The 72,089-nt window shown below is 45.4% G+C and overlaps 3 protein-coding genes across 3 annotated transcripts; 2 read left to right on the forward strand and 1 right to left on the reverse strand.

Moving 5' to 3' along the window:
* Positions 1–12,216: 12,216 nt before the first annotated feature.
* On the reverse strand, positions 12,217–36,849 carry LOC127339156 (uncharacterized). Its single transcript, XM_071827106.1, has 4 exons — positions 36,219–36,849; positions 13,593–13,666; positions 12,986–13,489; positions 12,217–12,879 (listed from the first exon to the last, which is right to left on the reverse strand). The coding sequence occupies exons 1-4, from the start codon at positions 36,847–36,849 to the stop codon at positions 12,217–12,219; spliced, it is 1,872 nt and encodes a 623-aa protein (XP_071683207.1).
* A 4,553-nt stretch (positions 36,850–41,402) lies between these two features.
* On the forward strand, positions 41,403–42,284 carry LOC127340927 (uncharacterized). The gene has a single exon (XM_051366698.2). It carries the CDS (start codon positions 41,548–41,550, stop codon positions 42,127–42,129), a length of 582 nt encoding a protein of 193 aa, XP_051222658.1. The 5' UTR covers positions 41,403–41,547; the 3' UTR covers positions 42,130–42,284.
* A 22,567-nt stretch (positions 42,285–64,851) lies between these two features.
* LOC127340926 (uncharacterized) lies at positions 64,852–66,372 on the forward strand. The gene is made up of 2 exons (XM_051366697.1): positions 64,852–65,190; positions 65,277–66,372. Exons 1-2 carry the CDS (start codon positions 64,917–64,919, stop codon positions 66,059–66,061), a joined length of 1,059 nt encoding a protein of 352 aa, XP_051222657.1. The 5' UTR covers positions 64,852–64,916; the 3' UTR covers positions 66,062–66,372.
* The last annotated feature ends 5,717 nt before the right edge of the window (positions 66,373–72,089 follow it).

Genomic DNA, 72,089 nt, shown 5'->3' on the forward strand with positions numbered 1-72,089 from the left:
ATCCGATACGTTGCTATCGGTCTTGGCATAACAGGCGGAAGGAATGAAATTGGAGTAATTGAAGGATGAATTGAAAGAACAATTTCATTAATTCAAAGGAGCGGCTTTACAAGAAAGAGCTGATGGCTCTCAAAAGAGGGATACGGTGCCTAGTGCAATCGCTACTACTAGTCCTATTCTACTAGTCGTCGCTGTCCTCGTCATCACCGCCGTCGATGTCGTCGGCGCTGCTCCCAGGAAGCTCCTCGTCGCTGCTGCCCCAGCCTTTGGTCGGAGCTTCATCTTCCTCGTCATCATCATCATCCTCGCTGTCCGCCCAAGAGCGGAAGCGTTTCGTCGGCGGGTACCCAGCGGAAGAGGAAGATTCATCTTCCTCCTCCTCTTCTCCTTCTTCGTCGTCATCTTCGTCCTCGCTGTCCGCCCACATGCGGGAGCGCTTCTTCGGCGGGAGCTTGGCGGAGGGGGAGGCCTTGGCCTTCGCTACTTCTCCTTCTTTCTTCTCATTGTCGGGGGAGAGGGGGTTCACCTCGGAGTGAAGGTTGTCCTCGTTCTTCCTCTTCGGCGAGGATTGGAGGGGGAGGCCTGAGAGGGAAGAGGAAGAGGAAGACATTGCTACAGGAGGAGGGGTTTTTTTGGTGCCGATAGCTAGAACAGAGGAAGGTGATGAAGAGGGCTAATCGATCGGCACAGTTAAATAATGGGAAGCCTGGTGGAAATTTAATGCCATTACAGTTTCCGAGGAGATGACGCCAGAGCTATCGAATTTTGCAGAGAAGCTGAGAAGACAGGGCATAATGATAACGGATACTGCAACGGCTCTGCTCTGCCACGACATGACCCATCAGAGGAAAAACAGAGTGGTTTTGGAATTATCATTGCCAAAACCAGGGGGGCATGTGTTATCACCAGATTTTGGCCAAATCAGGAGGTGGGCCGTAAGAGAGATGGGCTTGGAAGATTATACGTAGAAGATCTCTGAAACGGCCTTGCACGGAGAGTTTGGGCTAGATTGCCCGTGTATCTTTAATTATAGTAGATTGCATCTTAGATTAGAAAATAGAGTTTTACCCGTGCACGGTTAGGTGCACGCCTAAGTTAGAAAGTCCCCTGGACTATAAATATGTATCTAGGGTTTATGGAATAAACAACAACCAACGTTCAACCAAACAAATCAATCTCGGCGCATCGCCAACTCCTTCGTCTCGAGGGTTTCTATCGGTAAGCGACATGCTGCCTAGATCGCATCTTGCGATCTAGGCAGCACAAGCTCCACGTTGTTCATGCGTTGCTCGTACTGAAGCCTTGTTGATGGCGAGCAACGTAGTTATCATAGATATGTTAGGGTTAGCATAGTTCTTCGCGTAACATGCTATCGTAGTGCAACCCTTGCATGTCTAGCCGCCCTCACACCTATCTTAGGTGTGGGGGCGGCACCCCGCTTGATCATTATTTAGTAGATCTGATCCGTTACGGTTGCTCCTTGTTCTACAAGGATTAGTTTAATATCTGCAATAGTTAGGCCTTACAAAGGGGGGGAGGATCCAGCGGCACGTAGGGTGTCGTTCGCTAGTCCTAAACAGGATGTTCCGGGGATCAACTTCGTGTTGGTTTTTAGGCCTTGTTTAGGATCGGCTTACGATCACCGTGCGTGGCCGCGAGGCCCAACCTGGAGTAGGATGATCCGATTATGCGGTGAAAACCCTAAATCGTCGTAGATCTCATTAGCTTTATCTTGATCAAGCAGGACCACCATATATTCGTGCACCCCGTACGAATCATGGGTGGATCGGCTCTTTGAGCCGATTCACAGGACAACCTGAGAGCCGATCGAGGCTCGTATTTAATGTTTACGTGTATGCCATGCAGGAAACTAAGCGAGGCATCTCCATCACCTTCCTGACCAGGTATACGTCAGGTGGCACGCCATTGCATCAGCATCGGACGTGTGACCAGAAGGCTTTGCGGGCCGTCGCTCGGAGGGACCTCAGCCAGCCGCAGCTCTAGGTTGTTCCCGGCTCTACGGTGTTGCCCGTCGCTGCCCGCCGGTGGGTTTCTGACGACAACAAAAACATGTGCCTAGAACCGAGTGCCATCAAAGACGCAAAACATAGCCTGCTTTGCTGAAGTGCCTGAAAGGCAACACTCGACTAAGAACTTTGCCATATGTCCCTGCTCGCCGTGGATGATAGTGGGTTGACGACGTGCTCGCGTGTGCTAAGTTTTCCACTCGGGAGGCTTGACAAGTTGAAGTTAAAATACGAGTTATTATACTTGGAAAAAAATTAATGGTAGCATTGTTACCTTAGGATAACAAAAGAAGAATGAAAACCAAACCATCGGTACACCTATATATGGGAAGTCCAGCCCCGATGAGTCATACTTGAAAGCACTATATCTAATCCCGACTCGAGATATAGTTTGCCATCTAAAGCCCAATACAAAAGCGTTGAAAAATGAGTCATATTTCACTAGATGCGTTAGTACATATGATTTATTCTCAAAACTAAGAAATTAACATGTTTAAGTGTGGAAAGTCTCACATGAAATTGGTTTAGCCCGGAGTATGCCTCAGACCCTATCGATGACCCCTCTAGTCCGGTAGACTACACAACTATGTTACCTAAATATGTCTATTAAAAGCTTAAATTATTCTAAATCATATCAAATTATTACATTCCATCTTTTTTAGCAATATAACATCAGTAAATGTTATCGATTAAACACATGTGTTGAAGATACTTGATGTTTGTTCGTACAATTTGTGTTAAAATTGCCTTATGTAAATCATGTTTTATCCTTATTTATTATTTTATATGAATTATAAAATACAATGAGTAATATCTTCTGTGATAGCTCAAAATTACTTAGCGACTTGAAACATTATTACAAAGCCATGAAAATAATGATTTTAAGCATTGTTGGGCTCTAATTCATTAAGTGTCAATTTGTATGATTTGCTAAAAAAAGATAGGGCCCGAATGGGGTTAAAAACAAAACATTCCGTAAGTACGGAGTTCTTATCACACTTTTTTTATGACTACCATATATATTGGACTCTCATACATGGTAGCTCATCTATCTAAATAGATGGTAGCTCTTCTACCTAAATAGATGGCAGCCCTATATAGTTGGGTAAGTGTCTGTTAGCGACCATGAAAACTATAATATAAACCTTAGGGCATGTGGAATGATGATATCTTAGCAGAGGTACGTAGGATAAATGTTGATGTAGAGGAAAGAGAAATATGAAAAAGTATTTTGCCTTCTCTTGTTTAAGGGATGATCTTTTGGCACAATTTCTCTCACCACATATTTAGGATGTCTTGTTACTAAAGATAAAACTAAAAAATAGCCCATTGTACGTCATGTTTTATTTTTATAAGGTTAAGATAAGACTATCTTATCAACCATTGCACCTGCCCTTATTTATCTTATAGTAATCCTAACAAATATCTTATGTGTCTTATGTCTATAAACATTTTTGGTTGAAGATATCTATATATTTATTCAAGAACCTTGTAAATGGATAGTGCTTAACCGCGTGCATAGGTCAAGTTACTAGCAATGTGTTGGTGTGCTAGGAAACCAGAGTTCGAGTTTCACCACTAACTTGATAAACTACAATGGCGTTTCTCCCCCGTAGGTTCAAACATAAGTAGTATGTATGTGTCCCCTACCACGTGAACAATTTCTAACCAAGCTTGATAAATAACGGGAAAATAGTTTCTCAGCAAGGACACTATCCTCATCATAAATTTGGCAATTGTTGATATTAAAACATGTGTATATACAAACATCGCATGTGATCTGACATGTCCAATTAGTGTAAATTGGTGTGAATATAAAGAAGGCGATAAAATAAAGAATAAAGCTGATATTGCCAATGGCAAAACCTCTAGAGTCCATCTCAATACATTTGTATCAAATTTTTGAAAGCAATATTCATATTAGATATTTGTTGAGAGAAGTAGTTTTTTTCTTCTTCTTCAATTACAATATATACACATATAAATATGTGCTTAACCGGATCAGTTCTGATCAGTTCCGGTCAAAAGAAAATTTCTGCATTAGGTACATGGGGAATTGCATGTAGATCAGTCCGACTTCACACACAAGACCGATAAGCATTCGCTCCAAATGATCCTAATGTGACAAGCTAGAGAACACCCATCATATATGTTGTTGCGGACTGCTACTAAATATGTGCAATTACATATAGATCATGCATGTGGTGATGATGTCCAGGGATTTGGTTACCGAGTGAAACATCGTGGTTACCGACCAGTAACCGGAATTCTCAGCCCCGTACAGTAAATGAGCTTATCATCCAAGAACATCCTTGTCCATTTAAATTTGGTTTGAATTCAGATTGGTTTGTTAATTCAACTTAAACCGATCAACACGTACACCTAAAAAGGGAACACGCAAACGAAAGGAGGTGCACTGTACAGAACCAAAAGGCAGAGTGGCAAATAAAGGAAATATTCAAAGCAAAGGCAGTGATGTTTATAGACTCGAGGACGACTCCAGCACACAACCCATTTTCTTTTCTGTATCCAGGAAAGTCTATGTAATGACTCTAATGTCTAAATAAAGTTAAGACTTTCTCTCAAAAAAAAAAAAAAAAAACCCATTTTCTTTTCTGATGTGTCGCGTGTACCTGCGGCGGCAACGATCATTCCGATGCGACATTGCGATCTCGCGCGCCAAGGTATCTCCATCTCTTCACTAGCCAGAGGTCCCATTCCAACGGAGAAAATTGAGGAAGCAAAGAAATGCCACGGACTCCACTCCGCCCGCTGACCTGCACGCTCGTCTGATGGCTGCTTGACCCAGCCGGGAGCTGTTTACATTACACAATCGAACCAAACAAAAGTGGACTCTGTCCATTACACCAGTGATAAACGCTGTGATCTGATTACATTTGCATTAGCGTTATCATTTCTAAACTTCGAGCATCCGACGAGACAAGTGAAGGGCCCGGCTGTAGACCTTGATCGATCGTGGCTCATGTCACTCGGCGGCCACTCCGCTTTTGGAGGCAGAAATCAAGGGATGATTGGTGGGACGATGCATCATCTATCAACAATAATCAATAGTAGCAAATGCAGGACATACTCCGGAGATAGATCATAGTTGATCCTGTGATGGATAGGCCCCGGATAATAGATCATGCGGTGGATCCAGTCGCCCATAATCTCTGGTCTGCTCGTCTCGCGGCTACACGTACCGCGCGCAGACTGCACTCCGGAATTTCGCACACACTCGAGCACCGCAGCACGCCACCGATCCTAGATAGCTACTGCTGGACTAGTGATCTTATCTTAGGTAAAGATCGAATCAACATGGCCAACTTTGTGGAATGATGATTTTGTCTAGAACAAGTTCTCTTCTTTTGACATGATGGTTAGGGCCACCAAAAGTCCCCGAAAAGAATGGTAGATTTCTAGACTTCCAATAATGTTCAGAAACTCAATCAGCTTGAGTAGGTGTAGATATTCCTCTGGCTGGATGTAATGGGGAAACTGTCGATGGTTACGCCACCTTGTGTTTTCATTAGCATAAACATGGCATCTCTAGGGCAATCAGTACTAGTACTGCGCTACTAGCAGGTATCTGTCCGATTCGGAAAACCAAAGGCTCTTTGCAAGCACATACTTGTGCTTTTATTCGTTATATATGCTGTCAGCGGCTCAACGCTGATGCATATCTAGGCAACACTTTACGGAAAATCAGTTGGTCTATGATCAAACAGCAGACTGATCCACTGGAAAAAGGTGTTTAATTGATGGTTGCTCAGATGACATAATTACAAGGCTGGGGCAGCATCAATCACCTCAGACCATCCCTTTAATCTGTGCCCCTCCTTTTCTTCTCTAGGTGTTTCAGTGCTCCCGATTTATTTTGTCATCAGATACTTTTTCCTAGAGCACTAGTAGTCTAGACACTTTTTCATCGTTCTTCGACTTATCGGCAGATGCTGCACGCATATGATTGCGTGCGCTTTTACCGGATCAATTCAGATCAGTTCCGGTCTGAAAAATCCTGATGCCGCCTGCCTATCTATCTTTGGCTGTCTCTCTTTCTTCCACAAGTGCCAACGCCATGGCTTTCGTCTACCTCTAGATCGACCACTAGCTATTGAAAGACAAAACCAAAACCGGTCCACATAAGTGGCTTAAATTATTGGAGCAAAAACAGTGGAGTAGATTCTGGCACTTGGCATGTCTATGGCTTCGTAAAGTAAAGCCAATTCCACCGGACGTTTGGAACCTGGGTGCGCGCGCACCCATTTACGAAAAGTTCAAAAAAATGCTATTTAAAAGTTTCAAAAAAATATGAAGTAAAATTTTGCATGTACATATTATGTTGATACTTACTCGTGTGAGTTTTCACGAAAAAATACCATTATGTGTGGCCTGCATAAAAATGACAAAATGTCCAAATGAGAATAGTGAATAGGAATTTTACTATTCACAGGAATAGGAATTTGCATTTTGTCATTTTTGTGTAGATCACACACAATGGTATTTTTCCGTGAAAACACACACGAGTAAGTATCAACATAATATATACATGCAAAAATTTACTTCATATTTTTTTGAAACTTTTAAATAGTATTTTTTGAACTTTTCGTAAATGGGTGCGCGCGCACCCAGATTCCATTCACCATTTCCGCAATTCCACAAGCTAATCTGTATGAACGAAGAAAATAAAAGGGAAATGGACGAATATCATGTGTAAGATCAACTTGGCACATCGCAGCCGATGGATCTACCTTGCTGGACATAACTTTCCGTCGGTGACGTCTAAGATCAGTAGATAAGGTTGATTTGGACCATTGGAACGAACACTAGGACTTCCATGCGTGGAAGAGATGGGCGATTACTTTGCTTTTTTTTTTCTCCCACCTCTTGGCATCGTTATACTTATGGTGAGGAATGAGACTCTTCTGTGCATATGTTTCACAGGTGTGTTAAAGGAGAACATTCTGGTTTTGATGTAACGACGACTCATTTGATTTGTTTATAGGGTTCCTTGTGTTGGCTCAATCGGACTCGAGAGTCAGTCAGGAGTAGGGTTTGATGATCTTTTACCCCTTCAATTTTTTTGGTCGCACGTGACACCACCAAAATCGACAGTTTTACGGGGGTCCAAATGTTTGTGGAGTGCTTCGAACAATCTCTAAAGCATGTGCCCTAAACCAAGTGCCGATGAAATCACTCTGCATAGTCGCCGCTCTGCCATATGAACCTAGTTGACGTGATTGACAGCGGGTTGTCAACACATTCGCGTGTGCCATACGTTCAAGTCGAGACACTTGGCAAGAATATGCACCTGTTAGTTCTTGTCTAGTGTTTCGCTAAGACACTCAGCAAAGTATTGTTTTCATTTTTCTTTTGTTGTTAGGGGGTTGTAATTTTTTATGGAGACCACCACATTCTTAGTTGATCTTGGAACTAGGCCTTACTTTAACATTCATACCGAGAAATGTGAATTGAAATCATCACTTTAATGTAAAGAAATTTATTTACCATTTTTTAATGGTGTAATAGGAAACACTAAATAATATGTAAAAGTTGTCAAAAAAAATATTTTGTCCATGAAGTCGTATTATGAGTATATAGGCTCTATATAATTAGTGTTGATTAATGTACAAACTTAGAATGACATTGATTGTTATATGATCTTTTTTCCGTTGCTGGTAGCGATATGTTTCAACTTTACATTATGTCTAGCAGCAAAATGAAAACTAAAAAATGCCTAAATACATCTATTACAAGCTTAAATTATGGTAAAACATATGAAATTAACACAGTCCGTCTTTTTTAACACGCTAACAACCCTAATTGTTATTGATTAAGCATTTGCGGTGAATAATATATTTGTTTGTTTTGATTATCGGTATCAACAATTACCGGAGATGAATCATGATTTGTTATGTTTTTTTAGTGTGTACTATGAATTATAAAACCCATGAGTAATAGCTTATGTGGTATCACACAATAGCTTAGCGAGCGAGAACACCATTATAAAGACATGAAAACAATGAATTTACGCACTGGACTCTAATCCATCAAATGCATGTTTGACTAATTTTCTAGAAAAAATAGGGTTAGCGAATGGGGTTGCAAACCATACGTAGGGCTTTATATTGAACTTTTTGACAACTACCCTATCTCTGCCTATTGCACACTTACGGTCGTACCTAGAACTCTCATACATGGCATCTCTTCTATGATCCAGGCAAACAGATTGGAGCCTTATATTGGTTTATAAGTGTCATATTGCAACCATCTGAACATGTCTTTATCTTAGAGTACTCATTGCAAATATCTTATAAGTACATTTGTCTCCATTTATCATCAAGGATATCTACATGTATTCTAGAATCTTCAAGAAAGTATCTAGTCATCTGTAAACGGATAGTGCTTACCAGCGTGCATGGTCACCTGCCCCGTGAAGAACTTGTAAAAGATGCTCACATTGCTTGATAAATAAAGTAAAATTGGTTCTCAACAAGGAAAACTAGAATGTATGCACTACCCTCATCATAAATTTTGAATTTCTCAAAACCAATGTACAAAGAGTGCATGCCATCTCATTGTTTGTCATGTCATGTTCAATTAGTGTGGTTGGATATTACGTCAAACCACTATACCTCGGCAATGCTACTCCATCCATGGAGGGGTTGTCGCATAACAGAGGTAGAGAAAGAGGTAATGTGGGGGATAATAGATTCGTTGCTAGATCAATTCTCTTTCCTATTGATTTGCTACTAGCTGAAGCCCTTCACTTGACATTTCTCCCTCCTCGTATAGGGCTGCTAGGAATCAGCCAATGTTTGTTGCATTGTCATCATCGAGGAATGGATCAACCTCCATGATATACTACTTCTTGTAGTTGTGACCTGGGCCGAACTTCTCTTGCAGTTGAAACAAAGCTGGTTCTGGAGCTAGGGGTACCCAGTTTGCCCGGCGTTCATAAGTATGTGCCAAACTCATTGCCTAGAGTAGAGAAGTCGGCCACCACACTCCACATCGAGTGTAAGAGGCTCCTGGAGATCGGTACTGTAAATCATAACCTGCTAGGCACATGGTAGGCATAGGGCACAACCAAGTAGGGCATGTAATTGCTTGTTGAATACTGCCACCAAGCCCGTCCGCTTGAGGGGTTGAGATCACCGAGGGCATTGCTGCAAGAAGATGAACCAAATTGGGTGTGAACCAACTCGGTAAACTGATGCCATGGCGGAGTGCCGTAGACATCCTTGTACTAGCCATATCACGGTTGGGCGTCGCCCACGAGATGGAAGGAGGTGACACCCATCTTCTCAGCTTCCGTTTTCTGTTGCGCATTGAGGAAGAGATCTCACCGATTCGGCCAAGACAGTGGGTTGACCTTGTCATCGTAGGTGGGAAACTCTATCTTGAAGTATGGTGGTGGCCAGTCATACACCATTTTGTTGATTGGGACCGGCGGCTGACTGGAGGATGGCAGGTTGCCATCTTTGCCAGTCCTAGGGTTACAAGGAAGATGTTCACCCCCATATCCATCCCGAGGATCGCCAAGTTGTGTGCGGGTTTCTGCTGATCAATGTCACGCACAGTTTCGGAGAGGCTGTCCACCTTGACTGCGGGAGCCTTCGGATCTGCAGCAAGTTTCTTCTAGTCTTCGCACATGGTGGTTTGTGTGTTGCACAAAGCCAACAAGGATTACTGAATCTTCTCGAGCTTCTCTTTCAAGAATATGGTAACGTTGGAAATAGTGAGAGGGGTGGTCCTAAATCTAATCCCAAGTAATCATGAGTTGGATAGTACGCCGAACCCGTAGACCTCTACAACGCGACAAGATGGGTTTATTTTTTGTTCCCCTTAACAAGCTAGAGATGGACATTATATAACCAACGTGCAAGACTTGTGGCCTAGAATCTTAACAAACATGGAAAGGACTAAATTAACTTGGAAACTAACTTTAGATATAAGATCATGTTTAATTAGAGATTGATTCTCTTTCCCATATATTTGCTGCTAGCTCAAGCCCTTCACATGATAGTGTATGTCGAAAGGTGGGAAATATAGAATAAAGCTTGCTCTTTGCTACTGGCAAAACCTCTCAAGTCGATCTTCATTCTTATGTATTTGATATTCTTAATGGATATTTCTCTTGAGGACTAGCATGTTTTCTTCCTTGAATTTATATAGATGCACACGTAAAGCATGTGCTTTACCGGATCAATTCAGATCAGTTCCGTTCTGAAAAATCCAAACATCACAAAATTCAGGTCAATTTCGATCAATTTTCAAATTAATAGATCTAGAAGTCTATAGGTGCATGATTAAACATAAAGTTTTCTCTTGGCTTTTGTTTGTTCAAGGTGTAAATATGCGAGACATGCTAGAGCGACAAAACTTCTTCATTGGACATGACTTCAGCAGTCTCTTATATGTGTGTCGCCTCAAGACGAAACAAGATGTCACCTCCTTCTTTCAATGTTCTTTTAGTGCCTATTTACTGGGATGTGATTTGGATTCAATGGGACTTGAGCTTGCCTCGTCCAGGGATGTTGATTTGGATTCAATGGGACTTGAGCTTGCCTCTTTGAATGTTCTTTCAGTGCCTATTTGTTGGGATGTGATTTGAACTCAATGGGACTTGAACACCGGTCCATGTCACCAACTTGAATTATTTTGAGCGATAATATAGTAGATACGGGCACTTGGAACATCTAGAAATTTACAACCGAATAATAACCATGAATACTTCGTAAGGTCGACACAACAGAACAAACAATAGGTAAACCAAGGAATATCCTATCTACTAGCACTTTGATTTGTGCCTTTTGTTTTTAGTACCCCAAGTTCTAGTTAGTTTAAATCAATTGTTGTAACATTCGAGCAAATAAATAAAATAAAATTTATTTAAGACAATATAAAATGTTTTCCATATTATATGCATTTCATACTATGTATATTAATTTTTCTATATACCGTACTAGATCAAATTTTGCAATTAATTTCAGAACACACAGTACTACTTGCTTCGATTAATTCGAATAATTGGAAACGAAGGGAATTAATATGTCAATGTTTTGATCACGTGCATCCATGATGTAGACAGCAAAGACAGTAGAGCTTCCATTTATTGAAAAATAGAAAAAAGGCAACGCAATTTGATAATTAATTTCGAATATTCGTGAGTCGTGACCTTATATCCACAGAGGATCTATCACTTTCTCATCTTACCTTTCTCTCTATAAAAGCCACGTTTGTCCAGAGACGACTGGCGGGTAATTCTAGAGGAGATGTACCAGTGGACGTGGAATTTGCGTTCTCAAGAAAAAATCAAAGCAACAACTTGCTTAAAAATTTCTCCTGCGAGCTTCCTTATTACCTTGATGGATTAGTATGTGGACGTACGTACGACTTGGTGTCTTCTTCTTGGGCTCACGTGATAGATATTGTGCCGCGTGGGACATCCAGGATCACGTCGATTCGGACTTTGAAAGAGTACTACGACTTTTATACACGATCAAGAGAGACTGCACATTATTTTGCAAGTTTTCCCAGCTGCTGGCATCACTTGAAATGACGCTGAATAACCTTTTTGTGTATGTGTGTGCAGGCGTGTCGAAGGTAAGGCAAGTTTTGACGAAGCAACTCGTTTGATTTGTGTATTTGATTGTTTTTGCTGGTTCAGACTCGAGGGTCGGTCAGAGGTATGGAGCGTGTTTGGTAGTTTGGGTCTGATTCATTGTTCACTGGCGCAGCCATGCAAACACACTTGCGCGTTCAGAACGAGCCATGGGTCGAAATTGGCCTGTTGTTTGGTAGGTCGGGCTGCATCGGCTGGGTCAAAAAAGATTTTCTGTTTTTTTGCCTGCAGCTAAGCCCAAAACTCGATGGAGATGATATTAGTCTTGTTTGGTACCATCCAGACATGTCTACGATTACCTCTTCTCTACGACGGGTAGCCTTACCATGCTCTCACCTCCCATCACACAGAAATCACAGTTCATGATAGTTGCAATCAGTTCACCAAATCATCCCTAGCTACTACGAATGGTAGTTCATAACACGATGCTCCCTAGCAACTACTAATTGCAGTTTATCATAACGGGGTCGTTCAACATACGCAGATCGAAAAGGGTTCGAGAAACAGGGGGTCTTCTTCTTCTTCTTCACTTCTTCTTCTTCACTTTTTCTTCACTTCTTCTTAGATGGTGGTGTTGCCTCTAGCTTCCCACATTGCATCTGCCCACTCTTGCCTCTTCACCTTCCAGGCATCATTGTCGCATGCTTTCACGCCATGGCCGGTCTCCACTTCATCAAAACTGACAACCTCTTCGAAGAACTCATCCTCGCTCCAACCTAGGATCCAGTTGTGAAGAATGCAGCAAGCAAGGACCAGCTTTACCTGAGTGTCAAACGTGTGGAACGGTTTCTGGTCAAGGACCTTGAACCTGTTCTTCAGTGCAGCAAAGGCCCTCTCAATGGTGACTCTAAGGCATGAGTGTCTGAGATTGAACAACTCTCTCGCATTCAGAGGTCGGTGCTTCGTAGAGAACTCGTTGAGGTGGTACCTTGTTTTCCTGAAGGGAGGTAGAATTCCAGGTCGGCATGCATATCCAGCATCTCCAAGGTAGAACTTACCGTCAGGGATTTGCAACCCATCAGGCCTTGAAAGACTGTCGGCCATGATGCTGGCATCATGAGCTGAAACCTCCCACCCAGCAAGCACGTAGGTGAACCTCATATCGAAATCCACAGCTGCAAGAACGTTCTGGCTGGTGTAGTGCTTCCTCACGCGGAATGCTGCAGACATTGATCCCGGTACCTTTGCAGTGACATGAGTACCATCAATAGCCCCAATGCAATCCTGCCAAAATATTAGCACACAATCAGGTTTTCACAGTAGAACACAATCATGTTTTCTCACAGTAGTACACATCAGATAGGTAGAAGGGACATGATTTTGTACCCACCCCGAAATAGGGGAACCACCTGTAGCTGTTCTTGATCTTGGTTGGTGTGTTCATTGATGCTGGCTTGATCATTTCACCTCTGAGCTCCCCAATTGCGTACAACACCTGCTGGAAGTACCTAGAGATAGTCTCCGTGGATCGCCTGAATGTGTTATGGATGACTCTAAACCTCTGGTTATGACCGACGACATGAAGAAACATTGCGACTTGTTCTTCGATAGAGGTGTGGATGCTATCAGTCAGCAGTCCTCTTTCCCTGAACGTTTTCACAAGTGCATAGAAAGGGGCTCTTCTCATCCATAGCATCTGGATGGCCTCTACGTCGTTGCAGTTGTAGATGTTGTTTAGGTTGGCAATCCTCTCCTTATCTCGTTGTATCATAGGTCCGTAAATCACACGAGGAAAAGCAGCATGCCTAACTGCTCTCTTGTGCACCATCGGGATCCAGGCTTGTACGCAAATGATGAGTGTTGCGGCGTGATGCACAAGCTGGAGCTGGTCGGTCTAGGCAAACAAGATCTATGCATTACGAACGGTCTTATCGAACCCAACTAGTTTTACCAACATGAATCTAACACTACAGTACAACAGAGGAGTTTCCACTTACCTCCGTCATGGTGGACGAAGGACAGGGCCGAAAGCCGCCGCAGATGTGCGCAGGTGTGATGACCCAGCGTACCACTGCATGGTGTAGTACACAAGTCGTTGACATAACACAAGTGAAACACCGTTCCACTCATATTACATCTCTCAGAGTGGTACAACAGAAACATATGCGAGTCCAAGGTATGTCTATAGAAGTACACACGAACTGTTTACATAAGATCAACATAGCCTCCTACTTTACAGTGAGGTAAAACTTCAAATAAAGCTCCAGAAGAACGACTCGTAGTCTATCTGATTGCTAACTCAAGCTTAAGAGCTACTTGGCTTGCTATAGAAATCTAGCTACTTAGGTGCTAGGATTAGGGAAAGGTTCCCTTTTATTACTAGTCTAGGTTTCCATCATAGCTGATGCAGAAGTTGACTCCATTGACTTCTTTGACTGGATTCTTCATCTCGTTGCAGTTGACTCCTTTGTCTTCGAGTTCCACGGTAGTTTCTCCTTTGGTGCCTTGATCTAAGAAGGGGGTTCAAATGGGATAGAATGAGTACGAGCGTACTCAGCAAGTTCATATTAGGAAATAGGTGTATCATGCACTAGCTACAGCCATAGACCAGAAAGTCATAGGCCAATGCAAGTTTTCATAAGCATTTCTTCAAAAGGTTTATTTTATTATGAAAACTATGCCCGTCAGTCTTCACAGGTTGACTAGAACTTCGTGGAGTTCCTTTCCTGCCGCGTTCGCAGTTCCCTTCCCGGAACAGGGAGTGACAGTCACAATTCTTGATACCCTCTGCAGAGGTGCGTTACTTTACCCCACAAGAGATCTTAACTTTGTTGCCGGCCGAGAGTATGTCCCCGTCCACACTTCCTTGGGTGTGAGGCCCAGTATAAGATCCAAGCCAATCACTGCCTTCTCCGCGACCCTGCAAACCCACCCTTTTGTCCGACCGTACACCCCCAGTAGACTTCTCCCGATAATACGGCTTTACTCATGGTGTACTCCGGACAATCCATCATAGATCGTAGAGCTTATCATCACTAATGGATGGGGATTTAAAAGGATATCCCAACCTATTGAGGCGGTGCCTCCAACACCCCACCGGCTCTACAGATCCGTTGGCGTGCAGAAGGGAAAAGATACAGCTGACTTCCCCAGAGCCATTATAGATCTTATGGATAACGCGATATGTACGGCGCTAGAATCACTGGACGGCATTGGTACTTAGTCCTAGATGAGTAGTACCCATGCAATGGAACCTCCACCATATCAACACATACCATGGTTCCATTGCCCACCACATAGTCATATTCATAATTGTAAAATAATACTTTGTTTTTCAATGCATGAGTGATAAGTATAGTACTTTGCATATAGTTTGATACAAATAATCAAATGACATGAGCAAGCGATGAACTTGCCTTTCTTGACTGCAAGATTATGCAGGCAAAAGCTTCGATACGTGATAACTCCAAATGCTGAAATACCATCATCGTCCGGTAAGGACAATGTTTAAAGAACTGGCAAAGATGCTATAATGCATAGTATGAGATGCAATCGCCCCGAGCGTAACCTAACCTCGATGATTTAGGATGGATGGGTTGTAAAGATTTCTTTCAGGTGTGTTGCACTTTTAGGATGGTTCTCAAACAAGGTTCTTATTAGGGTTTGGTTATATTAGCATCATAACCAAGTGATATAAGACATCATAACAATCATATACATAAAGAATAGTGGTGGAATAATATATAAAGAACAGTTGTCAATTTTAAGTTCTACAGAACATGGTTGATGATTACTTATACTATACTTCAAAAGAATAACTTTTGAAGAACATGTTGATTAAGATTTAATGAGTATTTCAAAGAAGGATTAAGCTTCTAAGGTTTGATTGACATTTGTACTTCAAAAGAATAACTTTTGAAGAACAGGTTAAATAAGAACAAGAACTACTATACATAGGAGCTATGGCTTTCTAGGGTTTACTATGGAATTCATTTAGTTCTCCAACAAGAACTAGTTAGGTTCTTTAAGTATAATGGTTTTATATATGTAGCAAGTATTGGTAGGGTGATCACCATAGTTTCCCATATACATCATATCAAAGGATGGTTATTAAGATGGTTCCATAGGTTTGCTATTAGGTTTACTATGGCTTCACATTTGCTTTACCAAATAATCTCTAATAGTTTCTAAGCTAAGTGGTTTATCATTTCCTAAGTAAGGTTTAGTTGGATAGGAACGGGTGATGTGATTTGCTACACAAAGTTGATACTAGGGTTTATCATTATGGTTCTACTAGGGTTTAATGATTGAGGTTGATCTTAATGGTATGGTATATAGGAGTGGTGATCAATGGTACTAATTCAATTAACAAGGTAGGGTTTCTACCTAGGTGACATTAGTGGATCATATAGGTTTTAATTAAGAATAGGAACATGAAATGATAATCTCATGTGACTTGGTTTTATGCTAGTGGATTCTAAGCATGTATTCAATTGTTGATAATTAGGGTTCTATATGTCAAGTAAATCTCCCACGATCATATGTGACACATATCCAGGGTTTTAGAGTTGGTTCTAAGGTGGAATGATCACATGAAATAATGGGATCCAGGTCTTACTCAATTTGAAACTAGGGTTTCTAAATCATGGTATAACTCCTAAAAAGGATGGTTGGACATATAGGTGTGGTAACTAATTACTTTGAATCAAAATTAGGAATGGTTTGACATTTTATTACTCTTCACAAGATTTAATAATTAGAGTACTCCTATTTTGGTTTAATTAAGAATCAGGGTTTAATAATTGTTATTAGGGTTTAAAATAATTAACTTGTTAACTAAAGATGTTTAAGTAAATAAGTTTTGATTTACCAAAATAATATTGACTTATAATATTTTCTTGAGTTATTACTATTTAAAGAAAATAGAAAATAGTAATTTGCAAAGTAGGGCTTATGAATTACCACTAATAATTAAGTTAATGCAAATATGGTAAATAAAATGAATCTTAACATTTTACTTAGTTACTGAATAGTTAAAATTTAATTTTTTAAACTTAACTATTTATTGAATTCAATTTGTATTTCAAATAATTGAAATAGCATAATTAATAAGGTTAAAAATAAGTGAATTTTGATTTTGACACACATTTTTGTTTTATATTTTATTTGAATAGAGTTTATTTTTGTGAGCATTTTGACATATTATTCATAATTTTCTGAGTTGAAATGAAATTTCTATGATTTTGCAAAGTTTCAGCTATTTACTGGAATTTGAAATAAACAACAAATACTAAATGTACCGGCCTGGATCTAACCCTAGTCACTGACCAGTGGGGCCGTTGACTGGGTCCATTGCCATGCGGGCAACGACCAGTCAACAGGGCTGAGGTGGCGAAGGACACGTTGCTCTCGCCGGAGAGAACGTCGGCGATGCTCCGGCGAGCAACAAAACGACAGCTAGAGACTTCCAGAGACTACCTAAACTATTGCGTTCGAACCAGTACACGATACTGAGCAAACTAGCAACAACGCCACCACCTGGAGGTCACCGGAGTTGCTCCGGCGAACTCATCTGCGGCGGCGCAGCTCGGCCAACACGCGAAATGAAGCTAGGATGCGAGCTAGGAAGCGAGAGTTGGCCCTACAGACGCGCAAACTCACCCTGAACATGCTGGTGTGGTCGATGGCGTCGATGACCGCCGGAGACGATGGCGATTGACTATTTCCCGGCGAACCCGAGTGAAAGGGAACGGTGAAATTCTACTGGCTCTGAGCTCCCCTTGATGCATGCTTGCTCCCAGATGATCTACACGCCAAGGCGCACCTCCTCGACCATGCGGTGGACTCCGGGGTGGCTTCTATCGACGGCTAGCCGGAGAACTGGCCGGCCATGGCGGTGGTTCCAGTGAGAGATAGAGAGGGCTAGAGAGAGAATGGAAGGGCGGCGAAGAACAAGGAGATCACGGCGGTTCTTTAGCTCCTATTTATAGCCTTGGGCGAGGTCCGTTTGGTAAGTTCACCGGCGGCAGTGGTCGGGATAGGACGACAATGTCGTCGCTGTTCTGGGCGTGAATCTTGACGGTTTTGGATAGGCTCGGACGCGAGAACGATTGAGCGAGGTTCTGAGATGGCCTGCGACGTCCGGGGTTGATCTTATCGTCGGCGAGGACGTGACCGGCGAGCTCCATCGCGCTGTCGTTCGCCAGGGAGAAGACGAAGACCTTTTTCTTCCTCGACGAAACGATACGATGGTTTGGTTCATTTTCTTCGTGGGCTGGGCTGGTGTTGGGCTTGGCTGACGTGGTGGTGATGGGCTGCGGTGGCCTGCCAGGTAGGTTTCCCTCTCTTTCTCATTTCAAATGCTTATTTTCTGTTTTTATTTTCTGTTTTGATATTTCTATTTGAATTCAAAGTTGAATTCTGTTTTGCTTTGCAGATTTTCAAATATGAATAGCAAGACAACTTAATACTATTACTTACTGCCTAGTGTTATTTTTTTAAATACATATTCAATTTATTATTAGGTTGATGTTGTGGGGGTTTTTTAATATCAATCTCAATTCCTTTTTAATTTGGGAACCAGATCCATTTAAATGGTTTGAAATTTAGAACATGTGAATGGTAAAAATATTATTAGGTTGAACTAGTGTGCTTAACAATATTGATTGTTCATATCTATTTTAATTATGGTTGAAGTTTAAATTAAATGGTGTTGTGAATAGAATGAGTTTATGATTTCATGTGGGTTCTTAGGGTTTAAGAAGATGATTGAATAAACTCTATAATTACTAATCTTGCTTAGCAACTTCTAACTTGGCTTACTTGAAATAGATCCTAAGCTCATCATGATTAACTCTCTTGATGAGGGAGTGCTATTTATAAATACTATTCATTTGGTTCACTTAGGCAAAGTATTGGGATAACAAAGTAGAATAGGGTATTGGTTTCATTCTACTCACCAAAAGCATTTAGTCCTAAATATAGATGGCTTGGTCTATCATTGTGATCCATGATACACAAGTTAGGACATAATATTTATGTGGATTGGATCCTATGTGAAAAGGTTTAGGGTTTTGGTAATGCTTCACTAGTTGAAGTATAAATAGGCATGAGGTATGGCAGGGTTCTACTTATAATCCAAAGTGATACTTGGATTGAAATTCAAATGTGGTCTAGGATTTTAGTAGTGATTACCAAGGTGATACACAACTAGGATTAGAATATGAGCATAAGCTAGGTTATGCTAAATTGGCTAGGGTTACTCCTCCATACAAGGCATGAGGATTGGTCTGGGGTTAAATACTAGTGATATACTTATTATTTTATGTGATAGATGAGATTTAGTAATCATATGGTTTAACTTATCATCTATGTCTACAAGGTATGATCATGCATTAGACAAGATTCACTCATTCCTCACTAATCCCTCTTTAATATTCCTCTCATCACGCTCATCCTAAATTCTTAGGGTTTATAATTAATACCAAGTTTTGATGATTATGGAATTGGTTTCCTAAAGTATTGCTAATGGAATAGGGTTCTCACCTCCAAGATTAAATATTGACTTGAACAACTAGGTTTAGTACTTCCCTAATATTCTTGTATGAACATGACTATGGTTAGTATTATAACTTCTCTCACCTCTCAATATATTGGAATATCCTAAGATCCTACTCAAGAGATGATGATATGATCCTCTAAATATATGGTTTGCCTAGGAATTTTACCTTGGTATCTTCTGTAGCTTGTTCTTCAGGAAATCTGATAAACCTGCATCTGGTGGTATGCCTCCACCTTCTAGCTTCTTCATCTTGATCCTAGCTAATGTATGGAGTGGCTCTAGGTGTGTGTTTCCTTGTATCATGCTACAAGATGAGCAAAGGGATGTAGGGTGTGGCTCTATTTATAGGCTTGGGCAAGCTCTAGTATCATGACACATAGGTGGTGACTCTTGTGTTGGTTTGATGAGTAAGGTGCTTCGTTGTCATGCCCTCATCCATAGCAATCCTTTGAGCATGAGGTGGCAAAGCTTGGGATGCAAGTCATGTAGATATTTTCATCCTATGTGGCAAGATCATTATCCTCTCATATGATTTATTTTTGGATAACCAAGTGGCATTTGCTACTAAATATCTTGTGGATGGTTTTATTATTGTGGATGAGTCACTAGATCATATTGGATTGGATTTATATTATAATATTGATCAATAGATCAAGGTTGAAGGTTATTCCTCAAATTTGTATAGTTGGTTTTGATTTCACCAAGCCATGATCATATGACTTTCAAAATACTCATAGTTAATTTTATTCAAATGGTTTGGACTATAATTCGTAATGTAAATGGATTTAGTTTTATGATATTCCATGTATTTAATAAGTTATGATTTAAATAAGAATGTGTGGCTTTTATGCACTTTAGACCCTGTGGTTTACCTTATTTGGTAATAATTTTAGAAGTGAATTACACACAAAGGTAGTTGCTAACTTTTAAGTGTTAATAAGTTAGAGTTTGATTCTTAAAGAATGTGTTGTTGTAAATCTAATTCCATTTGATCTAATCCATAGATCAAATCATCTCTACCCAAAACAAGGTTTTAGCAAAGATCACAATGAAGTTTATAGCGCTTGACTTGATGATCTACTTCAATTCCAGCAAGTCAAGTGAAACTTCAGTTACTGTGGTAAGTTTTATTTGAAAGCGCGAAAATTCCCCGGATTTTCTATGCATGCAATGCACACTTTGGTGTTCTCTCATTTTGTTGCCTCTAAATCTGGGATATTACAGCAGGCTCCGCCGTGGCTGGAGAAGAGAACCCTTGTCCGACGCTGGAGACCGAAGGGAGATGCGCGCTGCCAGATCTGGGTCGCCGCAGCCGCCGGTGCGAAATTTGGGGGAAGGGAAAATTTGGGAGGGGTTAATGGAGAGGGTAACGGAAGAGGGAGGTTACCCCTACCTTTGCCGCGCAACGCCGCTGGGATTTCGGCTTCTCCCGCCATGCCGAGGCGGAGCTTCCGCGCGAACGGCGTTGTCGATTTTCGTCTCGCTAGGACCTAGTCCTGAAGAAACTGTCAAACCGGACGTTCCTCCGCGGCCTATCCCAGGGGTGCTTTAAAACCCGTGCTATGCAAGAACGTGACTGCGTCCAGGAAACCAAATAGTCCGAAAAATGCTGGGCCGATGCGACCCAAGGGACGCCCAAGCCTCAACTGCTCTTGAAGTTACCGGGCTTGTAATGCATTCAGCATTCATCTTCAATTTCTACTGTGCTGCAACACCTCAGTCTTGTGAGAGTCATACAGCTCACAGGTCGTGCGAAGCCATAGAGGCTCGCATGGTCTCGGCGTCTCTCGGTTCTGCGAGCAACACAAGACAGACAGACTCGTGCAACTCCGGTGGAAAACACATGCCGGCATGCCGCATCCGCTGAACGGCGAAGATAGCCACGGCGGCCGGTGGGCAGGAAGTCGTTGTCGCAGCCTGCAGGTGCCGCCCCGTCCGGCTTTCCGATGCGTTCGCGCGTGCCCGGCTGCGTTGGCTGTGTACGTTTTGTCCTCCGCGGCAGCACATGGCCACATGCTGCGGGCGCAAAGCAACAGGACCGGCGCCCGGCGGCATGGCATCTACGTACGCAAGTTGTGTGTTGATTCGAAAGCAAAATTCCTGGGGTGCCGTACTGGCCAGCTGTAAACAAGTGACAAGATATCGTGAAACACGGGTACGTTGAGGGCATCTCCAACCGGGGATCCAAACGGACGCGCTGGGCCGTCCGTTTTGGGCCGTTTGCGTACCCGAGCGGACGCGTGGACGGAGCCCCGCGTCCGCGCGTCCGTTTGGCCCGCGTGCTGCGCCCAACGCGCCAGATTTGGATCGCGGCGCCCCATGGTATGTTTTTCTTGTAAATTCACTAGAAAAACGCAAAATAAATTATAGAAAAAATATATAAAGTAGTTCAAATGCTCAAAATGTATTACACATTACATAGTCCATGTAATCAAGGATAAAGTATTATTCAAATAAAATGAAAAAACGATACAAAATGCTCTAGGCTTAAGGATCTCCTTCATCATTGTTGTTTGCAGCATTGTTGCCTACATCTTTGCCACATGTGCTCGACCAAATCAGCTGAATTTGGTTGTGTACAGCTAGATCTCGAATTTCATGGTGCGCATGAAGAATGTCCTGGAATGATGCCGGAGCACCTTGAGGAGTAACCAACTCTCCTTGGCCTTCCCAGTCATTATCAAAGAGTGAATCATCCCGCTCTACCTCAACAATCATGTTATGCATGATTACACAAGCGGTCATCACCTCCCACAGAGTTTGCACATCCCAGGCTCGCGGGGGTGTCTGACGATAGCCCAACGAGCTTGGAGGATGCCAAACGCCCGCTCGACATCTTTCCGGCTGCCTCTGCTCTTTGGCAAACCTTGCCTCTGCTTCCGAGTTGGGGTTTCGGATTGTCTTCACGAGTGTAGCCCAAGGTGGATAGATACCATCGCAAGGTAGTACCCCTTGGTGTAGTGGTGGCCATTGATCTCAAAATCCACATCGGGGGACCGACCGTACGCTAGCCTATCAAACACCGGAGAGCGCCGGCAAAGACATTGATGTCATTGTGCGAGCCAGCCATTCCGAAGAATGAGTGCCAAATCCATGTGTCATGGGAAGCAACAGCTTCAAGAATGACCGTGCACCCTCGTAATGGCCGCGTATGCCCCCGCCAACCAAAGGGGCAGTTCTTCCACTCCCGGTGCATGCGATCTATCTTGCCAAGCATCCCAGAAAACCCACGGAAGCGTTGATCGACAACAGACGAGTGTGTCCTCTGCATTAGGTTGACGGAGGCACTGTTCTCCGAGCAGACCGATCACTGCTCTGCAGAACCTGTACATCGATTCCAAGCCGGTTGACTCACTCATGCGCGTGTACTCATCTACGAAATCACCGGCAACGCCATATGCGAGCATCTTAATCGCTGCCGTGCATTTCTGGTACGAAGAGAGGCCTACCTTGCCAATTGCATCCACTTTCGCACAGAAGTAGTCGTCGTAGATCTTGACGCTATCCATTATCCGGCGGAACAGCGGCCTGGTCATCCGAAAACGACGGCGAAACATGGACGGCACGAACAATGGAGTGGGTTGGAAGTAGTCGTTGTAGAGCTGGTCGTGGCCGCGTTCTCTTTTGCGGTCCAAGGCGGCCGCGCGCCCCGGCAACGACCCCCGGAACACGGGGATTTGCGAGACAATGTGCTCGTGGATGAGCAGCGCAGCATCCGTGAAAAAATCGTCGTCGGACTCCTCTTCTGACGACGTGTCGATGAAGTTCTTGAAGTAGTATTCGTCGTCGCTGTCCACCATGATCTGAAAAGGACACATTTTAGTTCGAGCATTTGAACGAACACCTCGCAGGCGGAGGCGATCCAAATGCTTCTCTAGGGACCTGCAGCCATGGCCGTCTCAGCCGACTTGCGGTCTGGAAAGACGGTGCAGGAGAGCTCACCTCCGGCGGAAACGGCGCAGCTGCGAACGGCGAGAGGTGTCGCGACGGTGAGAGGACAACAGCGCCGGCGGCGGCGTCCTCCGACTCTGCTACGACTCGGCGATAGCAGCGCGGGACCTCGACCTATGCTTCCGCCCCGCTTGCCGGCGTCTCGACGACGATGGCCGGCGTCGACGCGCTCCCAAATCGCCGGTCCGTGGGTGGCGGCGGAGCGGTGGGGAGATGTGTGCGACGGCCTTGTGTTTTGGGTGGCAGACAGGCGGGCCAGGGCGGACAAGGGGAGGACGCGAGCGACCAGCCTTTCGCGTCCGCGGCCACGCAAACCCGTCCAAGATTTGGGCCGGGTTTGGGTCGTCCCGGACGCCGCGGCCATCCGTTTTAGGGATGGGTCCGCGCGCTGGGCCGCGTTTTTGTCCGTTTCGACCCATCCGGACGCGCGGGCGCGGGATGGGTCGCCCGGTTGGAGATGCCCTGATACCGGGAGGTGCCGTCCGGAGAAAAAACACCAAAGCATTTTAGAGAATGTCTTTTTTTCGTGTAAGGCTCAAAATAACCATTAACCGGCCCAACAATACAAATATAGCATATGGAGAAAACAAGAAATTCCATCAATGTCTTTTGTAGTTGGACATCTTCTAGCTTCCGAACAAAACCGGTGACTCCCGACATCTCCAGTGTACAAGCTGTCATGAATTTGTTCCCCGCGATCGAGAAGTCAACAAGGGTTCATCTGGGCCAACATCTTAGAGGAAAAACTGACTCAGAAGCGGCGAATGATCAAACCACCAAGCACATGCCATAGGCACCGCGTGAAGGTGCCACTTTGTCTTGACTCATCTACATCATTTCCAACACTTGACAGAGGGTCTTAGCAATCTTTGTTGTAGTAGATGCTGGGAAGGAGAACATAAACCCTATATGTCGCCGTTGTTTCCGTCTCAACCTAAACGAAAGGGCACACCAAACTACTGCCCTAAGTAAGGAAAGAATGACAACCCCATACAAGCCCCTCAACCTCACAACTTAGGGCGGTGTCGAGATGGAACAAGGCTACCCAAACTTTACCACATCCCACACTATCGCCGTCATCCAAACTCTATCGCGGGAGACGCAAACAACCTAGCTAACCATAAACTACCTAAACATAGGTATCCTTTTCCAAATTAATACATAAATACATATATTACAAGCCTAACTTAAAATAACAATATGCGGACAAATTTATTTTTCCTTGTCGACGAGTCAACATATAATCAAGAATTGCAGTGAACGGAGAAATTGTTGTCTTCTTATGATCATTTGTATGGCTTGCTAAACAACTAGGGTTTGATTTGCAAACTAAGCCTTGCATATTAGGAAGTTTAAAAGACACTAAAGGCGGCTTTATCTCCGCCTATGATAATCTGGTAGGCATATCTAGGATTTTCGGGCATGTTTGCTCATGTTTGTTTCATGGGGATATATTGCACCCCATACTTTTGGATTTATTCCAGGAGGCAACCTACTATAGAGTACTATTTACATCATCTTATCTCTAGGTTTCTATATCATTTTTCATCATGGATATTTATGTATTCTAGAACATTTCCAACAAAATTTAGCCATTCCTTCCGAAAATGGATAGTTCCATCGAGTGTTCATGGATCCCCTATTGTGGTAGGAATTCCTGAGGTTTTCAAATAGTATTTGATAAAAGAAGGAAAAATAAGATTTCTCGAGAAACAATAAACAAAGGTAATGTATGCAGTGCACTCACCGCCAATTTTTCGTATGTTGATAAAATCACCTACGATCGTCTAGATATGTGATGTCATTTGACTGGCCTTTGTTCCGCAAGGTCGAATAAGTTCGGGAGTGGATAATATGGTGGTCTAGTGGAGGATATAGAGAAACCACTCATTCCTTCAGCATTGTCAAAATTGTATGGTTAATAGATTCTAAGAAGTGATGATAATAGACAACTTAACTACTGTTTACACAAAGAAGAGACAATATTTCTCATGAATGTAGCATCAATCAATTCACATAATCTTCGAATTTTATCCTAAATGATAGTACATACGAACAAATGGGCTTGAAAAGGTATAATTAACATAATGTCATGTAAGTAGTCGAACAGGGCCTGCTCTGTCAAACCAAATGTCAAATTCCTTCGGACCCTACCAAGGACCTAAGCAAGTACAAGAACTTAATTTGAGTCCAATGGCAAAAATTTCCACCTTCAAACACAAAAACTTAAAAGAAATGGCAAATTGACTTCAGTGTTTTCTGATCAAACCAAAAATAAGAGTTCAGGCCAAGGGTTTTCATTCCAATACAACCAGTGGCGAATCTACAAGGTATGTCGAATACAACAATATAGTACATCTTGTTCTTGTTTTTTTAGAACGTGGTACAACGCATACGCTCATAAAAATGCATGTACACTCACCCCTATAAATACACACACGCACACCTTAACCCTATGAGCATCTTCAAGGGACTGAGCCAATAGATCTCCAGGTTGACTAAGTCACCACAAGCGCCTCGCTATTGACATGCACATCACCTACCACTAAAAGAATAGCGTTGATTAAATCCCAAAATAAATTCTAATAAATGCAAGCATCCATATTAAGTCTAAAACTTGAATCTGGATGGGTTAGTTCCACCACAATGAACCAAACCACCGGAGCCAAGCATGATCTTGGTGTCTACACTACTTGACATGAAAGGGTGCAACGTGCAAGAGTCAATATATAAATGATTCTTCTTTTGTACGTGTCCAAGTTTCATATACACCCTGCAACACTAAAATTGAATGACTCCTTTTGCACTATTCAACTACTTCACATTTCTCATGTACCCATAATCATTTTTCGTTCTGAAAAGAAGAACGGAGACAGATCATGATGAAGGAATGGACCAAACATGTGTACATTTCTTCTAATTCTTCCTTTCCACTGCATCATGCGCAGTGATGGATCTAGAGACTTCCAAAATTCTGGGCAAACGAGGTTAAGCAACCGAATTTTAAACTTAATTGTTATACAAAATCATAAATCACAAGGTTTGTGTCGTTGGCAAGACTAGGCAGCCGACTAGAGTGTCAAGTGAGATCCCATCTAAGTTTCACTTGCACTGCAATTTTATTTTTGTAGGATGAATTGTAACACTAAAATTTAAACTAATAAAATAAAGATACACTATAAGTGAAATTCCTGTGGGATCCCGCCTTAGCACCTTACGCCGACGGGCAATTGCACAGTTAAACCAATTTAATTTGGACATTTGTGTAACTCAAAAAAATCAAAACTAACTTGTATCACATACACATTTTCCTAGACAAACAATATGCTACTCCATCTGCTTGGAGTATGCACTATTCAACTATTGATATGGAGTACGTACCATGAACTAGCCATAATTCGCCTTCAGTGCAAGCCGTGCGTGGTGGCTCCTACCTTGATAGCTCGATCGAAGATGGGCGTGGCATGGCAGTGATGCTGAATTGCCCTTGTCGGTTTCAAAACAACAATGATGACTTCAATAATGCCGTGATCACCCCTTCCAACCAATTAAGCAAACTCATAAGTATCAAACGCACACGTAGACGGTGACTCATCTAATCACGACCGGAGCGTCGACGCGGCGCTGCTCGGAACGCTCGCTACGGATCGGCGCGGGCCCCGGCCATTACAGGCGGACAGACAGCGGTTTTAAGATGGCTCCGATTTGGGTATATCTGAAACTTTTGTCTGTTCCCGTTTCAAAATCTAGTTCGGACGTGCACCTAATAATGTGGTGCGTGGGGAGATATTATATGACTGGTAGCTGGTGGATGCGACGGCCGACGGGGGCATCATATCAGGGAGGCCCCATATCCTTGATTTGATAGACGTGCAAGCTAGAAGGAAAGACAAGAAGAAGAGGCGAGTGTTTAATTTCGGAGGTTTTCTGAATGGAAAATGATTAGATCCCCCGGGGGACGAACGTCTCGCAGCCTCCTGCTTGTGCGTGCGACGCGTGTCGCTAGGTCCCACCTAACTGCGTCGTCTCCTACCTCCTGCTTTTCCCCTTTTCCGCCCCCAAATCCCGTCCGACGGCACCGCACCTTCCCGCTGCGTCGAGCTTCTCGCCTCGTCGCCGGCCCGCCTCCCCCGACCTCCTCCAGCAGTCTCCCCGCCCTCGCCAGCGGCCGCAGCCCCCTACCTCCTCCTCCTTCGGGCGCCCTGAGGAGCACGCCGCGGCAGAGCGAGCGCACCGAGTAGGGAGGTGGAGGCGCGCGGATGCAGAGGCGGAGGCGCGGAGGCCGAAGGAGACGGACGAGGGCGTGGTCGTGGCTCCGGCAACGTAGGGCTCTCCAAGGACCGCCCGCAGCGTCGCAAGCAGCGCGATCCTACCGGCGATCGCGATCGTCGGCGGTGGCTTGCGGAGACGCGCAGGGAGCGTGGATCAATGCCACGCTCCAGCTCTCACTCGCGAAGGTCGAGGAGGTCAGTCTCACACTCACACCGGCCCCCCGCACTCCAATCCCCATCCCGCGTCTCCCATCACTACTAGATTGGTTCGTGTCGGAGTTCGTGGGCGAAAATCCGTAGGTGGCGCTCTGCGGCTCGGTTCCCGATTTCTGTGTCGATTTTGACTTCATTTCAATTCCCCCTGCAGGCGGCGTCCGGGGCGGTGCAGTACTCGACATGGTCTTTGGCGCGGCGGCAGCATTGTCGGAGCGAAACGACGTTCGGGCGGCAGGCGCAAGACGGACTAGACATTGACGCCGTGCTGCAAGGTCGTGCGTTGCTGCCGGCGGAGGCCGGCGTTGCTACCTTTAAGGGCCAGGCGTCGACGTGCTACAGCCATGTTCCGGTCGACGACGCTGTTGTGTAGCCCAATTTTGGGATGCTACTAGTGGCTGTCACTGGTGCTATCAGCCGAGGGCGTCGATGCTACAAGCGGTCGCCGCCGATGCTACAAGCGCCGCCTCCATCTCGCGCTCCTCTGCTTCGTTTAGGAGTTTTTGCTGCCTTAGGCCTGCGGCGTTGCTACCTGCGGAGGTCGTTTTTGCTATTTAAGGTGTCCGGCATTTGCTACCGGCGGAGTGTGGATTTTTGCTACCATAGACATAGGGTGTTGCTACTAGCAGCTTGTGGCGTTGCTGTCCTGGACGGACGGAGTTGCTGCAACCTTGGACGGCGTTGCTGCCGGCTGCAGGCGATATCTCCGTTGATGTCTTAGAGGATTTGCAGCATATGAATAAAAAAATTTGCTACAATTTATTTGTGGGTTTGCCACATCTGCGTAATATGTTTGCTACGTGGTCTTCGGCGAGGTTTCCGGCGAGCCCTGCCTTTTTATTTTCTTTTCTGAACGAACCGTTTTTTGCTTCAGTCATTTGCTGCCGGGGGTGATTTTTTGCTGCCGGAGATGTTTTTTTGCTACATACAAATCTAACCGTCAAAATGGTTGATCCGACGGCTAGGCACCCAGGGGCTGGGGAATCAGATCCTCGGGGGACGCCCAGCAGTTTCCTTTCTGAATCTGCGAACCAAGCTTAATCTTGAGGTTCGTTACGTATAGTTCCAGGTAGCTGGTGCCGTAACTGTTTGTACCTAACACTCTTGTGCAGCGCAGCGCACGCACGCTTGAGAATACAGGGTCATACGAGCTGCATGTCCTAGCTGCATCTACCTCTGTGGTAGTCGTTGGCGAGCAACTCAAGACAGACCTTGCTGCACCTGCCACCTCGAGAAGAGTAGTTCGCTACCACGGTGATGTATGTGTGCAGCACGTACCAACGTAGAATCATCTCAAAAATCAAGATACGCGCGATCGATTCGGTTCGGCCTGGTCCGAAACAATTCGCGCCGACAGGGGCAAGTTTGGTTGTCTGAGTCTGGTTCGTGGCTCACTGGCGTAGCGGTGCAAACATATTTGTGGGACTAGAATGAGACACGGACCGAAATTAGCTTGTTGTTTGGTAGGTCTCTGCTGGGCCTGATTCTGTTTGTTTGCCTGCAGCCAGGTCCAAATCTCGATGGAGATGATATTAGGCCTGTTTGGTACCATCGTCTAGTGTCTATAAATGTGCTAAAACGGTGTTTTCAGTAATAGGATTTAAGCAAAAAAAAAAAATACGAAGACAGAAAAGGTATGGTATCAACATTCTTCGGCGGAATAAACTATTATAGGGGAATTTTGTTTTTTGCTTAATATGGAATCTCAGTTTTACGGTTGATACGCATGGCCAAATCCAGCAGGCACATTGGATGTCATTGTCAAGCCAAGCATCCAAAGCTAATCAGTAATCACCGAAAACCAGCGACCATGAATCCTTTCTCGCATTGCAGGAGACTTTCATGGGTTGACCTTACCCCTTTTCCCTTGTAAATTAATCACCACACAATTGAATTAAGGGGCAAGTTTATTGACTTACTTGAGATTTTGCTTTTTTAATGATTCAAAGTTTCTTTTTGTTCCGAATATCTCTACCTTTTTCGTGTTTGCATCGTACTTGTTTTCGACAATACTTACTTTCATGTTTGTTTCCAGAGCTCCTGTATTCATTTTTCCTCAAAAAAAAAAACCGTGAAAATAAATGTGGCGTCACTTAGTCCGATCCGTTAATGCTCTTTTTTCACCCCTACTAACTAGGAGCATCTTCAATTGTGTCGCCCAAACTACGTTTGGCAAAAGCGTCGGATCGACCAAATGGGTGGTGCCGCTTGGTGGTGCCGCCTTTGGGGGACGCTCGATCCTAGCGGCTTATGGCCCCAAAACACTGGAATATGATGATATTGAAGTTTTCATTCAAATTCTGATTATATTACAAGTTGAATGAAAACGTTTGCCACCGCCATTGTCATGTCCATTGTTGCCTCCGTCGTCGCCTCCTCCACCATGTCAGGCAAGAACCGCGCGTCCGTCTCTCCGTACTCTTCAGGATTGTTGTTGTCGTTGGCTTCGTACTCATTGAACCCTGGCTTGTTGAACTTGGGCTCGAGGGCGGCACATGTTCTTTGGCCGGTGGAGGTGGCAACGTAGGTGGAGACGGGGGTGTTGGCCTATTTGCCGCCGTTGATGCCGAGCATACTATATGTTGTGGTGTGGTGACGCGACATTTTGTGGAGGTGGGGAAGGAAGGAGGAGAGCGATGGCGGACTATGGTGGAACCAGAGAGGAGTGGCTAGTTTTTATAGGCGAAGGCTGCGCGGGATGAGCTGGGAAAAGGGCGGGAACATGCGAGCGGTGCGATGCGTGAGGGAGGGGCATCGTCGATGAGATGCATGGCCTGCTTCCGCTTCGTAAACCCATTGCCGCCAATAAGTAAAAGTTGTGGTGGTTGGTTCTGTGCCGATGACACGGCTATCCCGGTAATCGCCACGTCTGTCGCATGTTTCGGCGCCCTGGTAACAACTTCTGTAGCGCGGACGGGCTGCAGATGGTCTATTACTAGACAACTTTGAATTGAATTAGTCTTTGAAACGCACGGCTAAAAAAGTTTAAACTCACATGAATCACTTCTAAAGAACAGTTTAAATAACGTGGGCTAGAGATGTTCAATGTACCTATACCCGCATACCTCTACAACAGTAGTAACCCAGCGGAAATCCTTTTGCTTTATCATCAAAATGGACGAGGAAACAACTCCGCTGGGAACCTGGAAACTTTGTCGACGGAAGAGGCGGGCTAGCCAAGCTAATTAGCTTATAATAAGATATATAAAAAAAAGGCGAAAGATCCCATCTCACGTTGCCCATCTTCTGGTCCCGTCCACAAGGACTGACGTGGATGTGCGCGCACGACGCCGCATCTCCTCCTCCACCACCCGCCAACGCAACCCCCCATCACCGTACCCATCTCCCTCTCCAAACTGACACGTGGGTCACCGCACATCCCGGACCCACGCCCACCACGTACGAGTTAAACTCGGGACGTGTACCACGAGGCAGGCGCGACGACACGACTCCACCCATGTGGCCCGCGCGCGTCCGTCCGCCACGGGCAGCAGCCGTGCACCCGAAATGACGAGAATACCCCTCCTTGTTTAATGCGGTGCGGCAGCCCCGAGGCAGGTTGGCTGCACCCGGCTCACGTGAACCTCGCTCGGCCACCGACTAGCTCAGCCCGTACGTACAACTAATCGCCATTATTCAACCACTGATGATACTTCTAGCGTTAGTTTAATGCGGAGCCACGTCACGCCGCGGGTGCGTGCACCGGCGAACAAGCTGAGCTGGAGCGGTCGCCCATGCTCGCCGCATATACAATTCTGGCGCGCGCCCGACAGCGGCATGTTGCGGAGCAGCTTGACAAGTGCACGGGCAGCGACCGCGGAGCGCTGAGAGGCCGCCGTGCCGGCCCGGAACCATTCGCTCGTCGCCACGCGCGCGAAATCACGCAATGGCCCCTTGCCCTGGTACTCGCCAGCGCGGGACCCGCGGGGGCAAAGGCGTCATTCAAGGTCTCTACTTGGCGACAAGGGAAACCCGGGCCGGAATTTAGTACGGCGCACCGCCGCGCCGCGGCAGGACAGGCTATCAAAGTGCGGGGCCCACCTCTGCTCTCTGCAGCGTACTAGAAGCCGGGCCCACCTCTGCGCCGTGGGTGGGGCACGTCTCGCTCGCTCGCTCCCGGGGCGGTGACTCACGGCTCGACCCTAGTAGATGCCGCTGCCGGGTGGGCCGACACGTCGAGCATACTTTCTTCGGGTCGGCTTGAGCCGAGCCGAGCCGGGTTGGCCGGCGCGATAAGTATGGATACCTAACCTGTAGCGCCGGATCTGGATCCGATCCGATCGAACCCGTGCCGCGACCCACGGTGCACGCCACGGCCTCACCTGTAATCAACACCGCGGGCCCCGCCTGTACCGTTCGAATTGGGCAAGTTCCAAGCGACTCGCCGTACTTTCCCCGGTCCTGGGTCGACCGCGTCGGCTCGTCCACTTCTCCAGGTAACTAGCCAAGCAACTTTTTTGATTTTTCTACGGTGGCGTGTGCACCTTACAGTAGTTGGCGCTCTCTTATCCGTCACAGCAAACGAGTGGTGCTCCACCGACCGAAGAGGTACACGAAGACACGGCCCACCCAAGTTGCCGGAAACGCAACCGGTCCGTAGGCGCTTAGCAGCCGGCAGCGGGGACACGGTCGCGACAGGCAGGAAGATCGCGTCGATGCCAACCCTCACGGCTCGTACGTGCGTGCGCGCCAGGAACAAGTGCGTGCACGACGAGAACTCTGATCTAGTCTCCTTTTGCTTGGAACTGTCGGTGATATCATATCACGCGGATTGTATCTCATCGCGCGCGCGGGAACGTACGTTACGGGCAGGCAGCTCCAACCAGCCAGAAAAGTGGCCAAGCTAATATACCCACGCTCGAATCCATGGAAGATGGAACACGCTACGGCCTACAGGTAACACGTACAGATCGAGACGGGGACTGCCTGGGTCGACGTACGTACAGCCTAGATGCTGTCACCGCGACCGGTGGGGTGGGCATATCGACCGAGATGTACACGCTGCCTTGCGTGCCTGTGCACGCGATTAGCTCGCTTGATGAGCGGGACGGTCACTTGGAATGGTCGTGTAGTCGTGGTCTCATCTCCAAGCCGAGAGAATCCTCGGCCGTAGACTTGACTAGCAAAGTGATGATGGATTGATGGGTTTCCGCTGCGGCACACGGTAGAGCGACCCCCATTATTGTATGTATGCGTGGTTGACCTAGCCTGGTAAACAAGTAGACACGGTATGGCGCCCGTTTGGTTTGGACTTGGACAAGTCCATCCGTTTGCTTGCATCACAGGGATTAATGTGGCATTCTTCCTGGTTACTCACTATGTTTCATAGTACTATTTTGGTTGCATATTTACAATTTGATTTGATACACCACGATAACCATGAAACAGTGAAAACTTGTTAGCCAAGTAGTAATCATACAAGCAACAAAATATACAACGTATTAGATGTATTTCTCAACATGAATAGTTGCATTGCAGGCGCTACAACGGTCATGACTAAGCATTGATTAAGACTGACGGCAACGACCAAGACTATGGGAGCTCGTCGGTATCAACGGCGCCGGCGACATAGGCATCGCGGTAGGGCAAGGTCGAGGACAAGCGAGTGCGGATAGAGTGAGGGATTGTGTTGGAACGTCCTACCGAGCCGGTCGGTTCGACCAGGTCAGTCGGTGGACTGGCTAGTGGGGCCCAAATGGCTATTTATAGTCAAATAAGGAAATACAAAAATTAAATGTAACTCGGGAAAATAAATAGAAATCATTTTTAGAATACTCAAAATACAAGGAGTTCAAATATGCTTTTTATATGATTTTATGAAGCCTTGTTGTTTTTTGAAAAATCAAAAGAAATCAAAATATTTAAAAGGCTTTACGGGCAAAATAGTTATTTAAAAATATCAAAATAAAAGAAAATTTTGCTAAAAACTATGTCATTTCTTCAAAAAATGATTTAATTATTAAAATCATATAAAACATCAAATTCATTTAAAAACAACAAAAACACTTTAAATGAAATCATTTGTTGAGCTATGCTTGTACTACAGTTTGTGGAGCAGCACCAAACGCATACTGCTGAGCTATCATGGTACTTAGTTTAGTCATAACATTAGTCTTTATGTTTATCAACTTGGATTTCGAGTCTTATGTGAATGTTGACTCGACCGAGGAAGATCTTGAAGTGTTTATACACCTTTGGCTTGTAATATTAAATTCTACATACTTCTTTCTTCTGCAATATACTACTTGTAATAGAATCTATGGAATTTTAAACTTTTAGTGCCACATAGGTAAGAAAAATAGTGTGGATCTGCCGGGTTTCGGTACCGGATGGAACACGGGTATATCAGCGAGAGCCTTGAGGTTATCAGACCACATGGGGCTAGAAGAACGCTCCAAGCTCCACGGGACATGGCGCCGCCGGAGCCGCACGGACACATCACGACAAAGCAAGACACAGAGAACCCAGGTTCAGTGCCCTCATGGTGAGGTAAAACCCCCTACGTCATGCCTTTGTGTGGTATTGATCTTGCTCAGAGTGAAGTATGGTGTTACAAGGTGGTGGTGGAGCTCTTCCTCAGATCTAGATGCGATCTGCTCTAGGTAGAAGACGAGGGCATCTAGAGCATACCATAAGGGATCAGAGAGAGAGAGAGAGATCTTTTTACTGGGCAACTGCCCCTCCTTTTACAGTGCCGCTAGTCCTCCTCCCCAAGGAAACTTGGCACCGGGGTAACCACATAGCGGACTAAGGAAGACGACAGTTGTCCCTAGCCAAGCCCACAACCATTCCAACAAACCAGGTCCACCATCTGTGGGTGAGCAGGATGTCGACACCCCTGCTGTAATGGCACCGTCCATCTCGATCCTTTAGGGGAAGGAGGCAACGACCAATTTACTTTATGCAGGCAAATTTGGACTCTCTCTTATCTTCTGGGTACGTCATGGTTGGCGTCACCATTTGTTAGCTTCATCCCTACGCGATTGGCCCGCGAAGGTATCTCGAATGACATCTTCTGTGATCCCTCTCGTGGAGGAAAGCTCTGCGAGGCCTTCGGGTAGCTTGGAAACAGCTAAGTCCTGGACCTGGACCCCTCGGCAGGGTCCTTCGCGAGGTGCTTCCCCCTCGCGGAGACCTCCCGTCTCTTGGAGAGGAACTCCTTGTCTTCTATTCTTGGGCCGCCACGAGGGCCCAACAGCAGGTGTAACATGGTACCCTAGATTCCATAACACCGAGAGGATCCGTGAAAAAAAAACTATGGTTTGGTACACAAATACAATTGTATTGCATTTGCGTATGGCATAGCCATGATTGTTTTGAATAATTGTGTGTCATCATATACTCCCTCCTTTCAAAATAAGTTGCTTAACTTTTTCTAGATATAGATACGTATAAAAACATGTATAGATACAACTAATTTGAGCAGCTTATTTTAGGAGTGAATATAATAATATGTCCTTGTTTTCAAACCTAGAGAGTGTACTTTGTCCATTACTTTCTTGGGTTCTTCCATGTGATTCCTCTTTTTTGGGATGTATCTTTCATCGTGGTTGGTGCTATATCGATCACGGAGGATAGGGGTTAAACCTAATTAATCCCAATGGTACTTTGGATTTGGTCTCATGTCTCCGCTAAGAAGTCACCAGCAAAAGCTGTCTGCTTCTAGTCCCACAACTTTCCCAGGACAAAGGGAAGCAAAGACACGACGCGAAGGAAAATTAGAGGCAAGAGCGGAAATTGCAAGGCATGTTTTGACATGGTGCCAAACGGTGGCTGCTATACGTCCAGGTTTGGTTATCGGTCCCCGGAGGTCATCGCATACCGCGTACACGAATTGACGTGCTAGACAAAGTCATTCCCACGCTCTAGTCCTCAAGACTTTAGGCAGACGCCATTTTATAAATAATAAAGTACAACAATGGTTTGAAATCTTAGGAAGCAGAGTCTTCACCTAAGGTGGTACCTTGTTCCGAGCAAGGTCAAAAGTTTGCACCTCCTAGAAGTTGCTGATCGAAAATCAATTGCTTGAGGTCGGGCTCCCAACCCCCCTCCTCCCATTCCGCGGGTGACAAGGTATCAACTTATCAATGCCTATGGATTGTAGGCTAGGTTTTAGTTGGAAGTAGAGGGCAAGTAGATCTCGAAGGTTTCAGCCGAAAAGTACTCGACGATTATGAAAACTAGGGTTTGTAAACAATGATTCGATGATCTCCTCGTCCCTCGACTCCCCCTTTATATAGGAGGCGGAGCCGAGGGATTCGTGTTGTACAAGTTTACAGAGTCCGGGACGGTTTCTAACTCATCCCGCCAAATTACAAATAACGCTTCCTATTACAATTCTAACTTTTCTTAATAATATCTTGGGCTTCCGAATCTTCTTATTCTTCGGGTAATGGGCCTTCAGTAAACCCCGGGTACTATCTTCGGCAGGCTCATTCGGGATGCCTATGTCAGCGGGGTTGCCCTGCTCTGGCGACCAGGGGGAACCCTAGCTGCCGCATGTAGCCCCCCCACCTCTCCTCCCTGCTTCGTCGCCGCCGAAGGGGGGCCGGCAAAGCCACGCGCACCCCGGGGAAGGTGGCAGCGGGGCGGTTTCTTCCCCTTCCGCGTCTCCTGGCGAGAGGGACCTCGTCGGGCGCGGCACGTGGCGCGGCGCCGGGGCTGGCCGCGCCGCGAGCGGTCGTGGTGGCGCGCGGTCGGGGCGCGGCGGTGGTGCAGCGGAGCGGGCGAAGCGGGGCATGGCTGCGCGCGCATGGGCCCAGATGGGCTCTTGCGGGCCTGCACGGGATTGCCCCAGGTCGCGCTGGCTTGGCCTGTGGATGCCGGGGCTGAGGTGGTGCACTCCTTCCCGGTCTTCACCGACAAGGCTGCAAGGGTGTGAGCGGTGCTGGATGGCGGGGCGGCGGCCCTGCGAGTGTGTTCTGGGTGGCGTGGTGGCCACTGTGGCTGCGAGGGCGGCTGGACCGGGGAGCTCGTGCTGCTGTGGCTGATGGCTCGGCCTTGGACCCCCGTGTTGGCGTCCGTCGAAGCTGCCTCTCGGTGGCGGTTGGCGGCCCCCGCGAAGCTCTTCTTGATGAGCTTGGTCGTCAGTAATAGTGCGACTCGGCGGTGGCGCCACTTCTGCACATGTGGTGTGTCTGCGGACTGCGGGTCGGCAGCGTTTCGGTCTTCGTCTCGCTGTCCTGCCGCGTGAGGGGGTGGTTCGTTTGCTCCGGGCGAAAGCCTGACCGCGCGGCGTATGTGGATGTCGTTGTCCATCTTGGGGGGCAGTCGTGGAGCTCTACGACCGTCGATGCCTCGGGTTCACGTCTTCGGGTGAAAGCCTAGATCCCGCAGGATCGGACGACGGCGTCGATTCTTCGCCGTGTCCCCTCTTGAGGGCGTCGTCTGAAGTTGGTGATCCCCTTCGCGCACTCCGGCGGATGGGCACACAGGGCTTCTGGGTTGGCAGGAGGTCAACCGGAGGTGCGGGTGTTCCGGGTGGAGTCTTGTGAGGAAACGACGATGGTGGTGGCCAAGGTTTGGTTGCGGCAAGGTCATGTTAGTCGGCTGTGTTCCGGCGTGTCCGGATGTCTTCGTGGTGATCTTCCCTTGATGTGAAGTCAATGCTGCCCTTGGGCGGTGTACGATAACCTTTGAGGACGGTCCTATAAAGGTTTTGTTTAGCGCTTGTCTTGCGCATCTATTCTTCGAGGCTCGTCTTTAAAATCGAAGCTGCTGGTCTCTCCTCGAAGAACCATTTGTTTGGCATTGGCCGACTTGAGTTTGTTCCGTAGCTTTTGTAGGTAGCCTGAATGGCTAGGTGTGGCCCTTGGGGCGGCTTGTGTTGGCTGTGGGTATGCTTTGGCACTGTTGTTGCTGATTTTTATCCGATTTTCTTCTAAAACCGGACACCTTCTACTTAATGAATAGAGTAGAGGAGTCAAAACTTTTGGCTCGGTTAAAAAAAATTTGCTGACCCAAACCTGGCTGGAACGGCTGCAGGTCGAGATCGAGCAGTTTTTTTTAGAAGTGGTCTTGCCATGGCACGCAACTCTCAACTTGCAAAGTTGCAAGCCTGGTAAACTATATACGGTGCAACATGTGAAAAAATTAATTACCAGTCACCAAGTCAAATACCACAAGCTGCCGGAGTAGAAATAGCCCAAACCAAACAACTGCCAGCGACCCATACGATCTGAGATCCACCATCCCACCAGCCCCCGGAGCCGGCTAACCCAGCAGCCATCAACCGAGCCGCGCCCAAGCCGAATCGGAATCGCTATCGGCTCAGCTCGCGGACTCCAAACTCTGAATTCGCGGGCATGAACCCCAGCACATAGCGGACTCGAGACCCCCGAATTAAACTCGGGAAAATAAAACCGCCGAGACCGGGCAGAAAAAGGCGACGCGCCCGTGAGGCCGTGACGGACGTGGGCCCCACCAAACGCTCTCCCTGCAACGTTTACGCAGACACCCCTGCGAAACTGACGTCCTGGCAAAAGATACCCCCTAGGCCCTAGCTTACAGGTCTACTTCGCGTGCACGTTTTGCGTCCAGGCCCCTAAAGTTGTGCCGTTTCGCAGATCGCGTGGGCGGTTGGGAGTCACATGCTTGGCGCTTGCTTGGGAGCGTGGCTGTTCCGTCACAAAAATAAAGGTGGTTGGGGTGGCGCTCTTTCTCCCGTCCCCACCGTATTCGTGCATCACGGCGTTAATGACATGTTGTTCTCCCTAAAATGAAAATTAGCGAGATATGGTATTTTTAGGTAGGCGTTGCGATGCGTAGACGTGCACTGTATGCTGACAGTTGCTAGTAATCCACAACTTTTTATTTGACAGCACCTTCATCGGCAACTAGTAATTGATTAACCTCGTGGGTGACCTAGAAATGTTCGGTTAGAGTAGCATCTATCTTAGCCAGCGAGCAACAATGCTGTGGATCACAAGTAAAGGCATCAAGTTGGTTAATTCGGGGTAAAGCGTGGCAGGACACGGCCAGCATCACGTCTATGTCTTTTTTTTTGTGAAAAAAAAATCACGTCTATGTCTGGTTGTCTTAGGCTTGTTTGCAATCCAAAGATTTTTTTCGTGACGTGTCTTAAAAGGGATTATTATACATGATCCAAGGAAGAAGACTAGTAAAAAGTCAAGCACTCGCTAATTCAGATATGCGGAATAAAATAGAGCAAGCCAGATGCAAATCTTGCTCGTAAACTAGAGCATGCCACGTCCAAAGGCCATCACTCACCCATGGACCCATCCAGATAGATAGATATATATTTTTTACTTGTTCTCAAAAATTAAAAAAAAATAGGTTAAGTATAGACGTTGCCTTTCAAGTGGCACCTCTATCATACGTGCGCAGCTCGATCAGCCAATTCCCTTCTTCCAGCACAAGCTTATTCATCAAGCTCGATCTACGGAAGGTTTCGGGTCGGAGGTCCTACCTTTATATAGGAACTTGGCCGTCATCTATGGTTTTTTTGAACCCGCAGGAGATCTGTGCATCATTGTATTAAGCTGAAAGCGGACGAATAAGTCGATAAGAATGGTGAATACAATCCCAGAACCCAGAACCCATGCCATTCTGGATCCCATGCGCGTAGTTGAAGTGCAGCGTCGGATGACCGATCGTCTCATCGTCAGTGTCGTATAGTAGGCATATGACATGGGTCGGTAAGCCGCGCCGCAACATGTAGTCTGTAGTTCAGCACCGCTGATGCAGCACGAGCTAGGCATGGAACATGTGGTTGAGTGACACGAAGGAAATCCAGATGAGTGACGCCGTCGGCACACCCGTGGTGCCATGGAACTGAAAACAGCCACGAGCCCTCCCTTCTCCAGCCACCACCATGGCTGGGTAGACGGGCAAGGATGTCCCCTTGGTCATCCCAGCCAGAGCGGGAATCCGAGGAGGTTCATCATGTCATATGAGAGAGATAGGAATCATCCTTTCACTAGGAAAAGTCAAAACCCTAGGTAGACATAGGTCGATAATTGAGATATACTAACCCATTAGAGAATAGCTCCAGCTCTCGGCGGCGGTTCAAACGGCACCTCCATTGCATGTGCGCGGCTCGATCATCGAGCTCCTGCTCTTTCAGCACAAGCCTTTTTCATTATGTCCTACAGATCGGCAGAAGGTTTCATGTAGGAGGATCCATCGTCCTTTGAAAACTTGGCCCCCATCTTTGGTTTCTTCAAGACGGAATCAAAGACTGCCACTAGCCCTCCCTTCTCCCGCCACCGCTAGGGTCGGGTAGACGGGTGAGGACGTCCCCTTGGTTAGCTCGTGCAAAGCGGGGATCAAAGGAGGTTTGGACGGATATACCAAAACCAGATCCATGCACATATCCATCAGCCTCACCGTGCCCCACCTAAGAAAGTATCCATGGGCATCGATGTCGTTCTAAATCCAAATCCGCCGGATATCGGGATATCCATGAATATCCGTTTTTACGCACTATGTACATCAGCATAACAACATTTGAGCACAACATGCTAACGACAACATTTCAGCAGCATCCGAGGGAGTCAGAGGGTAGCGCCCTCCCTCGCTGTGTACAAGGGAGTCATGGGGTCCAGGGGAGGCGGAGCGATGAAACTTCGTACTCTAGACTATCGTCATGGTGGTTGCTTGGTGGATTACAGATTAGGGTAATCAGGGGTTACCTATTAGATAAATTGGGTTGTTGGTGAGTTGGGCCTCGATAGAGGGGAACCACATGTGTCACCGACATGTAGATCCCACATGTCTGTTGGATATCCATTGGATATCCGCCCCACGAAATTTGTGGGCACAATCAGCCCTCCATACCCATGTTCGGCGGGGCGGATGTCCATGGATACCCAGATCCGTGGATCAAATTGCGAGGGCATATCAGAGGCAAGAATCAAGATTTGGCTAGGAAAAGTCAAAACCCTAGGTAGACCTAGTAGTTTTTTTTGAAACATAGTACAATCAAAGACGCTCAGATATACGCCCGCATGCACACCCTACCCCTATGCGCAACTCCAAGAGACCGCGTCAAAAAAAAAAAATCCGGCAGGTGTTGAGATTGATGAAATCACCACAGGCGCCTCGCTGTCGACGGGAACGTCGCCTCCCACTGAAAAATATTTCGTCTTTTATGAGACACCAAAGTGTTAAATCTGAGAATTTTGAACTCCTGTGTGCCACTACCCTCCTAACCATCCAAGCACAGATCGGTAGAACTAGTATAGGTTGATAATTGAGATATGCATAGGATAAAACAGCTAGAGCCAGATGCAAATCTTTTGCTCCTAAATTAAGATTGGTCACGTCGATAGGCTAGCAGTACATAGCCCCACCCAGACAGGTCGATATAGATAGTTAATTTTCTCTTGATGATAAAGTATCAGTTCAAGTATAGGCGTGGCGGTTCAAACGGCACCACCACCTCACGCGCGCGGCCCGATCTATCCACCTACTCTTCCAGCGGCGCCAACGACAAGGCGCCCACGCCCACACCGCTCCGTCCGCACCACACGCCCGCCCACGCCCACGACGCGACGAAAACCACCACGCCACCACCACCACTTCCACATGGCACCGCGATCTTCCCCGCAAATAGACTAGGTTTAGCGTCAGAAAAAGGGTTAGGTTTGCGACCGAAAAAAGCAACGCCCGCCCACATGGGCCACGGGCCCGGTCCTACTGCTTCCGCGCCGCGCCGCGCCACCCGCACCGCATCCCGCATCAGAAAGAAACCGCGAGCGGGGAGTTGCTCCGATTTTTGCGGTAACACCCCCGATAAACTCCGCTTATTCTAGAAACCTCCACGAAGCCAGCCCCTATATAACCCGGCGCCCAACTCGTCGTCGCTGCCCAACACAGCACGCACCGCTTTTTCTTCCTGCTACCACTCCATCCCATCTCGTCCTGTTCCCTTTGCGTTTTCGCGCCGTGGACACGACGCTCGACGTACACACATTTTCAAGAGAAAAGCTAGCCATGGAGAGTTCTTCTTCTTCATCTCTGTTGTTGACGAGCTCCTCCGGCAACAAGCGGGCCAGAGAAGCCGACCTCGCCGAGGGCCCGGAGTCCCAGGGCAAGCGCCTGCGGCCGGAGGACCTGCTGTCCATGCTGGACGACGAGACCGAGGCCGACGCGGGCGGCGACCTGGCCTCCGTCATGCGGAGCCTGGAGGAGGAGATCTCCGCCGGCGAGCTGGACCTCGACCTCGAGCCCAGCCCGCCGCAGCCCGAGCTCGGCTTCCTGCTCGAGGCCTCCGACGACGAGCTCGGCCTGCCGCCCGCCGGCGGCTCCTACACCTCCTCCGACGACTACGCCCCCGGCGCCGGCACCCTCTTCGGCGAGCAGATCTGGGGCTTCGAGGACGAGATCGAGGGCGGTGCCGCGGACTACGGGTTCGGGGCCGTGACCTCCTCGCCGGAGGCCGCGGCGGCGGCGGCCGCCGCCAACGCCGAGTGGGGCGACGACGGGTTCGGCGACGGGCTCTTCGGGTTCGGCGACGAGTCCTTTGGCGCGTCCGATCTCGCCGCGCTGCGCCAGGAGACCATGCCTGCCGTCTGATCTGAAGTGGGTGGTGGATGGATTAGGCTCGCTTTTTTTCTTTTTTTTGCCGGTCGTTGGCTAACCTTAGCGTTACCCTTTTTTTAACCTTGGATCATGTAAAGTGTCTAGAAGGAAAAGGTTAAAAAAGCTGCGTGGAAGTAGTTCCTGGGAAATGTTTTACCTCCTACTATTTCCACTTCTTGGATCGATGGACGGAACCAGAGAACAAAAAAGCATATGATATGCATGGTGAAAAAAAGTTCTCAAGGAAAAAAATAGTTTCTCCCAAGGAATACTCAAAGAAATTTCTTCATATGTGCTGGCTGGAATTATACCTGGAGTACTACTTTTTTGAGAGTTGAACGAGAATAAATAATAAAATGATAATCTTAAAAAAATTGTGAATGAGTGTACGAGTCAAAAGTAGATGCCAGATTCGTCGCGTGGAAGGAAAATGTTTAAGAGGATACGGTGGCTGCACGTTGGACGTTGACCTAACGAAATGACAAACCTAAATAATCGAGGAAAAACGGAAGAATCTGAGATTCAACTGTCCACTCGAAATGGGTGGAAATCAGAAGCTTCTAGTGCCCGTTTAGATACTTTTTTTTAAGAAAAAGAGAGGACGACAAATCTCCACCGTTTTATCTTCAAGCCTGCAAAAAAGAAAGAGATAATTCTGGCCGGGATGGTTGACCTGTAAACCAGAGCCAGAGGCATCCTGCGGTTTCATATAATTTCACAAGCGGGAACGGTAGGTTTGCCGTCCTGGCGAGGTAACGCAAAGACAGTGATTTCTCACGATACCCTCGGGGAGCAGCTTTCTCCATTCAACCGTGTGGAGTAAAAAAGTTTGGGAAACCCGTCTCACACAAAAAGTATTACCACAAACAATGTGCAGAAGACGTTGATTGTTGAAGCAGCCAGACATACAAGATCTCACAATTTGTGCTTCTCGCCGAAGCTGCCGGACGGCCAATTTGTCAATGGCATTATAATTTCTGTAAACAAGTGAATAACACGACAGTCCGAAATTGACCATGCTTTATTATTTCTCTTCTTCCATTTATTTTTAATTCAAGCACAAGCATGACGTGTTGGTTGTCCTCTCTCCCGCGGGGAGCTATCGGGATTGTTCCCTGGTAGCCATGACAGGTCGGCGTCAAGTGGTGCAATAATGTGGATCCACGATATTTCCTAGTAGAACACCAGCCATACCGTGATATCATCATCCTCCTACGAGTGCTATTTCTGGAGCTGGGAGGTTGGGCGGTCGAGACGGGAACCATGCCGGACCGGGTTTGCCGTGCAGGGCTCGACCGCCGCCGCGTAATTTCGAAAGCACCGATTTCTTTCTTTCCCTGTGTGAGACGGAACAGATCTGCGTACGTACGTACGTCTTCCCAAGGGAATAAACAGCCTGTGGATGCCGGCCAACTTTGCCGGCGATTTTGGTTCAGAGAAGGGTGGAGAAAGAAAGGAAAAGCGGCGGCGCGTGAGCCAGTGAGTAAAGCTGGAGGGAGCATGAGCATGATTTTGCGACGGAGCTTGATCGGCGACCGACGCGGCGCATGTGGCGTGGGTGCGTCTGGAGTGGGCAGTCGCGGCGTGCTGCCGATGCCGATCCAGCCCATGCCCAGAGCGCCTGTGCCCCCTGCGAGGACGGCGGGGTCCCATGGAACTCATCAATGGACGCCGCTTCTCTCTCCCGGAAACACAAAGCGGGCGCTTATAATTTTTTCTCTTTTTTTACGGAAACTCTCGTTCGTTAGTGTTGTTTGTCAAGTGGCTGTGATGCTGCCGAATCATTAGGATTGTACGGTTCATTGTATACAACTCGCTCTCAGCGAGCTATAATGGTTACCCTACTTTGCTGTCTCCGTCGGTTTAGGTCTCAACTCTGAAGAACTTCCGAGTAGTAGTACAACACAACTCGGGTTGCTTTACGTTGTCCACTTTGAGAAATTAAAAACAACTGCTACATCGTTTACATTCCCCTCCCCGGTTGGCTCGCACGAGGCGGCTCTAGGGCTCCCAAACACTAACAAAAAACATCACCCCAACCCCAATCTAGTCTCTCCTGCCGCAGCCAGCGCCCCCCCCCCCCCCACCCCACCCCACCCCCCCCCCCCCACCCAAGCCAAGCACAGCCGAGGAGCGTCGACATTTCCCTAACTTGATCGGAGCTGGTGGTTTTGTTCGGATGAAGCCTCAATTCAGAGTGGATCGGAATGATGGCTGCGTCTTCGACGATGTATTGGGAGAATCGTGCTTGCAGACACGGGTAGGAGGTCCTCTTTTTTCTTTCATCCGGCGCTTGCCGCTGTCCATGACGGATCTTCAGGGGTGCTATGCATGCGATGGTTGGCATAGTTGTCAGAATCGTGATTTTACTATGCGATTTTACGACTTTACGACCCAAATTGAGTCGAACGATTCGATGATTCTGCTACGTAGAGTCTAAGATTATATGATTCTAAAAGTTAAGATCCTATGGCTTGCGATCCTACCATAGAGGTTCTGATCCAATTCAAAATCATGATTCTGACAACTTTAGTTGGCATGTCCAAGACAATGCCTCCTCGGGAACGACCATGTTCCGTCATTGATCTCCTTTTGATGGAGCGTTTCACAAGGAGGGTCCTTTGGAGTTGTTGTTCTTCGAAGGTATCTAGCGTGGATCGAGACACGACTTTGGTGCTTAGCTTAGGACAAGCAATTTTGTGTTTTTGTTGATTGGTTTATGGTGGCTGTCTTCGGACTAGTTGGTGCGGAATTGGTTTCCGTTCGTTGCTTGCAGCGAGTGGTGCCTTAATTTTACTCAAACCTCTTCCTTCGATATAAAAGTATGGTACATCTTTGGCGTACTCTAGAAAAGAAAAGGTAAGAGACAACTCTTAAATTAGGGCTCCTATGATTCATACCATAATAAAAGTATAGGAACATGAAAAGTATAGGATTACGGTGTCATCATACTTTTTTCCATGACATATAATCAAATGTTTTTCCTCTAGAATTTACACTATAAGATTCTTATATGATTAGTTCGTATAGGATAGGTTACTTTAAATCAAATAGCTTATGTTGTGAGTTTTTCCATAGGATCAAAATCTTACGCAATTCCTATACAAATCTTATGAATAAAGATGGCGCGGGCAGGTGGTGGCAAGGGCGGTGGTGGCTGATTGGCCGACTTCAGCGAGGAAGGTGGCTCGACGGCGGCTGCGTGGGGGGGCCGGCGGCGGATCGCTGCGGGCTGATCCACTTTGGAGCACCTGAGGAACGGCGGTGGTGGCTCATCGCCATCTTGCTTGCCTCGGCACTACGCTCGGCGAGGTGGGGATGCGCGGCTGCCGGTGAAAACCATGCTCCGACTCCAGTCTTGGCGGGCGATGGTGGCGCTACACGTCGTAACCTTCTTGAAGGCATCGTTGTCGCAGCCTGCATCTACACTCTCGTGCTGCTCCGGGGGAAACCCTAGATCTGGGTCTCCCGGATCGGACGATGGCGGCGCGCCCTGCGTCGTTCTACCTCCTGGGGCATTGTTTTTGGAGCAGCTGCTGGATGTTGGCGGATGTCGGTGGAGTGGTATTCATCTACCACATTGTTGACGTTGAGGCTTGGTGGCATGGTGCTGCAGGGTATCGACGACAGATGCGGTATGATGTATGCGTGCAAGATGGTGGAGCCGTCTGTCATCATGGTGGCATCGACGGCAGGTCTTGCAAGGTTAATGCGATGATCTCTCTTGAAGATGGAGTCGAGGAAGACGGCGGTAGCAACTTCTGTGGCGTGTGCGTTGGCGTGCGCGGAGAGTCTGCTTGACTGGATGTGCTTCTCACCTGCTATTGGGCGATTTGGGAAGGCATTTGGTTTTTGGATGATGTCAGTTGGTGTATTGTCACCCTCTTCATCCCAGGTCTAGTGAGGTGGCTTCGATGTTGATTTTTTGTATTGCTTCTTGTAAGTTTGTGAATAATATAATAAAAAGCCGTGTGCATTGTTTGGATGCAGAAGCTGGGGCGATTTTCCCCTTTTCGAAAAAGGGCCCGTGGGTAGTTGTTATTATATTAGGAAAAAATAAACCTTCATTACACAAATGTTTAACCTAAACTAATACGATGTTTGTACTTGTACTCAAGTGGCATACCACCATCGTCCCTACTCGTCGCCGTCCTCTGCCCTAGCGTGGCCAATATTGTTGCGGGTTTGGCGCACGCCCCACACCTCACGCTCCAAGGTGTCACGGCGATGCTGGACCTTAGACGAGGGCATGAAGCCCTCCATGAGAGCCTCACAACAAGGTCTGTCCCTCTCCTCCTCCGTCGGCTGGCGATGTCTCGCCTCCTCCATGGCGGCATCCTAGTGGGCTTTGCCCTCAACACTATGGCCTTTGCCACAATCCCCGTCCCCTCGCGGTACGACCAGAATGCCTCCTCGTGTTTCAGCTACTTGGTGTACGCGTCGGTCTCATTGCCTCCCTAAAGCGCCGGAAGTGGGCCAAACTTCTTTGATTCTTGGTTCTGCACTTCTATTGTTTTAGCTATGGAGACTGAGGGGGCATGACCATGCGTCGGCGCCATGAGTGCGCTTGACTCAGCGCGAAAGTTTAATGTCCGGAAAGCCTGTGTGCCATCTCATTGGTCCTCATCCAAGCGACTCCTTAGTTACGCTTGGTTTATTTTTAGGTTTGGTTGTCCACCTTGGTGGGGTCATTGTTATTATATCGACTGGCAATGCTGGAAATGATAGGCCTCATACAGAGAACGATGGGAGTGGGAACCAAGCGACTAGGCGGGAGCGGGAAGCCCCAACATTGATCGCCTCAAGGGGGTGGGGTGCGTCGCCCCACTGGGTGTTTACATACTCAAAATATAGAAGGGGTGGACTCAACCGCATTTTCATTTGCGGACCGACCTAAACAAATTAAAAATGAACAAATCTGTTGTTTGAATTTTGTTAGGATGGTGTACATGGCTAGTTTTCAAACTATCTAAGGCTAACTTCTTTCTTGGTCAACCACAATGGATCTGTCATTGGGAAAAACTGCAATTGCATATCCTTGCGTAATTTTTTGTGCAACAATCCATTTTGAAGCAAATGTAATAGTTATAGTACTTATTTCTCAATTGATCGTCATCCAGGCAACACCTCAGTTAGGCATGGTTGCTTGCTACGGTTTGGCTAAGTACACCGGTGCCGCCGTTGCTCGTATAGCCCGAATTTTCTGCACTAATCTAGACGTAAACCTAACGGTTTTGGAGTCGGTCTAGAAGTAATTTATTTCTCGACAAACTTATAACTAGCAAAATTGTTACTATCCTCCGTCCCAAATTAGTTGTCTCAAGTTTGTTAAAATATGGATGCATCAAGACACTAAAACAAGTCTAGATACATCCATATTTAAAAAAATTTGGGACAACTAATTTGGGACGGAGGGAGTATTATTATTCCAAAAGCTCGGTCGTTGGGCTGCACCGACTTTTCTTTGCCAAGTGGTTTAAGCCGTGCGCTGTGATGCTGCCGAATGATCAGGGTTGTACGGTTCATATATAGTACAACTCGCTCCCAGCGAGTTATAATGGTTACCTCACTTGTTGAGTCTCTGTGTTTCTGTTTAGGTCTGAACTCTGAATAATTGAAACAGTACTATTCGTAAAAGACAGCTGCGAGGTACAAGCAGTACAGTGGCGATGCTGGTCGTGCCGGCACGGCCTGTTGGAGCAGGTGGGTGGATCCATTCCATCGAGGGAGGAGGAGACGGTCACATGCCGTGCGGCACACCGACCGTGAGTTTGCAAACGCAAGTAACCTCGGTGTCAATAATGGCTTGGTGGCCGGGTGCAGCAGATTAAGATCTGAATCTGCATCTGTCTGTTCGAGATCGCGAGAGAGATCTCGAGGAGAACCACTGGCGGTTAGTTAGTTAGTTAACACTCGTCGCTCCGGTCCACGTGTACCGTGTACGTGCGTGCGGCAGAGGAGAGTCGGATGGTGGCACATGCAGTGGGGTGGGGGTGGTGCCGGTGGTTGGATCGGAATTGAACCACCGATGGATGCTGCGCCACCACCTTCCCTTCATGTGATGTTCAGGTCGGCTGCGCCGGACGTGGGCCAAGTGCTTTCACTCTGGGTTCTGCTAGGGGCCCCGGCCATGCGTCGGCGCCATGAGTGATGAGTGCGTTCGATTCAGGGCGAAAGTTCAGTGTCGACGAGCTCTGAATCACTGAATGCTCATCAACTCATTGGTGACCTGAATCTTGCTTGTGTTCCTGCCTGCTAACGACCAAAGTTTACCTGGGCATAAGTAGCACCCTGTACACCTACGTAATATGTTGGTGTGGTGACGGAAGGTTAAGCAATCTTCCATGTAAAGGACGAACTGCAGCGCACGCACACCTGAAAAACATCGTCACCACCACTACCTTGAATCATTTTTTGTTATCTCCATCAACCTGAAGAATAATTCATACATGGCTCTAGTGTGTACGTTGCAGACAGACTTTCGGTTTGAGGCGGCCTGGGCCTGGGCCTGGCTATGGCCGCCGGATCAGAAGCAGGTGGTGGAGCAGGCCTAGGCTGGTGATGGGCCGCCCACAGCATGCTTGTGGTCGACTTGGGCCAGATTTCAAGGAGTGGCAGGCTCACTCAGGAAGTGGAGTATGGAGGCTTTCGGCTCAGTCCCCAAAGAAATTTAAAAAAACTACACTTCCTTTGGCGCCTTGGGGCCCGTTTGATTGCTAAAGTTCCTCCACATTGTTGAATCGCACGATTTTAAAAGCATCACTGGGCCAGATCCTGGAACAACACGTGAATCGCCTTTTTCTATCGGGCTTGTCCCATTTAGCTAGATGTATGCAACCTCTTCACCTGGACGGCTCACTCTCTCTCCACCTACCCTCTCTTCAAATTAACACAACCATACTGTAAATTAAAATAAGTTTTACTCCCTCCGTTCATTAATAGATATCCAATGGTTCGTCTAAATTTGGATGTATCTATGCACTAAAGTGAGTCTAGATACATTTGAATTTAGACAAACTTTTGACATCAAAAAATGGACAGAGGTATACATGAAAAAGATGTGTGTCGATGATATGAATCAATTTCGACAATCGGTTTTGAGTTTCGTCAGTCGTAAATCGTCAATTTTGTGTATGAAGTTTGGAGCATATTTTGCCAAATTCATCGCACATGCTCATCCGTTTGAAATTTCCTTCGAGGACTAGGTTCATCTCTCCATTACGCATGACCTTCATGTTGAAAGGTTTTTGATTCAATGGACATAGACGGATAGATAAATGACTCGTTAGTATACTTTAATTCGTACGTATGTGTGAGTATATTTTGGAATACGTTTGCTCAACTTTTCACTTGCCATCTTCATGGACGGCGACATGGTGATGATAAGTGCAAGGTGATAATCCATGGCGGTGGCGGCATGGTGATGTTCATCTTCGTGGTCGACGACGTGGTGATGCTTGTGACCGGCGTGACCGGCGGTGTCATGGTGGTATTCAGCTTTGTGGTCGGCGATATGGTGATGCTTGTGACGGGCGTGATCGTTGTTGTCATGGTGGTGTTCAGCTTCGTGGTCGGGGACGTGGTGATGCTTGTGACAGACGTGACCGGTGGTGTCATGGTGGTGTTTAGCTTCGTGGTCGGCGACATGGTGATGCTTGTGACCAGCGTGAACGGCGGTGTTTAGCTTTGTGGCCGACGACATGGTGATGCTTGTGACCTGTGTGAACGCCGGGACCATGGTGGTGTCTCGCTTCGTGATCACCGACGCGCCGATGCTTTGTGAACAGCGGTACCATGGTGGTGTCTGGCTTCATGATCACCGGCGTGCTGATGCTTGTGATGGGTGAGGTAAGGTCACCATGTTGCCATATAAGTGAGGATAGGAAAAGCATGAGACCAACCAAACAAAGTCGCACTAGGGTACCAACTGATGCAACCCAGGCTATCAAATAAAGTGCCTCTTTTGACCCAGAGCTCGTATGGAACAAAATGTGGATTTCATCTCACTGCACTAGTGAGACGAAAAACCCACTCAGGCTACCAAACGGGCCCTTGGTGTGCAGACCCATCAAATATTGTCCGTGTAGAAAAGAAACCGTGTGACATGTTTAAGTGTGAGGAGATCATGGTGCGACAACACTCACACGTTGAGCTAGAGAAGGGGACCACAATACGGCTTTCTTTCATGCACGGGCCGACGCACATTGACGGACAAATAATATTAAAGCTATTACTAAAGAAGATGGTTCGAGATGTATGGAGCTTGGTGGTTTCATGCGAACCATGTATGTTCATTGATGTTGTTCTTGATAGTATCCCGAGGAAAGTTACTGATGACATGAACTAGGATCTCTATAAACCCTTCTTCAAAGATGGAATCAGGACTGCCCTTTCTCAAATGGGGCCAACAAAAGCTCCAAGGTTAGAGGGCTTTGTGATGCTCTTTAATCAGACCCATTAGAATCTTTTTGAGGAGGAGATATGCAATGTTGTGAGGGGCTTTCTAGAAGGAGATTCTATTCCAGAAGGTTTATGTGACTCAATTATTGTCCTGGTCCCTAAGGTGACAAACCTTGAACATGTGAATAACTTCCGCCCCATCAGTTTATGCAATGTTTTACATAAAATTTCCTCCAAGATCATGGCCAAGAGGCTAAACATTATTCTTCCCGATCTAATCTCTAAACATCAGAGTGCCTTTGTGCACATCAAATTAATTACTGATAATGCCCCTCTAATTGTATATAAGTGTCTACACGCTATTCGGTAGGCTAATATACCCTTCTTTGCAGTGAAAACTGACATGATGAAGGCATGTGATGGGGTGGAGTAGAATTATCTCGTTGGTACTCTTCTCAAACTGGGTTTTGTGGCTTCGTGGATTGCTATTGTCATGAAGTGTGTGACAAACGTGCGGTATGTGCTGAGGGTCAACGCTGATCTTACTAAGCCAGTGAACCCCACGAGAGGTATTCGCCACGGAGATCCCATTAGATCCTATCTGTTTATTTTTTGAAATGAAGGGGTTCTTGCTTGCTTCTGATAAAGGAGGAAGCTGGTGTTTTAAAATGCATTAGGAATTGTTGTGAGGGTACTCCAATTTCTCACCTTTTGTTCATTGACGATAGAATCTTCTTTGCCCGTTGTGATCAAAAGAGCATGTTGGCTCTAAATAAAATCTTGCATTTGTTCTGTGACGACTCGAGAAGATTAATCGGGACAAATATAGTAGTTTATTTGGATCTTCACTGTGGTATTGAGGTTAAGAATGGAGCCATATATGGATCATCTTTGAATACACAATGAAGCCTTGGAGTAGACTTAGGCTCAGTTCTTTTGGCGGCTTCTCCGAGAAGCTGCTGATGACCCACAAGTATAGGGGGTGTATCGTAGTATTTTCGATAAATAAGAGTGTCGAACCCAACGAGGAGCAGAAGGTGTTGACAAGCAGTTTCGATGAAGGATTCACTGTAAATGCTCACAAACAAGTGTTCAAGGGGTTTTGATATAGCAGATGAATAAAGTACGAGTAAGTAAAATGCGAGAGTAATAATTACAGCGAGTGGCCCAATCCTTTTTAGCACAAAGGACAAGCCGGTTTGTTTACTTATAATGACCAAATGTTCTTGAGGACACACGGGAATTTAGTCTAGTGCTTTCGCTTCATATAGCTGATTAATCTTCATTGTTTTGATAAGTGTTGTGTGGGTGAACCTATGCTAATGCACTGCCCTTCCTAGGACTAATACATACTTGTGATTATACCCCTTGCAAGCATCCGCAAATACAAGAAAGTAATTAAGATACATCTAACCACAGCCTTAAACTCTGAGATCCTGCTATCCCTCCTGCATCGATATACCAACGGGGGTTTAGGTTTCTGTCACTCCGGCAACCCCACAATTAGCAAACGAATACAAGATGTATTCCCCTAGGCCCATAAAGGTGAAGTATCATGTAGTCGACGTTCACATGACACCACTAGAAGAATAACACCACAACTTAAATATCATAACATTGAATATTACCCAACATAATTCACTACTAACATTTAAACTTCACCCATGTCCACAAGAACTAAACGAACTACTCACGAGACATCTTATGGAACATGATCAGAGGTGATATGATGATGAATAACAATCTGAACATAAACCTTGGTTCAATGGTTTCACTCAATAGCATCAATAACAAGTAGAAATCAATACCGGGAGAGTTTCCCCTATCAAACAATCAAGATCCAACCCTAATTGTCACAGCGGTGACGAGGTGCAGCGGTGGAGATGGTGGTGATGATGATGGAGATGATGGTGATGATGATCCCAATGATGTCCAGCTCGATGACGGTGACGATGGCGTCGATTTCCCCCTCCGGGAGGGAATTTCCCCGGCGGATTTCAGCCTACCGGAAAGCTCTTTTCTCTCCGGTGTTTTCCGCCCCGCAGAGGCGGCTGTGACTCTTCGCGACTATCCTGTGGAGCTTAGGTTTTCGGGACGAAGAAGTACGCGAAGGAGAGGAGGCCAGAGGGGGTTGTGGGCCCCCTCCCCACAAGGCGGCGCGGCCAGGCCTAGGCCCGCGCCGGCCTATGGGGGGCCCATGGCGGCCCTCCTCGGCTCCTCCTTCTGGCTGTCTCCGTCTTCTGGAAAAATAAGATTTTCCGTATAATTTCCGTCAATTGCTGATCTTCCGAAATATTGCATTCTGACGGTGCTTTTTCCAGCAGAATCCTGACTCCGGTGCGCGATTCTCCAATAATCATGAAACATGCAAAATAGATGAAATAACAAAAGTATCATCTCTAAATATGAAATATATCAATGAATAACAGTAAATTATGATATAAAATAGTGATGCAAAATGGACGTATCAACTCCCCCCAAGCTTAGACTTCGCTTGTCCCCAAGCGAAAATGAACTCAGTAAACAAGACCACATGTTTATGGAGTGAAGAGTCGATAAATAAAATACGGACAAGAAGCATCATATTAATTTACACAAGACATTCTAGTAGAAAACTTCCGCATATAATTCAACTTGAAACAAGTAGAAGGAAATCACAAGTAAAGGTGCATAGGAAATCATAATTGGTGATGGCAAACTTCGTTCTTGGTCAGAGAACATTTAACGGATTGTACTTATTTATCGAGCAGCGCTCTTATATTAAAGCTTATAGCAAAACTTGCATATTCAATCATAATAATCTCCTCATAATCATCGATAATCTTCAAAGCTATATTCATTCAGATAAAACTTGTACTAAACAAGGAAGAAATAAAAGCATGATTAAATAAATCACAATATAGATGGTTGGATCACAACAACTCAATTGCTTGCTTAAGATGGAGGGAAATAGGTTTACTAACTCAACATTAAAATAAAAGATAGGCCCTTCGCAGAGGGAAGCAGGGATTAACATGTGCTAGAGCTTTTCAAGTTTTGAAATCATATAGAAAGCATAAAAGTAAAGTTTTGAGAGGTGTTTGTTGTTGTCAACGAATGGTAGTGGGCACTCTAACCCCCTTGCCAAACAGACTTCCAAAGAGCGGCTCCCATGAAGGACGTTATCTCTACCAGCAAGGTAGATCATCCCTCTTCTCTTTTGTTTACACATGTATTTTAGTTTATTTAAGGATGACACTCCTCCCAACCTTTGCTTTCTTAGGCCATGGCTAACCGAATCCTCGGGTGCCTTCCAACATTTCACATACCATGGAGGAGTGTCTATTGCAAAATTAAGTTGCTTACTGATGAATCAGAGCAAAATATGTGAAGAGGATTATTAATGAGAGTTAGTTAATTGGGGCTGGGAACCCCGTTGCTAGCTCTTTTTGCAAAATTATAGGATAAGTGGATGAAGCCACTAGTCCATTAGTGAAAGCTGCCCAACAAGATTGAAAGATAAAACACCACATACTTCCTCATGAGCTATAAAACAGTGACACAAATAAGGGATGATAACTTTTGAATTGTTTAAAGGTAGCACATGAAGTATTTACTTGGAATGGCGCAAAATACCACATAATAGGCAGTTATGGTGGACACTGATGGCATAGGTTTGGCCTAAGGGTTTGGATGCACGAGAAGCATTCCCTCTCAGTACAGGTCTTTGGATAGCAAGGTTGATTAGCAAGCATAAGAGTTGAGGGAAACAAACAAACATACATGTGATAGAAACAATCATGCATCTTCCTTGTAAGCACAAATAATTTTAACTTCAGAATACTAAGCTCATAGCTAACAAGAAAGAAAGATAATGGAATAACATATCTACATGTATCTCCTCTTTTCTACTTAAACTCAAGGTGTTGTTGCTATTGACCAATGCTAAGTTTGCCAAAACCAAATAGATTTACTCAATGCTCCCAAAGTGATACCAATACTTAACAACAAGATCAATCATATAATAGGGATTGCAAACTAAAATAAGATGTGCAATATGTAAATGATAAAACTTCTCATTAATATTCCATAACGATAACTCACACCAAGGGATACATAGATAACCTACTAAAGAGAGATACTTCCATACCGCAACACATCTTATATGATAACTTCCCTACTCATGATATGACACTACTTGATAATAAAAAGGTAAAAGATAGTGATGATGTGATACCGCGGCACTCCCCCAAGCTTGGAACAAACCAAGGGGATGCCAATACCGATGATGAATCACTCCTTTGGTGATGATGGTGGTGGTCCGTTCCTGCGATCTTTAAAGATCTCCTTCAGCTTCAGCTTCTCAGTTTGGCAGTTCTGCACTAAGACTCGAAGAGATTCATTGTTATCTGAAAGTGGCGGTGGCGGCCTTGCGATGGAAATTGAGTAATATTCCAGCATTTTGCGAAGTCGGTTGTTCTCCTCCTGAAGTATCTCCACTTCCTTCTCAGAGCACGGTATTGATCACAAAACTCATCGGTAACCCGTAGTGCTTCCTCCACACAAGGGAAAGAGTTGAGGCTAAGAGCAGGCGGTAGAGGTCCCTGCAAGTTATGAAAAAAAGAACGTCCAGTGTTAACCGATCCCACCAAGATTGGCTTACTCTCCACAGTTTGCCGCTTCCTCTTTATTGATGACATCTCCTTCACTTCCTCCTTGAATTCTTCTTTCAACTCGGAGTCTTGAATATCTTCCTCCAAAGGCTCCTTGTCCTTGTTGTTGGGGACCATGATGCTTCTAGATCAAAAACAAATCCTGGCAGAAAACAGCTCGAAACAAAACTCGACGAGAAAACGATATACGGACCTCCAGGGGTCCGGGGGATTATATAGCAGAAATTTTCACGGCACAAGGAAAGTACCAGGTCGAACAAGAGTCGGAGAGGGACAACGAGGCGCCATCCTCATAGGGCGGCGCGGCCAGGCTGGGGCCCGCACCGGCCTATGGGGGCACGCCCTCGTGCATCTCCTCCACTCCGTTTCGATCTCGTAATTTTTCATATTTTCCGAAAATAGCAAAAACATAGTTCGTAAAGTTAAACGCGGACTTTTTATTACCAGTACTGTTACCTATTCAAAGTCGAACTCTGCAGAACTGTCAATTTTCCCTTTGATGAAAGCTTCTGGAGTCACCACTTGGATAACATCAACATCTTCATTATAAGAATCTCCAGAAATATAGTGCTTGAGTCTTTGTCCATTCACTACTTGTGTGGCATCACCCTGCAGAGAACTAATTTTAATTGCCCCTGAACGATACACCTCCACAATGACATATGGTCCTTCCCATTTTGAGAGTAATTTCCTTGCAAAAAATCTGAGACGAGACCGATACAATAGGACTTTATCTCCAATATTAAATTCTCTTTTGATAATTCTTCTATCATGCCATTTCTTAACTTTCTCTTTAAAGAGTTTAGCATTTTCATAAGCTTCACTTCTCCATTCATCTAGAGAACTCGATTGTAGCAATCTCTTCTTACCGGCAAGTTTAGGATCTTTATTAAGTTCTTTTACAGCCCAATAAGCTTTGTGTTCTAGTTCTAAAGGTAAATGACAAGCTTTCCCATAAACCATTTTATACGGTGACATGCCCATAGGATTTTTATAAGCAATTCTATAAGCTCATAATGCTTCCTTTAATTTAATAGCCCAGTTCTTTCTAGATTTATTAACAGTCTTTCCCAAGATAGATTTAATCTCTCTATTTGATAATTCTACTTGCCCGCTAGTTTGAGGATGATAAGCAAAAGCGATTCTATGATTAATACCATACTTAGCAAGAGTTTTTCTAAAACCACCATGAATAAAATGAGAACCTCCATCAGTCATAATATATCTAGGTACTCCAAATCTAGGAAAAATAATATCTAAAAGCATTCTTAAAGAGGTCTCACCATCAGCACTTTTTGTCGGTATGGCTTCCACCCATTTAGTAACATAATCAACAACGACAAGTATATGAGTGTTACCTTCTGAAGAACGGAAAGGACCCATGAAGTCAAATCCCCAACAATCGAATGGTTCAATAACAAGAGTATAATTCATAGGAATTTCGTTGCGTCTGGAGATATTACCAACCCTTTGACATTCATCACAAGATAAAATAAACTTTCTTGCATCTTTGAAGAGAGTTGGCCAATAGAAACCTGATTGTAGAACCTTTTGCGCAGTTCTATCTCCGGCGTGATGTCCTCCATAAACACTACAATGACACTTACTCAATATCTCTTGTTGTTCATATTCGGGAACACATCTTCGCATAATACCATCCACTCCTTCTTTATATAAGTGTGGGTCATCCCAAAAATAATGCCTCAAGTCATAAAAGAATTTCCTCCTTTGCTGAGCTGAAAAGGTTGGAGGCAAGTACTTGGAAACAATAAAGTTAGCATAATCAGCATACCAAGGACTATCTCGCGAGCTCACCTTTATTACAGCCAATTGTTCATTTGGAAAACTATCATTAACAGGAACATGATCATAAGCAATATTTTCCAATCTAGATAAATTATCAGCAACAGGATTATCAACACCTTTCCTATCTATAATATGTAAATCAAATTCTTGCAAAAGAAGCACCCATCTAATAAGCCTTGGCTTAGCATCTTTCTTAGTCATAAGGTAGCTAATTGCAGCATGATCAGTATGGATTGTAACTTTTAATCAACGATGTAAGATCTAAACTTGTCACAAGCAAAGACTACAGCTAATAATTCTTTTTCAGTTGTAGCATAATTTCTTTGAGCAGCATCAAGAGTTTTGCTAGCATAATGAATAACATTTAATTTTTTATCTACTCGCTGTCCAAGAACAGCGCCTACAGCAAAATCACTAGCATCACACATAATTTCAAAAGGTAAGTTCCAATCAGGAGGTTCAACTACAGGAGCAGTTGTTAAGGCTTTCTTTAGAGTTTCAAAAGCTTCCTTACAATCATCATCAAAAACAAAAGGTACATCTTTTTTAAGGAGATTAGTAAGAGGCTTTGAAATCTTGGAGAAATCTTTAATAAATCTCCTATAAAACCCAGCATGACCAAGAACACTACGAATACCTTTAACATCCGTCGGGTAGGGCATCTTTTCAATTGCTTCAACTTTATCTCTATCAACTTCAATACCCCTCTCGGAAATTTTATGTCCCAATACAATTCCTTCATTAACCATAAAGTGGCATTTCTCCCAATTAAGAACAAGGTTAGTTTCTTCACATATCTGCAAAACTTTATCAAGGTTTCGCAAGCAATTATCAAAAGAATTCCCATAGATAGAAAAATCATCCATGAATACCTCTACAATATTCTCACAAAAGCCTTGAAAAATAGCAGACATGCATCTTTGAAAAGTAGCAGGAGCATTACATAAACCAAAAGGCATACGTCTATAAGCATAAGTTCCATAGGGACAAGTGAAAGTGGTTTTTTCTTGATCTTTAGCTTTAACAGCAATTTGTGAGAACCCAAAATAACCATCAAGAAAGCAAAAATGAGTATTTTTAGACAACCTTTCTAACATTTGATCAATAAAGGGTAAAGGGTAATGATCTTTCTTAGTAACCTTATTAACTTCTCGATAATCAATGCACATTCTATACCCTACAACTACTCTTTGAGGGATGAGCTCATCATTATCATTAGGCACAACAGTCATTCCTCCTTTCTTAGGAACACAATGCACAGGACTAACCCATCTACTATCAACAATAGGATATATAATACCGGCTTCAAGAAGTTTTAATACCTCATTCCTTACCACATCCTTCATCTTCGGAATTAGACAACGCTGATGTTCAACAACAGGCTTTGCATCATCTTCCATGTTGATAGCATGTTGGCAAATAGTGGGAGAAATCCCCTTCAAGTCATCAAGAGTATAGCCGATAGCTCCTCGGTGTTTTTCAATATTTCCAATAACCTTTCTTCTTCAAATTCTAAAAGCTTAGAACTAATAATAACAGGATATATTTTCTTATCATCAATATGAGCATACTTAAGATTATCAGGCAGTGGTTTCAAATCGAAAACAGGATCTTCCTTTGGTGGTGTTATTGTACCTAAATCTTCAACCGGCAAGTCATGTTTAAGAATAGGTTGACGAAGGAAAATTTCATCAAGCTCATTCCTTTCTTCCCTAAAGACTTCACTCTCACTATCCTCCAAATGTTGCTGCAAAGGATTATTAGGAGCAAGAGCAATAGACGCACATTGTTCAACTCTAAAATCATTATTAGGCAATTCAGCTTTATAAGGAGTTTTGGCAAATTTAGAGAAATTAAACTCATAAGATTCACCAGCAAATTTAGTCACAATTTTTTCCTTCTTGCAATCTATAACAGCTCCACAAGTATTTAGAAAAGGTCTACCAAAAATAATAGGACAAGACTTACTAGCAGCAGAACCAAGTACCAAAAAGTCAGCAGGATATTTAATCTTACCACATAAAACTTCCACATCTCGAACAATACCAATAGGAGAGATAGTTTCTCTATTAGCTAGCCGAATAACCACATCAATATCTTCAAGTTCACAAGAACCAATTTCATGCATAATGTCCGTATAAAGCTCATAAGGAATGGCACTAATACTTGCACCAATGTCGCATAAACCATAATAACAATGATCACCAATTCTAACAGAGAGCATAGGAACACTGGCTTTCCTAGACTTATTAGGATGCGAAACAATATGAGAAGCATCTTCACAGAAAATAATATGACCATCTTCTACATTTTCAGTCACAAGATCCTTAACTATTTCAATAGCAGGTTCAACCTTTATTTGTTCTTCAGGTTCTATAGGTTTCTTTGCACTTTTATTAACCGCACTAGTTATAACAGAATACTCCTTCATTTTAGCAGGAAAAGGAGTTTTTTCAATATATGCTTCAGGAAGAATATGATCAACAGTTTCAATTATAGCACATTTATTTATAGATGAATCAGTTTTATCTTTGTATGGTTCATGATACTTATCAAAATTCTTCCTAGGCAATTCAAAGTGAGAGGCAAAAGCTTTATAAAAGTTTGCAACGACTTGAGAATCAAGACCATAAGTAGCACTCATATTACAAAATTTATAAGTCTCCATAAAAACTTCAATGCATTTATAATCATAGTTTATACCTGACTCTCTATCTTTGTCGTTCTCCCATCCTTCAGTATTCTCCTGGATCCGATCAAGAAGGTCCCTTTTAAACTCTTCTTTGTTGCGTGTAAATGATCCAGAACAAGAAGTATCCAGCAAAGTCTTGTCTTGAAAAGACAGTCTTGCATAGAAATTATCAATAATACTATTACCAGGAAGCTCATGAATGGGGCATTTGAGCATTAAAGACTTCAATCTCCCCCATGCTTGGGCAATACTCTCTCCATCATGAGGCCAGAAATTATATATGCGGTTCCGATCTTTGTGAATTTCACTTGGAGGATAGAATTTAGAATAAAATAGAGGCACAATATCCTTCCAATCAAGAGAATCACCATTCTTCAGCAATTTATACCAATGCGCCGCTTTACCAGACAGCGATATAGAGAATAGTTTCTTTCTAACTTCATCCATAGCAATACCTGCACATTTGAATAACCCGCATAATTCATGTAAAAACAGTAAATGATCACCAGGATGGACAGTTCCATCCCCCTCATAGCGGTTATCCACAACACGTTCAATAATTTTCATAGGTATTTTGTATGGAACCTCTTTCTCACATGGCGCCTCATCCACTACCTTTGCAGTAGTAGTAGATTTTCCAAATAGGAATTCAAGAGAAGACCTCTCCATAATGAATTATAGCAGCAGGTAGAAATAGAATCAGCACGTACAGTAAAAGTTTTCCTTACCAATAGCGCTTCACTCCCCGACAACGGCGTCAGAAAATAGTCTTGATGACCCACAAGTATGGGGGGTGTATCGTAGTATTTTCGATAAATAAGAGTGTTGAACCCAACGAGGAGCAGAAGGTGTTGACAAGTAGTTTCGATGAAGGATTCACTGTAAATGCTCACAAACAAGTGTTCAAGGGGTTTTGATATAGCAGATGAATAAAGTACGAGTAAGTAAAATGCGAGAGTAATAATTACAGCGAGTGGCCCAATCCTTTTTAGCACAAAGGACAAGCCGGTTTGTTTACTTATAATGACCAAACGTTCTTGAGGACACACGGGAATTTAGTCTAGTGCTTTCGCTTCATATAGCTGATTAATCTTCATTGTTTTGATAAGTGTTGTGTGGGTGAACCTATGCTAATGCACCGCCCTTCCTAGGACTAATACATACTTGTGATTATACCCCTTGCAAGCATCCGCAAATACAAGAAAGTAATTAAGATACATCTAACCACAGTCTTAAACTCTGAGATCCTGCTATCCCTCCTGCATCGATATACCAACGGGGGTTTAGGTTTCTGTCACTCCGGCAACCCCGCAATTAGCAAACGAATACAAGATGTATTCCCCTAGGCCCATAAAGGTGAAGTATCATGTAGTCGACGTTCACATGACACCACTAGAAGAATAACACCACAACTTAAATATCATAACATTGAATATTACCCAACATAATTCACTACTAACATTTAGACTTCACCCATGTCCTCAAGAACTAAACGAACTACTCACGAGACATCTTATGGAACATGATCAAAGGTGATATGATGATGAATAACAATCTGAACATAAACCTTGGTTCAATGGTTTCACTCAATAGCATCAATAACAAGTAGAAATCAATACCGGGAGAGTTTCCCCTATCAAACAATCAAGATCCAACCCTAATTGTTACAGCGGTGACGAGGTTCAGCGGTGGAGATGGCGGTGATGATGATGGAGATGATGGTGATGATGATCCCAATGATGTCCAGCTCGATGACGGTGACGATGGCGTCGATTTCCCCCTCCGGGAGGGAATTTCCCCGGCGGATTTCAGCCTGCCGGAGAGCTCTTTTCTCTCTGGTGTTTTCCGCCCCGCAGAGGCGGCTGTGACTCTTCGCGACTATCCTGTGGAGCTTAGGTTTTCGAGACGAAGAAGTACGCAAAGGAGAGGAGGCCAGAGGGGGCTGTGGGCCCCCTCCCCACAAGGCGGCGCGGCCAGGCCTGGGCCCGCGCCGGCCTATGGGGGGGGGGCATGGCGGCCCTCCTCGGCTCCTCCTTCTGGCTGTCTCCGTCTTCTGGAAAAATAAGATTTTCCGTATAATTTCCGTCATTGCTGATCTTCCGAAATATTGCATTCTGACGGTGCTTTTTCCAGCAGAATCCTGACTCCGGTGCGCGATTCTCCAATAATCATGAAACATGCAAAATAGATGAAATAACATAAGTATCATCTCTAAATATGAAATATATCAATGAATAACAGTAAATTATGATATAAAATAGTGATGCAAAATGGACGTATCAGCTGCCCTCCCCCCAGCTTCCTGGAAAAGCCGCCACCAAAATTTAGAAAGGCCAACCGGGGTTGGTGGATCTCCCATTGGATCCTTCAATTTCCTACATGGTACTATGTGGAAGGGGACTTTTTACAGTAGGGAAAGACAATACTGACCGTTCAAATTAACTGATCAAGTTGATCGGATTTACCAATACTTGTTGACCAAACCAGTAGTACTTTTTCACCAAAGGGCAAAATCGGCGGGTGAAAAATAAAATCTGGCAAGGCAGCTCACCGGATTTGCTAGCTTCCGTAATATATGGACCTTCCATATATTGGTTTCACTTTCATCTTTCTCATAATACCGTTACCATTTTCTTTATATGTTTGGTGCATGCATAACTAGTAGTAAATCTGATCAACGACGATACAAATTTGTAGGGAAGGGAAAAAAGAATCCAAGGGTGGAAAGTGTGATGGACTTCTGATAGTAAATTGTATTTTTCAAGTTAGAACCAAATGCATCGAGTTTTTTTCGATAAAAATCATATATTAATATCAAGTATATACCAATTACACCCAGACTCTGCAACAACATAATACTCTAATGGAATAAATGAAGCACACAACAAAAAAATAGAAGAATTACAAAAAAGAAAAGTCCAGCTACAATGATCCATTTCTTGAACTAGCCACACTGATAGAAACAAGATTCCGACAGATCTTCACTTGGGGCGAGAAGAATCCGAGGACCACCACCATTATTCGCAAGACTAGCAACCCCCTCGTTGTCGGTCAACTACCAACCAGATCGGAAGACATGGACAAGGCAGTCCAGCACGGCCCATCGGCGTGGCAAGGACCAACACCAGGACCACACTTGCCTAGACCCACCCGGTCTAGATCTTGGCCCAAGGCCTAGATCGGATCAAGGTGAACTAGAGCACGACCGTGCGGTGTGCCCAGCGGCGCACCAGCCCCTCCTCGCTGCCGCTCCGGTGGAGGCGCTCAGGCCGCGGCCAAGTCCAGCCGCGCGACTCATGGCCCTCCGCCGACGCCCACCAACCCCCATGAGACGCGGCCGAGAGACATCTCCCATGCCCACCGTCGAATCGGCCGGATAGGCGCTGCCATCACCGCTAGTGTCGGCGGCAACAACGGCCAAGAGAGAGCTATGGGGGGCTTAGGGTTGGGCAGGAGGGGCGCCTCCGGAGCCGCCTAGGAGGGGGGGCGACTCGGGAGTACTTGGTTACAATAAAATGTGCCATAGTCTAGCTGGACCGCTGAGTTTCAATTCGTGATTATTTTTGCCACTTATCATTAGATGCTACTACCTCTATCCCAAGGCTTAAGACTTACTACTATATTTTTTTGAAAAGTCAAACGAAGTAAAGTTTGATCAAATTTTTAGAAGAATCTATGAATAAATATGATATTTTATAGATACCATATGAAAATATATTTCATTATCTATCTAATGATATTGATTTTGTACTTTTCTTTTTAATAATTGTTGATAAAAAAACTTGATCAAACTTAACATAGTTTGACTTTCTGAAAAAATATAGACCTTAAGCCTTGGGATGGAGGTAGTAATACTTAGATACATCCGTACTCTCGCTGTTCCAATGAATAAGCCTTATAAATTTAGTCCAAAGTCAACTTCTCTAAGTGTGACTAATGTTGTAGACAAAAATATAAATATCCGTGATACCAAATTAATTTTATCAGATTTATATTTTTATAATATACTTATATCACGTTACAAATATTTTGTTATTTGGTCAAACTTTATAAGTTTTGACTTCTATTTAAATTTATATATTTTCCCCTGGCGCTAGTTTACAAGTTCCAGTGGACGGGTATATTCTCTTGACACGATTTGAACTTCTATTCAGTGGACTAAAAATAGAGTAGTAGGTCTTCACCTTGTTGGAGCCGGCTCCTGATTACTAGAGTTGTCATCAAATCTCTTCCAGATTTTAGAAGAAAACTGGAATACAAAAATATTACTTACCCAGAATACCATGAGCCAATACTACTAGCCCACGTGACTTGTAAATTGCACCGTAAAACAGCTTCCAAGTATTCTTCTTTTTCTTTCTATTTTCCTTGAAATCCTGAATGTACCTGATCGAACTTTTTTTCCTTCCACCTAAAACCAGACGAATTGGAGTCGATACGGTGAAGTAAATGGTTTTAAGTGTTAAAAGGATGTGCGCGCCTGTTCTGAACAGTATTGGGGTAAAGAGTGAAATACTGAACTCGAATATTTTCGTGCGCTTCCATCAAAAAAAAATCGTGCGCTTGTCTCTGAAGATAATACGCTCACGTGTCCATGAATGTAGGTGCACGCTGTGCCACACGATCGTGTACGCATGACGGATCGCATCAATTCTCACCATTACTCGACCCCCTGCAACTTTTCCTCACGTTCAAGCATTGCGGATTGGCATTTGACTTCAGAATGATCGAAGGAACAAGAGACTGAAGAGAGAGTCTAGGACTTCAGGATGAGATAGAGATATTGTAATGAAGGACGGCAAGACGATCGGATTGCTTCATTTAGCAGGATGAACCTGCGAAGCTACATCGCAGAAGCTGAAATTAAGATTAGAATTCAGAACGCACTAACAATGCTTACATGAGTATTAGCTTACTTGCGTACATATGTGGTGCCAATTAAACATGACCCGAGGGAGTTTGTAGCTCGATCATGATTGGCAGGTAGCATAAAGCTTCATACGCATGATCAATGCACGCAAGGTATACATTTTGTGGCATCAAGCGTTCCGGTGAAGACACAAGCGTTGACATGCACCACGTTTGAAGCGAGCTTATGTATCAGGTCGATCGATGGCCCTATAAATACCCTAGGAAGTAGGAATCATCCATACAAACGTACCCATCTCGACCAACCATCAGCGCCGAATACACTAGTAGACTAAGCTAGTAACAGCGTGAGGGCGCTCGCAATGGCGAGGCGTCTGGGAGTCGTGCTGGCTTTGGCGGCGGTCGTCCTTCTCGCCGCCGCCGCCGCAGCCACGGCGCAATCAGACAAGGGCAAGGGGCCAAAGAGTCCACCCAATGGGAAGGGGCCCAAGCCCAAGCCCAAGCCGAAGCAGGTCAAGTGCAATGTCAACCGCAAGGAGAACCCCTACTGTTTCAACAAGAAGATGGACTGCCCCGACGACTGCCCTGAGACATGCTTCGCGAGTTGCACCGAGTACGACTGCAAAGCCGTTTGTGGTGAGAACGAGCTCTTGACCTATTCATGTAAACCAATTCGTCGTCTTGGCTAATGGCTACGCTCTATGCTTTATGTGTGCGTGCAGCGTGCGACCAACCGGGAGCAGCGTGCGGTGACCCACGATTCATCGGCGGCGACGGCAACGCGTTCTACTTCCACGGCCGCAAGGATGCCGACTTCTGCGTCGTCTCTGACCGCGACCTCCACATCAACGCGCACTTCATCGGCAAGTCCGGCCACAGCGGCATGTCCAGGGATTTCACGTGGATCCAGGCCATCGCCGTGCTCTTCGACGGACACCACCTCTACGTCGGCGCCAGGAAGACCGGCACCTGGGACGACGCCATCGAGCACCTCGAGATCACCCTCGACAGCGAACCCGTGCACCTCCCGGCTGACCAGGTCGACGCTGCCAAATGGACGTCCAGCCGTGTCCCCGCGCTGTCCGTGACCCGCACCAAGGCGGCCAACGGCGTGCTAGTCACCCTCGACGGGAAGTTCAGTGTCAGGGTCAACGCCGTGCCCATCACCGAGGAGGACTCAAGGGTGCACCGCTACGGCGTCACCTCCGACGACTGCCTCGCCCACCTCGAGCTCGCCTTCAAGTTCGACGCGCTCACCGACGACGTCCACGGCGTTGTCGGCCAGACGTACCGCTCCGACTACGTCAACAAGCTCGACGTCAGGGCCTCCATGCCCACTATGGGAGGAGATGCCAGCTTCACGGCTTCTAGCCTGTTCGCGGCGGACTGCGCCGTGGCGCGCTTCGGAACCAGCCGTAGCAACAACGAGGCTTCCGTCATGTCGGAGCTCGCCGGGATCACCTGCGCCAGTGGCATGAACGGCCAAGGTGTGGTGTGCAAGAAGTAAACACGCTCTATATGGTGAGTTGTACTGGCCTTGCATGTTTGCATGATTGCCATGTACTAACACAACAATAAGCATTGTCGTCGCCTAAAGTGTTGAAAACTCGGAACTTTATTATGTACTGCGAACTGCGATGTACAATATCTTTTATGCCATGTTTGCATGATTGCCATGTACTAACACAACAATAAGCATTGTCGTCGCCTAAAGTGTTGAAAACTCGGAACTTTATTATGTACTGCGAACTGCGATGTACAATATCTTTTATGCCAACCATGAATATCTAATAAAAATTTACATTCAACCGTTGGAAATCGAGAAAATTGCAAAAAAAAAAACACCACTCTTTCTGTTAGGGTTTCATAAAACAATTATTTTTTGTTATGCTCATCAAAAACCATCGGTTGACTCTCTATTTTTTTCAAAAAAATTGATCGCTCAATTTAGGTCATTTGACAGTCATGTCAAGCTGACGCGGCATGACGTTTTCTGCGTATTCTTGCGAAAAACACATGTATATGCTATATCTTATTATGATATGTTATTTTTCTATTTTTCTTTTTTGTAAAAGCCCCAACCTTATGCCACTTGGGCCTCTTTCTGCAGTGGCAGTCGCGGTAGAGTTCACGGTGCCGGTGCACGCGCTGCTCCGCGAGATTAGCCCCACCGCGGACGCGTGCCTCGTGCTGGAGTCGAGTGTGAGCAGCGAGAGGCGTCTGCGCTAGGCGCATCAGTGGTTGGAGGCCATGATTTGGCCAGGGCACGATGATGGACACTAAGTGGAAGAAGGTGCTAGACGGTGACATGGGCATTGGTCGGCCCCTTTCCTCTCCATCGGCGGCATGTCTAGATGAGCAACGCCACCGTTGTCCTCCTCCTGGATGGAGTCAGAACGGGCGGATCTTGCTAGACTACCTAGCCTAAGGGTGGGAGCAGGAGAAGGCGGGGGAGGTGGAGGACCGGGGAAGGCCGAGCTTACTCGTCTTCAAGGCAGGAGAGGAAGCGTCAGGAGCATAAGAGAGAGAAATAAGTAAGTGGATGTATGTTAGGGATGACCTTACATGTGGGGTCGCTACAATGGTCCTGGTGTTTTTAAACGCCCAGGCATGCATGTAATCGCATTACTGGAAAAATATTTCGCTGCAACAACACCCGTGACGCACAATCGAACGTCTGCCTGGTAATTCGTACCAGTGACGGGCTGAAAATAAATCCATAAAACCGCTATTTCGTCTGGTGGTCTCCGTGTTATCTACTGCATACAAGTAAAATATAAATACGATACCAGGCTCGATCTAGGGGACTTGAAAAAATCGTTGATATTGGACTATTTACGGGCATCACGGGCAAACAATGACGCCAAATGTGTTAATGGAGTGTAGCTAACTGGATTCAAAAACTAGCGACGTCCATGTTTACTTTTGAGTCGCTGATTTTGTGTATATCTATAATATGCGGATTTTAGAACCTGGCGGGTTAACGCCTGACAAGATCTAATCTATCTTTTCCTTAATCAAAGTCGTCTTGCCTTGTCCATCAAGAATCCGCCTTCTTCCATCTTTCTACCGCTGCAACCGACGTATTGGTCCATCATAGGCTGCGGTGATCCTCGTGGGCCTCCTGTTGGGCCAGAGGAGGTAGGTTAATGTCGGGTACCCGACGGGTAATGCCCACATCACTCGCGTTGAAAGAGCTTGAGTATGAAGAATAATAAGCGCCGAGGATCTATGGTCAACCATCTGTGCATCCCACGGAACCTGTGCCCGAGCACAACATGCTCATGCTCAATTACTTTGCCGAGGGAGCTATCTAGCCGCTCAATATCTAGCTTTTGTGATAGAATGCACAGAGAGCTCTTCGTGAAGATATTTCAACTTGTGAGGCCAATTTCCACTTTTTACCCACCGGAGAAGCGAGGCCAGGCTGCTAGGTTTTAGCTCATACCAAAAGATCTCGGCACCTACACGAATGATCGCCTATGGAATTTCAGCGGACTACGCCGACAAGTATCTTCGCATTGAAAAAGATACTACTCTCGAGTGTGTGCGTATGTTTTCCAAGGTGAATCTCAACTTTTGCCAACCTAGTTTTATGTGTTGATAAAGGTACCAAGTTTAGGGGGAAAAAAAACTTTTAGCTTAGCTTGTCATGACTTGCTTTGTTAGAAATTTCTTGCTTACTATTGTTTGAATTGAATTCCCTTTCTTGAGTATGTGTTGGATATGATTCAAAATCAACTAAATGAAATGACTAAAACCCAAAGCTAAACCCTAAACCTTTCTGCCTAGGGCACAAATACAAATGCTAGGAAACCTTTTTATATGCAACCCTGGGTTTTTTTAAACATGAATGATTCATTTTTTTGTCTTGAGATGAATCATTCAACTATCAAAAATCACTATCTTCCATTGGTCTTCAAAATATTTCGAAATACTATTTGAATTATTCTTTTTAAACCAACCAAGTGCTTATCCCAAGATCTTAGCTCATCCTTTGAATTCTACACCCCTTTGATCTAATTGAAATAGCATTTCTTTCCATTTGTTTCAACAAAAACATAAACCCAAATAAAACATCTAGTGCATGAAATAATGATCTATCAAGATCATTATTTTGCAAATATTGGCTTCACCATATTTCTTACACCTCTTATCTAAAAATAATTCTAAAAAATTCCTTGAGGTCATCCAACCTTGCCCGTCACTTTCTCAAAAATCAGAAGTAAAGGGAAAAGGAAATCCATGCCATCCATGTGGAGCACCATCTCTCTCTCTCTCTCTCATTTCTCCCTCTCTCTCTATCTCTCTCTCTCTCTCTCTCTCTCTCTATCTCTCTCTCTCTTAACCCTCCTCTAAACATTACATGCGCCCTCATGATCACATGGACCCACTAAATCCATCTCCACCAATCTACCCCTATGTTTTCCTCGAGGACGAGGTGGAGAAACGATATGAGGTGGGCGACCAGCCAATCCCCTCCCTATGCCCCTCCACAACTTGCACGGTGGACAAGCTCTGCCTCGCTGCATCCAAACGCCACTTATCCGTCCTATCTTATCTCATGTGATCACCCATGCCACCCCCAATCAGTGACGAGCACGAGGTTTTTGACATGGCACGTCGGCGCTGCCTCGCCAACGATCACTAGAGCGATGTCGACGCACCACCCTAGCACCTAGACCACCTCTTGTTGCCATAGCCCTAGCTACCGCGCTTGGTCATGTCGCGCATCTCACGCAGCCAATGAACGAGCACCTGGGACCCGACATAAAAGACATGCCAAGACGCTCTCTCCCGAAGTGTTCTCAGCACGAGCGCTTCTCGTTTTAGGTCGCTGTTGCACCCTACTCACGATCCGCAACACCTCCTTCCCAATCCAAGTCATCTGAGACCGCCACGTCCTTGTTGTGCACCTGGGTCATTGCTGAGCGCCATCGCTGTATAAAATTAGCCCCATACCCCCATCCTTGCCACCTCGTCATCGATCCACTCCACCCTCTCTCACACCACCCAGAGCTATGGGAGATCTCTTCTCCAATGCCACTTGTTTCTTTCGTCGGCACCGAAGACAAAGAGGAGAAGGTTGACGATGTTATGTCCACTCCTTCCTCTCCTCTTTGGCTCTCTGAATGTGCCTCACTCTTCTCTTTCTAATGCACCTTGTCTCGTGACCTAGATCGATCTGATGGTGACGTTGTCATGAACAACAACTGAGCATGACGTTGATGACTGGCGTTAAGACCATTGATGCTTTGCTCTACACGGCGACCGTTCAAAATCCCCCTCTCTGACGTGTTGAACCAGCCTAGTCTCGTTGATTTCCTTGCAATGAGGCGAGCACACGAGCCCCTGACTTTTTTAGGGTTTTGGAGACTGTCGAGTTGACCATCCGTAGGGAGGAAGACTATGCTTCCTGGCCGTCGATCTTCGACCGTACGACGCGATACCGTTTCGCGGCCACCCACGAGTAGATGGTCGTGGGCCAGATTTTTTGCTTGGATATGTGGCTCATGTGCGCACCGCAGCGTTAACGGGCCGACCGTGGCCGGTTGGACCCTTAGATTCACTTTTAGTTATTTAAATCGTATGCAAATTCAACCCTAGGGTTTAATCGACCGAACATCACGTGGATATCCATTTGAGATGAAATAAATTATGTTGTATTCCTAAACAAAATCCTAACCACCTCAAACAAGTTTTAGACCAAATATTCTTCTGTATTTTCCTCCGGAATTAAAATGGTACAAACATATAATAATATACTGTTATTTCAAATTTGGGAGTCAAATAAGATTTCGAACACCAATCCAATTTTATAGTGAACTAGTTGCAGATGCCCACTGTAACATCCCAAAAATTCAAAACAAAACAAATGAATTTCCCTAGTTCCAAATTTTGGAACCAACAAAAACTTTTATTCAATTAAGTTTGATCCATAATAATCTTTCTTAATTCTTGTGCTATTGCCATGATTGCTTGTTATTAGTATTGGAAATGATCTTAAACCCTAAACCTCACCCCTCTTTTTCATCACCCTAGTGAAAATAAAATAAAAGGAAATTAAATAAGAAAAAGGTATATGTGCCTATGGCTATGTTTATAAATCTTTACCCTAAACCTTTCCACTTTATTTAGAGAATTGGAAAAGCTTCATAAACCTTATATAGCACTTCTCAAATCATTTCAAAGTTGAAACCAAAGAAAATAAAAAGAAACTAAAAATGCCATAGAGGCATATGAGAGTAAAATGCAAATTTGTGAATTTGAGGATCTTGACCCTAAGACTTGTGGTGAATGGTTGGATCACCCCTATATACCATTTCAACACTCCACCACCTCATTTAGGTCAAGCCAAGTCAAATTAAAATTCAAATGCAACATATGCATAGAGGCATATGTGACACATAGCCATTTTCCCCAAATCTTGACCTATGCACTTCTACCTTGACCAAATGGTGTGAAACCATCTCCAAACCTAATATAACCCTAAATTGACCCTAACCCATGCCCAAGTAAAGTAAGGGAAACAATTTACAAAAATAATAAAATTTGAACCTCACCTCTTATGTGTTATGGCCATTTTTGCAAATCTTTGAACAAGACCATTTGAATTGGTTTAAATGGTTGGAAAATGTTTCTAAACTAATAAGAACCACATTAGAGTCAACAAAACTCAACTCAAATGGGGAGAAATCAAATAGGGAGAAAATCCCCAAAATTCACTCACATACACTTAGCCAAATTTGCAAATCTTCAACCAAGGCCACCATTGCTTGATCTATTGTTTGTAAAACTCTTATATATGATAAACAAACACAATTGCATCAAAGAAACCAAAATCAAATCAAAGCAAATCTCAAAATCAACATACATGTGATAATGGTCATTTGGCCATTTTATAAAAAGTTCCTCACTTTACCCCTCTGGCTTTGACTTTTCTTCAACCAAACTTGGTCAACTAATGCCATGTCATCCAAGACTATGTCAAGGTGAACAACTTTCATGTTGACCACTATACCTAATGTTGACCAGGTTGACCAGTATAGTTTTGACAAGAGGGGACTTTGAAACAAAGAGAAGATGATCCACTTTTTGAAAACTTGCAAAACAACACCAAATTGACCACCACCACCACCATTCCATCTCTATGAATATATGAATGAGATCCACCAAAGGATTTTCCAAAATTTGAAAACATTTTTCTTTCGGCCATATCATCAAACACCTTGTGGGCAGAACCAATATGTGTGCCCATGCTGAGTTTGTGGTTGGACCAAGTCCACCTCTGGCCCTTCTCTGCTGCCCTGGAACTTCCTCTCACCCCTCAGCATCAATCCATCCACTTGCCAGCCCTGCACCTTGACCAACTTGACCAGAACAACACCATGCCGGCCCTCATGTCACTCCCCATGCCCTTCCACTCTCCTCTCACATCCACCCTGCACCACCATGTCCAGCATGCTCCTCTCACTTCCCTGCACACGTTGGACCCAGCCCTTGACCGAGTAGACGCGTGCAACGCTCAGCAATGG

Source organism: Lolium perenne, chromosome 3 (genome assembly GCF_019359855.2).
Source record: "Lolium perenne isolate Kyuss_39 chromosome 3, Kyuss_2.0, whole genome shotgun sequence".
Classification (NCBI taxonomy): domain Eukaryota; kingdom Viridiplantae; phylum Streptophyta; class Magnoliopsida; order Poales; family Poaceae; genus Lolium; species Lolium perenne.

What these genes read in the sequence shown, in the direction of transcription:
- LOC127339156 (XM_071827106.1), bottom strand. Translation starts at nt 36,849, where the DNA reads ATGGACAACGACATCCACATACGCCGCGCGGTCAGGCTTTCGCCCGGA. An exon ending in CACGTGCCGCGCCCGACGAG is followed by an intron (nt 13,667 to 36,218) that starts GTCCCTCTCGCC and finishes TACACCATGCAG; the next exon opens with TGGTACGCTGGGTCATCACA. An exon ending in CTTCGTCCACCATGACGGAG is followed by an intron (nt 13,490 to 13,592) that starts GTAAGTGGAAAC and finishes TTGTTTGCCTAG; the next exon opens with ACCGACCAGCTCCAGCTTGT.
- LOC127340927 (XM_051366698.2), top strand. Translation starts at nt 41,548, where the DNA reads ATGGAGAGTTCTTCTTCTTCATCTCTGTTGTTGACGAGCTCCTCCGGC.
- LOC127340926 (XM_051366697.1), top strand. Translation starts at nt 64,917, where the DNA reads ATGGCGAGGCGTCTGGGAGTCGTGCTGGCTTTGGCGGCGGTCGTCCTT. An exon ending in CGACTGCAAAGCCGTTTGTG is followed by an intron (nt 65,191 to 65,276) that starts GTGAGAACGAGC and finishes GTGTGCGTGCAG; the next exon opens with CGTGCGACCAACCGGGAGCA.